The sequence below is a fragment of the Miscanthus floridulus genome, chromosome 12 (genome assembly GCF_019320115.1).
Source record: "Miscanthus floridulus cultivar M001 chromosome 12, ASM1932011v1, whole genome shotgun sequence".
Lineage (NCBI taxonomy): Eukaryota > Viridiplantae > Streptophyta > Magnoliopsida > Poales > Poaceae > Miscanthus > Miscanthus floridulus.
Window position 1 is genome coordinate 39,002,063 of NC_089591.1, and position 71,646 is coordinate 39,073,708.

The window sequence follows — 71,646 nt, forward strand, 5'->3', positions numbered from 1 at the left end:
CGACACACTGAGGGAAGCACCAGAAAGCACGAAGAATATCTACCTCCCATCCTTCCATGCATTTGGTTTTGGGATAACTCATAATGCATGTCTGGATTCACCGCTTTAATTGCATTAAAAAGTACTGGCAGCTGCTCATACCCATCCTCCTAGTCCACATATATCATCTTCCACGCTCGCTGCTTAGCCCTCCAAGCTTTACCATAAGTTATCACATAATGTCCATACAACACCTCAACAGTCCTGATAATTGTCATAACCTTCATGTTGGGTTCTCCCTGCAATATTCCCATCAACTGCTTGGCAATGAGGGTAGATGTCAACTATCGATGCTTCAGTGTCAGCACAATTGTGTGCCCCGACAACTTTTGTGATCTTCCACTTTCTAGTGACCTTTTGCTTCCTTGCACAAACCCTCCATGGGTAGCGTTCCTTGTCACACACAACTGTGTAACGACACTCCGCATATGAATGCAAGACCTTGTAAGGTCTCTTTCGTATCACTGCAAACGCCTGCAACCACCTCTTCAATGTAGGGAGGTCCTTGAATACCCTTCCATTCTCAATTACCATGTTAGGGCCGGCCTCAGGAGCTTCTAGGAGCTCATCATCACGTCCTTCTACACACGCCTAAACAAAATGAGCAAGATCACTGAACTCATGAACTCTTGGATCACGGCTGCCGGGAAAAATACGCCTCAGCATCTCAACATCACACTCTGTCAGCTCTCCAATAGGGCGATCATCATCAGAATCAAGAGCCCTTGCCATCTCATATGGCTCCGAATCATTCATAATTTCAACACTATTGGAGCCACGGAATCCATCTCCACAGTGCACTTGCGCACCAACAGGGGGCATAATCACATTGTCAGGAATGTCTCCTGCAACATAAGTAGAGAAATGAGGAAAGAATGAAAGAAACAGATGTAAAAAAGGGGGTAAGCTCCCAATAACCATAAGGACAAGACACTTACTCGGATGATTCTATGTCAAAGGGATCTCATGAGGAGGATCTGCCACAACATCATGAGTTTGACAAGCATCTCCACCTATCTCATTGGGGGCAGATTGAGCATCGGGAACCATAAGGTGCAACCTCCACATCCATATCAGGTTCCAGGATGGGAGGGTCAAAGTGTGCCTGCTGACCCATTGGTGGAGAAAACCCATGAGGGATGGGATCAACTAACACCCGACGCACAACCACGTCCAAACATTACAGCTGGCTCTTCATAGCCGATCTCACATAGTTCTTCCACTGATCCGCATACCCAATTGGGATCATTCGTCTGAGGATGTTGGGAGGAGAACTTGGTGTAGTACACCCTCAACTGTAATGCCATCATCATCATCTCCAAGGCAATGTAGCTCCTCTCGAGCCCTTGCAACCATCTCACTAAATGAAGGCCTATCATTGAATAGCACAGGCACGCTTTGCATGTCAATAAACTCAACATATCCATAGCGATCGCATTCAACGGTGTCTCCATGATATATGGTCACTATGTTGTCCATCTAGTTCAAACACATAACGAAACACATGTCCTTTAGTCCAAATTAGACGATAGATAGTACCTTACAAGTACTTTCTAACTACAAACTAAGTAAATAAGATAATAACTACGTATATATATACAGTGTACTCACAAAATAGCTATGTCTATATACCTATGTATCTATATTTCTATCTATCTACATATCTAACTATATCTATGTACCTATGTATCTACGTTTCTATCTATCTACATATCTATCTCATTAGATCACTAACTAAATCAACTACCTGAGTCATCACATTAACTAGTAAATAATAAATAATCGAACTACTACATTACAATCAAAGCTAACTAAGTACCTACATTGCATATTCATAATTTTTACCTGGCGTGGCCAGGCGCTGCAGGGCCTGAGGACGGCGCGGGCGAGGACGGCCGCCGTGGGCGCGGGCGCGGCCGAGGACGGCCGGTGCGGGCGTGGGCGAGGACGGTGCGGCAGCGGTGACAGCTCGGTAGAGAGAAAGAGAGAAAGGAAGGACGGTGCGGCAGCGAGGACCCATACGTAAGAGAGGGCTTGGCGCCGACCTCGGCACCAAGATCCACGGCGTCGAGCTGGCTGCCATGTCAGCGTCCACGCCACCAATGTGGCCCCGAGCTCGACGCCAGAATGTATGGCGCTGAGACATGTAAGCTCGGCGCCACCATCGATGGCGTCGAGCTAAGGGTCCAGATTTTGAAATCATACCTCGAGGGGCATATTTGTGAAAATTTTTCAAAAAAAGGGCTAAAAATAAAAAAAAATTCAGCCTGGACGCAGCCCCCACATGTCGCTCCATCTCCTATAAAAAATCCCCACTCATCCGCTCATCCCGTGCCTTGAGGCCACGACGCAAGATTTCGCCTCCAACTTCGACATGAGCGCTACCGCCCCGAACGTTGAGGCCGAGCCGCCCAAGAGGCACCCCGTCGGCCGCTCCTCATGCCCTCGCCTAGGCTTGGCGCTCGTCACCGAGCCAGGCTGCGCTTATGGCCATGTGGTCGCTCATCCACCGGGACCCTTCCCCCACCGCACGACCGTCTTCCGCCGCGTCGGGCCCCTTCCCCCACCGTGCAGCCGTCTCCCGCTGTGTAGTGCCCTTCCCCCACCATGTCGTGCTCTTCCTCCCACCGTGGAGACCTGAGCTTACTGACTACCGTAGTTCCCCACCAGGTAGGCCATGGCCGCCAGCGACGCCGTGTTTTTTCAAGTGTTTTAACCGTTTTAAAATTATGTTTCAAGTGTTTTATCTCGATATTTTAAAAGTAGATCTGGATGTTGCATATATTGCAATGACAATATGTGCATGTTGCAAGCCTATGTTTCAAGTGTTTCAGATGTTTCAGACGTATATTTAAGTGTTTCGTCTGGATGTTACATATGTTGTTGTGGTTCTACCGGCATGTTTCAAGCGTATGTTTCAAGTGTTTCATATGTTTCATATTTTATGTTACAAGTGTTTCATCTGGGTGTTGTAAAAGTAGATCTGGATGTTGCATATGTTGCATGCCTATACACGCATATTTCAAGTGTTTCATCTGTTTCGTATGTTGCAAATGTTTCATCTGGATATTTCAAAAGTAGATCATGATGTTGCAGGGCGTGGCTGGTGGCTGTCGCTGCTGCTGCTGCTGGGGCACAGCCGCCCCACGTGGTTTCTCTTGCGGGGCGCGGGTCCTGCGATGGACGCAGACGCTAGTGCTGGGGCGGGATGCGGGACGCGGGGTGGGATGCGGATGCTAGAGTGACGCAGGTGTGAGAGCCACGTCTGGACGCGAAGTTCCGTCCGGACGTCCGGACGCTAGGCCTTCTGTTTAAAAAAATAAAAAAAGTTGTGTTTCAAAACAGTGGACCACTGGTTTCACCGTAGCACAATCGTTTAGGACTGTAATGGACATAGAACATAATTTCACATGCCAGTTTACTTGCGTGAGTGGGCAAGGATTAGCAAGAGTTGGTACATAGGCACAGCACATTAGTGACGAGAGCATGTGGCGAGTGTTAATCATAGTTACCTAACTCACCTTCGAAATGGAGGCAAGTTGAACTAAAAAGAGGTACTCATTTAGTGTTTTTTTTTGGAAACCTAGTATAGTCGCACACTTATGTATGAGCACTCCGAAGGACTAAGCTAGATTGATAAATTTTGAGATTAACGAATTCATCGTAGACGGGTCAATGGACATATCACCTACCATCTTAGTTTTTCCTTAAGTCAAATGTGTCTTTTAACTTTTATTTAGTTAATAGAAAAAAGTATTCACATAATAAATGTAGAGAAGTTTAGCTTCCCAACAAATCTTGAGATTAACGAAGTCACCATAGGCGTATCGCTGTCGACGAGCATATCACCCGTCATCTTAGTTTTTTCCTAAGTCAAATGTCTTTTAACTTTTATTTAGTTATAGAAAAATGTAGTCACTTAATAAATGTAGAGAAGTTTGACTTAGGACAAAAAATGAAAACAAACTAGTATATTTTAAAGTGCAGAGAATACATGATTGCAAACCATGCAGCATGAAAATACACTGATGATTTGGTAACGTAACGTGTACTTTGTGTCCTTCTGAACCACTTCAATCCCTATTATTCTATTAGATCTATAATTAACAGGATAAAGACAAGAATTATTTTCTTTTGTGTGGTTCCGATTAAATAGCACCAATCATGAACTATTCTTTTTGTCTGCTGAAACAAGGAATAAGTCAAAGCTTCCAAGGTCAGAAAAGTTTTAATGTCAACTCTCAGTAGCACCTCATACTTTACTGGGAGGATGATTAAAATATACAACTACTAGACTCGTGATATGTCCGTACATTAGGACAAGACAATCCGTTCCATGGAGAAAATGATAAGGTTATTTTAAATTATCTCATTCCCTACAAACAGTACGCATGTACACTAATATATGTGCGCGTATTAATCGGCTAATACGGAGGTGAAAGGACGTGGAGAATAATAAAGGATAAGCACATGGTTTTCAATATAAATGTACATGAGAGAAAGAATATATAAAAGTTGTTGAGGTGATTTGAAAATAGTTTAGGATTTCTGATGCAAAATTACCAGCGAGAGTTGAAAAACTGGTTAGATGATTTCAACAAATATGCTCTCACCTTTTTTTAGCCACTTGTATAACTCATTGATTTACCATTTGTTCTTTTGTAAATTATTGAAGATGAAGTAAAAATATTTACAAATTTTGTTCCAATAATAAGTTGTCTTAGTTTTGTGCAAAGTCAGGACAAAAATATATTTCCTTTAGTTAAATTTAGAGAAGATTGGTTTGTGACAAAAATTAAAACCACCTATATATTTTGAAGCGGAGAGAATACATGATTGCAAACCATGAAGTATGAAAATACGCTTATTATCTGGTAATGTAATGTGTACTTGTGATGATAACATTGCAGTCCTGAACCACCTCATGGAAGGTTCAAATAATTTTCTATCACCGTCCTCGCTTGTGCCGCGGAAAGAGAAAAACAAGAATAACTTTCCTTAGAAATTGATAACCCCTAGTATATTATTCTATCTGATCTAGTATTAACAGGATAAAGACAAAACTTATTTTCTTTTTTGTGGTTCCGATTAAATGGCACCAATCATGAACTCTCTTGTTTGCTATAAAAACAAGGAATGAGTCAAAGCGTTTTTAAGGTCAGAAAGCTTCAAGGTCAACTCTCAGTAGCACCTGTTATTTTCCAATGTGAGGATGAATAAAAAGTAACTACTAGATTCGCAATATGTCCGTACATTAGTCCAGGACAATCCGTTCCACGGACCAGAGTGATAAGCTGTTTTAAATTATCTCGTTCTCCTGCAAACACACGTGTAAAGTTGCACAAATCACGAACCTCTTAGCTTAAATAATTCTAATGTAGACAATTGCGTACGACATATTACCAATGGCACTGTTAGCTTATCTTATAATCTATACTTTTTAGTTTATTTTTTTAGCCGGAACAGTGATTTTCTCTTACAATAAATCAGCCTGGAACAGTATTTCGGCTTATTTTTTCAGCGAAGCGAACGGGGCCATTAGTGTATCATTTTCCCTCTCTCTTAGTGATCTAACCAAGTTATTATTTTAGCTCTGCTGAAACTTTTAAAGCCAATTAGGCAACAGCGCATTTCCGAGGGTAACTATATTAAACTTTTAGATCTTATAGCGGAAAATAATATAATGCTGAAAACTACTCATTCCATCTTGAAATATAGCGCATTCTAAGCCATTCTTAGACAAAATAAGGGAGATGCAATATACACATATATCCCTCACTTAACTGCCCCGTTCGTTTCGCTGAAAAAACAAGCTGAAAATATTAGTTCCGGTTGATTTGTTGTGAGAGAAAAAATACTTGTTCCGGCTGAAAAAAATAAGCTGAAAAGTACTGGATTATAAGACAAGCGAACAATGCCAACTTCCTAATCTATTGAAATCTTATTCTGTTCTCCATAATTAAAGGAGAGACTCCTAGATTCCTCGTAAAAAAACATGGCATGTGCTGAATCATATATTTCTATTTAGTAAACATTATTTTTATGTTTCTTGAGTCCCTTGTATTTCACGATGAGACAAATTTCAAATGTCAGAATATGCTAAATAGTGAGTAGCACAATTATGAGGCATTGCGATTTGAATTTGGTGTAAGTAAGCATACTTTAGCCTTAAAAAATTTAGACGATACACATTCACTAATAGATGCATTTTCGCAAAAGTTGAGATAAAAACAATCGTTTTTTATAAAAAACTCACACCAAAACAATAAACTCTAGTTTCACCGATTTTTTAGATACAAAGGAAATAAATATGACTTCGTCTCTTATCACCAAGAGAATAAGACCAGACCACTTATTGTAGCATAACTAGTAACAAAGATAAAACTCATCAAAACTTAAATCCACCGTATGTGGCCATGCGAAGAAATAAAAAAAATAGCATCATAGCCGTATCGAGCAATCGACGAGGGCCGCATTCGGCTTGCTGAAACTTGGCTAAATTGGCTGAAAAACATTATTCTGGCTGAATTGTTGTGAGAGAAAAATAATGTTCCGGCTGAAAAAACAAGCTGAATAATGCGGGATTATAAGGTAAGCCAAACATGGCCAATCTTGGGTGATGCGCCCCATGCTGGCTTCACAACGTTGTACGGGCTCCTTCTTTACTTTTAGGATATAGTCCAAATATTTTATGATAAATATTATTTTTATTAAAAAATTAAAAATCCTCAGTTTTATTAGTTTCATTCGCCCACACGTGTCCGATTCGAGAAGCGTAGAGGATGTTTGGTTCTCATCCGAAACCGGCAATTCGCGCTATAGCGTCGCCACAATTTGTGGCGCCGAAGATAGCCGCCACACCTGTGGCCTGGTTTTACACTAGCAAATTTTGTGGCTGTCCCATTTGCATGTTGAACCAAACGACAGCTTTTGCATGCATGGCATGCCACAGGTGAGGCGTGGCAATGCATGGCAGGGATACAAACACCCTGCAGTCGGCTAGTCGCCAAAAGCTCCGCTCCACTGTTTCCGCCACCGAGCATGGCAATACCAAATAGGCACCACCCCTTCCTCTATCTCCCATGGTTCGCGGGCGCTCGGCCAAGCCTCCGACCCCAGCTCCGCGCATCGCGGCGCGGCCACCGGACCTATTAGTATGGAACACCCATGTCCGCCTCTTGCTTTCCTCTCTCTCCACCCCCTGTCGGTCCCTACCGCCGAGACGACGCGGACTACTTACCCTCTCACCGCCGTGGCCCGTGGGACTTGTTGTCTCCCCAAGCATTTTTTTAACCTCTCTCCCCAGCATTTGCTAGTGATGGTTCGGTTCCTGAAGCTTTGACGGCTCCGGATTTCTGAACAGGGTTTGTGATCCTCTTACTCTCTTTCTTTAGCGGTTAATTGAATTGTTGGCCAGTTGAGGATTTGAGATGCTTAGGCTAGTTACTTTATTACCCCGATTTTGGGCAACAATGAAAAAAATTGTCCGGTTGCTGTCAATGGTCTTCAGTTTCAGTGATTTCAAGGACACCATGTGAAACACAATATATATATAGAACTTCGAGACTAATAGCGGTTAATTCAATTGCTGGCCAGTTGAGGATTTGAGATGCTTAGGCTAGTTACTTTGGAGCTGTTTGGTTGCTGGCCGTTGCCCACCACGCCACACCTACGGCTGCCACAGGAACTTGGCCAGTGTTTGGTTCCTGAATCAGTTGTGGCTGTCACAAGATTCTCTGGCTCATTCCTTTGTTAATCTTCATCACACCTGTGGCGGCCCTTTTCTCCGCCTAATGTTCAGCGACGCCACAGCGCATGCGGCTGGTGTTGGCTGCAGACCAAACAGCCCTTTATCACCCCGATTTTGGGCAACAATGAAAAAATTGGCTGATTACTGTCAAATGTCTTCAGTTTTAGTGATTGCAAGGAAACCATGTGAAACATAATATATCTAGAACTTCGAGACTAATATGAATATGTTTAGTCATTTCTTTAAACATTTTTTCAAAGGACCTTTGAATCATGGAGTTCCCAAAGTTTACCGTAGAAGAGTGAAGCCCTTTTATAAGGGAAAACTAGACCTGAAACCTTACAACTACACGTTAACCCTAGGGAAACCTAGTGAAAACAATTGAACAAGAGTAAAAACTATGTTGGACGAACCCAAACAACTCAAGCAGAGCAAGCAACAAATGACAGAGTCCACCTCTGGTCATCGTTGCCAAGGTCCTTGCACCACTGACCCAGCAGCTTCGACTTCCTGTGCGGACCACAACCAATACCTCTATCCAAAACCCAGGACCACCATTGACATAGCAAGAGATACCCACTTCGCGACTTTATTGCCAAGCTCCATCATTCCATCAGCGTAGCAGCCCCGACTCCACCTCAGCCACTCTCATCATGTCAGCGGTGCATCCAAACATGGAGTGCAATTCCAAGGGAGCAACAACCAAGTTGAATCTTTTGAATCACCATCCTGCATCCAAAACCACCACTGCATGACCACATGCCTAGCTTAACTAGGCCTGGAGCAATCAACATCACCGTTGAACTCCAAGGCTGGAACCAAGCTGTCGACCCCCTAAGCAGCAGAAATAACCTCCTATGCAACTTGTCGTCCTTTCAAAAAATATCCTCCTATGCAACAGCTTCAAGAGGGACATGACATCTTCGATGCCACCATCACCTGTTTGAGAATCTGTGACTAGATTTTCACTGGAAGAAATAAACTAGGGGGAGGGAGCATCCGATGGTAGATTGATTAGTGTAGCTTGGGATGTCAGATAATGTATGATGTAACAAGGCTGCCTAAGAAATGTAGAGGCAGAGTCCGTGTTTTGAGAAGTCCTTTTGTGTGTGTTACTTTGTACTATGTGTAGTTCTTTGTAATTAGCTAAAAATGATCTTAGGTTTACTGTATTCATCACCTGATTATTGAAGCACTGCAATTGAAATCATGTATGCAGATATTTTCATACATTCCAATAACCCCCTAATTACCCGGAGGTGTCATATGTATCAAGACAGCACAAATGTCTCTAGAAGTTGAGAACCCACCAGGAATAGAGACGACCAGACAGCTCAAACGACAGGACTCGCTTTATGGTGATGCAGAAAAGGTCTCCAGCTTCAAGCATCATGGCTCTGAGGTCTGCTTCCCAGGCAACTTGGTTACTGTGTTAGCGTGTTGCAAATATGCACTGTCACTGACAGAAAAGTTTTACTACAATAAACCTTATGATAACACAGGGAGGCTGGTCGCGGTTGCTGCATCTTGCATTTCAGAGCGTTGGTATCATCTATGGGGATGTTGGGACATCACCACTCTATGCGATATCCAGCACCTTCCCTGATGGCATCAAGAACAATGATGACCTCCTTGGCGTCCTCTCCCTCATCCTCTACACCCTCATCCTAATACCAATGGTCAAGTACGTCTTCATTGTGCTTTATGCAGATGACAATGGAGATGGTAAGCTGATAAATCAGGAAATTTCAACCTGTCAACCTGATATAGTCACCATATGCCTGCTGTTTATTCGGTACTTCACATTTAACAGCAACATACTGCTGTTCTAGGTGGCACGTTTGCTCTCTACTCACTTATATCGCGGCACGCCAAGGTAAGGCTGATACCAAACCAGCAGGCTGAGGATGCTATGGTGTCAAATTATGGCATTGAAGCACCTAGTTCGCAACTGAGGAGGGCACAGTGGCTGAAGCAGAAGCTCGAGTCTAGCAAGGCAGCAAAGATTGGCCTCTTTACCATTACAATCCTTGGCACATCAATGGTGATGGGGGATGGAACCTTGACACCAGCAATTTCTGGTAACAGAAACAGCATATGGAAAAGTCATAAGGACATTCATATTCAGTATGCAAAATCCTAATGCGTTTCTTGTTCTTCTAGTGCTCTCTGCAGTGAGTGGGATCAGAGAGAAGGTGCCAAGCTTAACTGAAAGTATGTGAAAAAAGAGCTTCTACAAACATTGATCAGTTGGTACGCTTTTGTTCAAAATGTAAATTGTTTGCTATCATTTTTCGTGCAGCCCAGGTAGTCTGGATTTCAGTGCCAATTTTGTTTGTGCTCTTCTCAGTCCAGCGCTATGGTACAGACAAGGTTGGGTATTCCTTTGCTCCGATCATCACAGTGTGGTTTTTTCTTATTGCTGGCATTGGAGTGTATAACCTCATTGTACATGAGATCGGTGTTCTTCGAGCCTTCAATCCAATGTACATAGTAGATTACTTCAGAAGAAACGGGAAGGAAGGATGGGTTTCATTGGGTGGTGTTATCTTGTGTGTCACAGGTAAACTTTTCATCAAAAAAGTGCAATTGCAATGGTAGTCTATAGCCTACAATCTCAATGGTCTATCGTATGCAATAGGCACAGAAGGAATGTATGCAGACCTAAGCCATTTCAGTATCAAGGCCATTCAGGTAACAAGGACATTCACACCCATGCTCTTTGCTTCACCATGTTGATTCTCCCAACACTACATCCAATTTTACAGGAAGCAATTTTCAAGTTTGTAGAACAGAAATAACTTACAATGTTCGCTGTGTTTTCACCTACAGATCAGCTTTAGCACTGTCTTATTGCCCTCAGTGGCACTGTGTTACATCGGGCAGACAGCTTATCTGAGAAAATTCCCAGAGAGTGTCGCAGACACTTTCTTTAGATCAATCCCAGGTATAACGAATTAGGCGTACAGTTTTTCTTCATGGAAATGAGAACGCATAACGAGCAAGATAAACTCTATGTTCTAATGCAGAGCTAATGTTCTGGCCAACCTTCATTATTGCCATTCTTTCGGCTATCATTGCAAGCCAAGCTATGCTGTCAGGCGCATTCGCCATCCTCTCCAAGGCTTTATCCCTTGGCTGTTTCCCCAGTGTTCAAGTGATTCATACCTCGAAGAGCTACGTGGGCCAGGTTTACATTCCTGAAGTGAACTTTTTGATGGGATTAGCAAGCATCATAGTCACGATCACCTTCAGAACCACCACCGAAATTGGCAATGCTTATGGTAAGCAACTAGAAGATCCAAAATTTGTTTTTGACACCCAGAACAGATAGAAATCACATTTATGTCATTTGATTTTGGTGATGTGCAGGGATCTGTGTTGTGACTGTGTTCTCAATCACCACCCACTTGACGACTATTGTGATGTTACTCGTTTGGAGGAAAAAGTTTATCTTCATCTTGCTTTTCTATGTGGTGTTCAGCTCCATAGAGCTGATTTACCTCTCATCCATACTGACGAAGTTCGTCCAAGGTGGGTACCTGCCATTCTGCTTCTCGCTTGTCCTCATGGCCTTAATGATAACATGGCACTACGTCCAAGTCATGAAATACTGGTATGAGCTGGACCATATCGTGCCAGCGGATGAAGTGACAGCACTGCTTGAGAAGCATGAAGTGCGGCGGATCCCCGGGGTGGGCCTCCTTTACTCAGACCTGGTTCAAGGTATTCCACCTGTATTTCCACGTTTGGTGCAGAGGATACCCTCTGTGCACTCGGTCTTCCTGTTCATGTCGATCAAGCACTTGCCTATCCCACATGTGGCTCCTGTGGAGCGGTTCCTCTTCCGGCAGGTCGGGCCAAGGGAGCACCGAATGTTCCGGTGTGTGGCGAGGTATGGGTACAGTGACATGCTAGAAGAGTCGGTGTTGTTCAAAGGTTTCCTCTCGGAGAGGCTAAAAATGTTCATCCAGGGAAGAGGCTGTGTTTGAGACGAACTCTACAGCCGGAGATACCCAGACAAGTCCCGATGAGGTGATCGATCCCGAGGTGTGTGGCCATGATGAGAACATCACCTCTGATTTGGCTCTTTGGGTCGAAAAGGAAAAGCAACTAATTGACACGGAGATGGAGCGAGGGGTGGTCTACCTTATGGGGGAAACCAATGTCATAGCAGGACCAAAATCATCTGCGGCAAAGAAGATAGTGGTAGACTATGTCTACACATTCTTGAGAAAGAACTTGATGGAAGGGGAGAAGGTGCTCTCCATTCCAAAAGACCAACTACTCAAAGTAGGGATCACATACGAGATATAGGTGAGCCTAACTAAGCCATTCTTGTTCATATGCTGGCCTGAATAAGATAGTGAAGTGCAATTACTGATTAGCGGCCATCCAAGCAATAGAGAATTTTACATGAAGGTTTTCTTTTAGTTTTGTAGGCATGATGTTGTCAATGTTAAAGTATATCACAACTAGGATAGAGTTAGTTGAGATTACGATCCTGTGTACCAACTTAGCCTCAAGTCATGTAAACTTTATATATATTGAGAGGCTCAACGTAAATCATTCAGTTTCATTCAATTCTATTCCTTCCACATGGTATCATGAGTTTAAGTTCTAATATTAGGCACAAAGTTCTAATATACTCCCTTTGTTCTTTAATATAGTGTATTCAAGTATTCAAAAATTTATAAAAATATAAGGGATTTGAGAAAACAAGAGAGAATTTTACACTAACTAGTATCACAAATTTGGTAGGTATTATACTGTTACTTGTCATTTATCAACTAATCTGCATTAATCACGTTAATGATAACGTTTGATTAGGAAATGAAGTAAGGGTATGTGTTTTTGTGTACTCTCTTAATTTGTCCTGAAATCTCTAGAATATATATATATTATATTGTAGGACGGAGCAAGTAAAACGCCTCCTCGGTCTTAGCACCATCGCCGCGCCCATGGTCGCCACCACATTTATCCACTATGGCACTTTCCGTTGTATCTACATAGTTGTCACCTATGCATCGACAACTATTGCGCCTCTTGCGAGCCAACTGTCTACACTTGGTCTTCGCCAAGTTGTTTTAGTTCTTCGTTGCCGACATCAAGTACTATTGACGCTGTCGCCAAACCTTGCGTTCAGACCACTTGCCTTCAGGCAGGAGCGTTCGCTCCTACACTGCTTCTTCATCCAGCACAACCTTGTCGCTAGTGTCGCCATCTCTTCCCACACCTACTTTGTCTACTCCAACAACAGTGGGCTGCATCCTACTTTGTCTACTCCAACAACAGTGGGCTGCATCGGCACCTTTTACCCCGTTGCACACCACAATTGTCACCAAGGCCCTCTCTGCTAGTTCCTTACACACTGGCGTATGGTTGGGGCCCTCTATCTAGTACGTCTAGTATTGGCAACACTAGTTCATGCCTTCATAACCCGATGCACAATTCGTCTATGGCGGATGCCTTTGTCCTTGATGCGTTCCAAGGCCTAGTAACCCGACGTACACTTTGTCTATGGTGGCTTGACTGCATCAGCTTCAGCACTGACCTTCTCGTCCTCATCCAGACGTCCAGTCTACCTCGATTGCATCATTATTTTTCGTTTACTTCTTTGACGACCCTGACTATGTCGACCTTAGCATCGCCCCCTTCCATGGGAGTAGATCAAGCTATCCGTACATGTCTATGAGCTCTCTATACATGCCGGTAACATCACTGCTCCAGAGAGCAGCAGAGATGGGAGAAAGGACCAATGAACATTTCTATATCACCATTACTCAAGGTTTCCAAAATTATCTGTCGAATGCTAAAGATCGAGTCGACAATATTCTGGAGGCAAAGGATATACCCAAGGGAACTCACCAACTAATAGTACTAGCATGAAGACTGCCAAATAACGCCCATGATCAAGCTGATGTGCATACAAACCCACCATGGGTTGTTAGCTGCATGAGAACTGGTACAGTACCTTGGATTGGAATCCCACCATTTCCCATTAGAACAGAAAATGAAAGATCTAACATGGTCTCTGATGATCAGCAACAGCAAGGCATTTTGAAGATGCTGAGATGTGGGACTAACCAAAGATTTTCTAGGCTTAGAAGGCAATGGTAATATTTAGATGATTGCCCATAACTATGATGGTAATGTAATAGCATTAAGCTTATTCTTATGAGCAGCAGAAATCTCACCAACATATGTACTATTACCATTACCACCTTGTAGAAAATCATCTGGGATGAATAAGAACAAATAGTTTAATCACTACAGTAGCTGAAATTTGTGCTTATGTTGCCAATAGAAGCTGTGACACTAGCAGTCCAGCAGGTGTTAGGCTATAGACCTTATCATGTAATTGGAATTCAGAAGCTGGGTCATGTATCAATTTCTTCCACAGAATTCTGAAGGCAGCATAGCCAACTCCCAATTGCATCTAGGAAATCCCACTACTCTAGCCAGTAAAATACTAAAATCTTGTATTTCGATTCAACATGAGGACTGTGAGTGTAAGCATGGTATACAACAGTACCACATTGAATAGAGTAAAGCTGACGGCGAAATAGAAAAAAAAACTCATCAGGCTTTATTTATCACAGGCTCTTCAGCCATTCCCGGAAATGTGCTTGCATTTTATCTCGGCTTGTCGCGTTGCCAACATTAACAGTAGGAATTACCTTTTGAGGTCTCAGAAACTACCAATGCAAATATTAACCTATAGTTAGAATTCAGCTAAGATGAGAACAATGTAATATTAGGTTCAGGGATTTACCATCACAAAATCCCTAAGCTCAGTGAAACTTGAATGCTCGCTATAAGGCACACCTACAAGCATAGAAAATCAGTTTGAAACAACTCATAATTGAATGAAATCTGTATGGTAGTTTGGTATTGGGAATGTTTATCATGAACACGTGATACATATTGGACAGTAATAAGGCAATATGGAGCCATCGTTTTGCATTAAGACTCTCAGTTTGGAACCACATGTACTTCTAAAACAAATTGAGCTTAAAATCTTCAAATAATCAAAGGAACCTCTAATGTAGGATGCACCTCTCTTGACTTAATAAGCTGCAACTGCAACTGTCAATCTCTATTCGGTATGGAAGATCAGATATTTCATATCGGTAAAAATAACCATTATGCAGATAGCACTTAGCAAAAGTAAGTTTTGGATCTTCTGGCAAATCAGCCATTTGAATTCAGGGCTTCCCCAACGCTGCTTTTCTACTAGTAGCCCCAAGTGCCATGTAGGATCGGATAAAAAAAGTAGGTACTCTATACTTGTTATAGTGGCTTGCAGAAGCTACATATGCTTGGGGAGAGAGAAGGTGGTCCATACTTAAAAAAGAAGAGGGAGAGGAATAAAGGTGAGGTATGATGAAAGGAAAAAGTTTTTTTGCAAACCACAAGTAGTGATAGTTTGCATTGTGTGAATAGTAGTCTCAACATTTCCTAGTCTATGTGGATCACTTTATTTGTACTAGAACCACTAGGAGTGTTAGCCTCCATTGGTGGTGCCCTCAGGAGATCAATAAACTCAGTCTGCATTTGACAAAGAATAAGTCCAGACTGTGTATACTAAAAGAATTCCTCGTTTGGAATAGTTTGGGTTCTTATTGACCTTTCATTAGCAATAAATAAGAGGAAAACCATTATCAGCATAACCAACAAATCCTACCATAGATTGTTACACTGCCATTAGAGCTTGGTTTTATTAGGTCAAGATGCTTTCCAGTTGCCTCAGAGAAAGTCCAACCTGATAAAACAATAGAGATAATCTTGAGAACGATGTGAATGCGTATTCCAGAAGTACAAAAATTTATCTCCTGAACTTCATTAACCTGTAGGCCGAAAAGCCAGCACAGCTAGAAATCTTCCATTAAGAGTCTCCAAGTACTTCTTCAAGTTCTGACAAATGCTACTTTGTAGTCAGAGAGGTTCACTTGCTGAATTCATTGAATTCATATGAGATTCATTAACAAACCTCATGATTTACAGATCCAAGGGGCAGAACATGAAGTGGTGAACTTTGATTGCATGAACATATCCTTTTGGATAAGTCTGACCAGCCAAATGAGTGAAGAATCCGCCTCCTTGATGCATCAGTGTATATAGGGACCTTTCATGAATATATTAACCAGAGAATAAGGATCTGCAGTGTTCCAAAATTAATAGTAAAGTTCAACTGTAAAGTACCTCTAAAGCTTGGGAAATTGCTAGATACACATTCTCTTTCCCAATGCTATATGCCCCAACAACAGTGAGGGTTTTTGGTTGCTTCTTTAGATATCTTCGAGCTGTCCTCACAACAAAATCAATAACGTCCTCCTGGGGTGGGAACCTACAGTTTACCATGTTCAGCAAAGTGCTGATAAAAGAGAAAATGCCTAAAACTTGAGGGTCAGTATACTTACGTGTATTTGGGATTGCAATATGTTGTGTCCAGGTAAACCAAATTTACCCGGCCTCTCTGGAGAAGTGGATGCAATTGCCATAGATTTTGATGCTCTAAAATCCCCAGTGTGGAGATAGGTCTTTCCATCACTTAGACGGAAGTGGATTAGAGCTGCACCAGGGCAATGGTTGGCCTCCAACAAGGTAACTGTCACTCCCTCTACGACATACTCGGTATCAAGCTCCAAAGGACAAATGTAGCTGCAGTCATTGATTTGAATACATGTTGCTGGGGCCTGAGAAATCACCATGAAACAATTCAAAGAGGGAAATAGAAGGGAGCCTTACTCGGAATTTACTGACAGACACATCTTCACTAGGCGTGCAGTGAGTGCAGAACAATAGATGGGGCCATGACACCATTTCTTGGTCAATCCACCGTAACGGTCATGATGAAAGTGGCTAAGGAAATATGCCGAGCATCCCTCAACTTGTCCATACCGAAATGCATCCACCGTGAATGGTGTGCCTAGGTTCATTAAATTTGCAGGTGCATGAGCGAGATTGGCAAATTAAAAAATTGACGGTAACAGCAATTCAATGGATGCTCAGCAATTCAATGTATGCCATCCTCAGTAGGCAGTAGCTCAACAGGCATACCATATATTCTCAATTTAGTGAAAAAAATTGCCTAAACTATAACAAACTAATTTGGGACTAATTTCGTATCCAACCATGAAACGCAGCGGCCTTTACCGGGAATCTTCTTGTAGAAGGGGCACGCGAGGGGCTTCTTGGCCGTCACCCCCCGCCTCCGCCTCCTCGCCTCCGCTTCCTTCCCAACCAAGAACCGGAAAGGTAGGGGGAGGGGGAGGAATCCGCAGCCCCGAGCCCCGAGCTCCGCGGCCTCTCGATCCCCCACGCCTGGAAGAGGCTCCTCTGCACAAGCGATGAATCCCCAACCTCCCGCCGCGGCTTCTCGATCCCCCAAGCCTGGAAGAGGATGCTCTCCACGAGCGAACCGCCTCCCCTCTCCTTCTCCTTCACACCGGGTGGCCCTCCGGGCGGCCGCAGCGGCGGAGGGGCGCGCAGGGAGGACCAGTCGGTGCCGCCGCGGTAGAAGTCCTCCGCGAAGCCGCTGCTAGAGGCGGCGGGGGAGGAGGGTTGAGCCGGGAATCCGTTGTCTTCGAGGTCGGCGGGGGAGGGCAGGGACCAGTCGGCGTCGCCTTCGGCGGTGGCCATCGGAGGTGGGTTCGAAATGGCGGCGGGAACACGGAGAGACGAGGGAGAGGGAACGAAACGGTGCCCGGACGTTGGGAAGCGTACAGAAGAAGATGGGGACACGTTGATCGTGAACCGTTCGATTAGTTTGACACTTTGACCCCGACTCGGATCGGACGGCATGGGATCCATCTTGTAATTAGAGATGCTGATGCTGTATTGACCGTCCAACTCGGCATTGATTTCGAGACTTTCGTATAATTTTTTTTTTCAAAATGGTTCCGGCTATATGAATTTTTTAGGGCGTGTTCGGATTTTCAGTAGAGTTTGCCACAGGTCATCACCCCTTAGACAGTTCCAACTCATAGTTTCTATAGCCAGTTTTCAAGATAAAATAGAACAATAAATGATCTATAGAAACTAACCTTCACGACCCAGAGTTTCCATAATAGTTTCTATGTAGAGAAAAATTTAATAGCCTCGTACATGCATCACGAAAGGAATATGCTGATCAACTATGGCAAGCATCCAAGTTGCTTGCGTGAAGTTGCCAATACAGAAAACTAATTAAAACCTGTTCTTGCGTATATAGTATTTCAGTATCGCAAGATGATGTTGTCCGGTCATCAATGTGCAGCAAGAAACAAAGCAGGTGGGATCCTTCATTTGCAATGAGGGCAGTCCCAACGGTAGACGCTACGCACGGTTTCGTAGTGACCATGGCCCCGTTCGCTTGTCTTAAAAATGGCTTGTTCGGCTTCTTTTATCAGCCGGAAAGTATTTTTCTCTCACAACAATTCAGCCGGAACAGTGTTTTTCAGCCAAGTTTCAGACCAGCGAACGGGGCCCATGTCAGCAAAATTTCATCTATAGAAACTATCCCCCACAATGCAGGTTTCTTCGCGTAATAAATGTGTGTTTTTCTCTCTCTCTCTTCCTCCACCGATTACCATGGATGCTCTCGCCTCTGGTATTCTCTGTCGTGGGCGAGCTCGGCTGGCGAGAGCAGCTGCCAGCACGCGAGCGCGCAGCGGTGCGGGCGAAGGTGCGCAGCTGCCAGCGGGCGGGCGCGGCGGCGCAGGCGAGCACGTGCAGGCAGGTGCACGGTGGCCCAGGCGAGTGCGCGCGGCTGCCGGTGGCTCGTGGTGCTTCTTCATGTCGATCGACGTGTCCGCTCTATACGTGTCCCATGGCTGCACGTACGTACATGATGCATATGAACGAACAGCGGACAATCAAACGGCGACCATCACAAATTGGAACCCGGCGATTGCAATGTGTAGAGCAGATCAAGTGCTCAGCCTGAAGCAGAACCACCCCCACTCCGTGCCGTCCTCCATGATCTTCCGCGGCTGGATGCCCTAGTAGATGACGACGGCCTTCTTGTCCTGCCCCTTCCGGCGCCGCGGCCTCGTGATTTTGGCGTTGTTCTGGCGCGGTGGCTCCTTGCTAGCGCGTGCAGCGGCGGTGCGGGCGAGCATGGTTGTAACACCTCGGGTGTTTAAATATTAAAATCTGACATGTCATCATATGCATTGCAAAGCATTTGTCATTTGGTGAAAACTTTGATATGCATTTACTAAAACAAGTTTACGTTTGTGTAATGAGTGTTGAATTGAATTGTTTGACTCAAGTTTAAAGTTTGTCTGGGTTTTGAATTTTTCGAGAAAACCCCGCTTTTCAACATTTAAATCCTACCTTGAAAATTCATTTCAAAATCTAAGCATATTTTGGGGTTGGGCCCAAAAGCAAAAGTGTAGAGCTTGGCAAGTTAAGCAAAGTTTATCTTTGGAGTTTTTCAAGTTGTTTAGAAAAATTTTGAGTAATTCAAAAATGCGTAATTCGTTAAATTTTCCTATTCAAATTCAAAAGTTCATTTCAAAATCTAGACCGAATTAGGAGATGGTTATAAAAGCAAAGTTGTAGAACTTTTTATTTTGAACAACTTTTGTTTCTGGAGATTTTTGAGTTGTTATGAAAATTTGAGAGTAATTTGTGAATTTTGGCGAATGGCAAACTTGTAAATATTGTGAACAGTACTCACCGCCGAAGCTACATGGCCGGCGACCGTCTTCGGCGTTCCAGGCGCGCGCGTGGCGGCCTTGGCTTCGCGCTGGCGCGGGAAAGGCGTCGCCGTGGCTTCTCCTTGCTTCCTTGGCCGCCCTATAAAGCTCCGACGCCGTCGTTGTTGTTCTTCCTTCGCCCTCTGTTTTCCCGACGTTGCCGATCATCTCCGGCGAGCCCGTGCCGTCGTTGTCGTGCTCCACCGTCGCTGATAAGCTAGTCCCAGCTCCGCCTTAACCTTACGCGTCCAACCGACCCACCAATTCAGTTTATCTCTACCGGAAACTCGCTGTCCACGTCTTTCTTCTTCACGGCCGGCGACCTTCCCGTCGCAAGCGCATCTCCGTGGCCAGCGCCCTCCGGTAAGCTGCTGTCCTTGCTCTGTGTACCTATGGCTTCGTCTCGATGCTGTGGTGCTTACTCCATAGTTGGTTGTTCATTTTGACCACTGCAGTCGCCGGTACACCATCACCGACGATGTTTTGCTCTGCCGTGTTCGCGCTGAACGTCGAAACCCCTTGCTGTTGCTCCTCCGGCTCGGTCTTTGGCTCCAATGCGTTCGGGGTGAGCTCCTGATGCTTCCTGTGTCCTTTGTTTAATCACTACCGCACTGGTGTCGCCGGCATAGCATGGCCGTGCCGTCGTGTCCGCCATGGCCGTCGTGGTGCTTGGTCCAGTTAGTGTCGAGGCTCGATTGTGCCACCAATCGACGCGTAGGGGTGTAGGGATCATTTCAGTACCTTGGTCGTCGCCATTGAGCTCGCCGTCGGCGAGTTTTCGCCGGTCAGCGCGCGTGTCGCCGTGGTCAAAGCGCGAGGTAGAAGATGACAAGTAGGACCCGGTTGTCAGTGACTCAGCGTTCAAATGGATTTTTTCTATTTTCAGATTTAAATGAATAGTGTCTATTTTTGTTATTTTTTTTGTAGATTTATTTAGAGCTCCAAAAATTATGAAAATTTTTGTGTGACTTCTCTGTGATGTATAGTATTTAAGAAAAATATGAAATAATGTTTTTCAGTACATTTTAAATGTGATAAAAATTGCTCAATTTATTAATAAATGGAACTCCATGATTTTTCTAGACTTAATTACTTGTCCAAAAATTATGAAATTTGTTTTGCCACTTAGTTATCATGTAATGAACATCTCCTAAAATTTTGAGCTCAATTAGAATAAGTTGATTTATTTCATAATTTTGAATTAAATAATTAATTCATAAAAGCAAATAGTAACCTTTAATGATTTAGGTTTTGTTTGAAATTTTGGATTGAGTGATGCCCTTGGGTCATTTGTTGTTAATGATCCTTGGCAGTTGATGTATGTGTTACGAAAAAGATTTAGTTTGTTTGACTTGCAACTGTACCGCGAAGGAAAGTTGTATTCAAATTCTTAATTTTGTATCCATCATCGAGCATCATGTTTCGTATTTCGCATCATGTTAAACATGGCATTGTTATTACGTGTGGTGAACGAAGGTGAACACGTGGTAGTTAATCAAGTGATTGAGGAAGTTAATCCGTCTGTTGAGGTCGGATCGAATACTTGTGAAACGTCGCAGAAACCGGACTTTTCCGTCAACGAAGGCAAGCCTTGAATGCATACAACCCTACCTTGTGTTTTACAAATTAATTTCGCTTTTGCCTTCCGTTACTGCATTAAGTGATTAGGAGTTAAGTAAAAGCCTAATTGGTGCATTACCACCCTTGTTATTCCATATTTACCATATTACCAGTTTCAAACTCGTATATGCCTAGTCTTGCTTAGCTATGCGTAGAACGATAAAAGTCGGATGACTACCTATTACCTGCAAGTTTTAAACGGAACATTGGTTAACTATGTTAGCATGTGATATTGGAATGTGGAGTAATAAATCTAGACCGGGCGGACTCGGTGTGTGTGAGCCACAAGACATGGAGGTCTTGTGAGCGGGTTCTTTCCGCCTGTGTCGATTAAGGCACGTCCGTTGTTGAATTGCATGAGGTGAGAATTTGTAGTACTAACCACATACTCCGGTAAGCCTAAACTCGGCAATTCTATTACGAGAATGGCTACTCGCGCACTGGGAGTGGAGAGATGGCAGGAATAGCGTGTACCCACGTGGCCATGGGCTGGAATGGTAGAGTACTGTGTTCTCGGGTGGCGCGGACCCGTTCTTGTTTTAGAGGATCCGAGGGTAGGTTGATATATGTAGGTCGGGGACCTGCATATGTCGTGTGGTCTGGAATTCCCAGCTGGGTTTTTAATCGGTTCGAATCATCGTTGCTCCTCAATTATGGAGACTCAACTCACTGTTCATCATCGTAGTATTAATAACTGGAACTTGAATAAGGCTTGTGAAAGTGTTGGATATGAAGTTTCATGATCTCAGTGCGGATTGTGTCAGCTTTGTATATAATTCTTAAAGAAGTTTTCTATATAAAGAATTTTATTAAAAGAGCTTTTACGCAAAAGAACTTTGATCATTGTTAAAGCTATACCTTGAATCCCTGAGCCTGCATTACTGAGTTTATTAGTTAATATTTCGGATAAGTCTTGTTGAGTACTTTTGTACTCAGGGTTCGTTGACCCTTGTTGCAGGTGAGCCTCATGAGCAGATCTGTTTTGGATCGTGCTGCATGACTATCGTTCGTTCTGACGACGAGAAGTAAATGTGTGATCCTTGGGTAGGATGTTCATTTTGTGTGTTAAGTATATGTTAATTATGCCACTCCACTACTACTATAGTTTGTAATAATTATCGAACTTAGTTTGTAAGGTTTGAAACAACTAGTTTGTAAACTTTATTACCGTAAGACTTCCGCTGTTTTTACTCTGGTTTGATATTTGAATAAATGTTGTAATACTGCAATGACTCTGTAACGTGATCCTGCTCGGAAATCGTGGATGATTCGGGGTTCCTCGAGGACACCCGACAGTCTTTTTAAGTTCATAGAAACATATGCATTGATGTCAAAGGTCGTCGGACAGTGACAGGTGCATATGGGCCCTATAACTTAGGAGGTTCTGCCACAATGGTGGCGGCCGGCGAGCGAGCGGGCCAGCGTGGTGGCGGCCGGCGATGAGCGCGCGGCCAGCGCAGCGGCGGCGCGGACGAGCGCGGTGGCGGCTGGCAAGCGTGTGGCCAGCAGGGTAAGCGCTGGGGCCGTTGGCGAGCGAGCGTGCCACGGCGGCCGGCAAGCCATCACAGGTGCCGCAACTTGATAGAAACGACTCGTATCTTCCCAACAGTGAAATCGCAGTTTCTTCGTGCTTCGATTCAAGAGACGACTTCGTTTCCTCTTAAAGAAACAGTTTCTTCTATTTTTCATCTCTTTCTTCATTAATTAGGCTGCCATATCAGCATTTTGCTGAGTTGGCATCTCATTTAATAGAGATAGAAACCACCATTAATTCTCCATTGGGAGTGCCCTGAAGAAATTTGAAGCTGGATATAACATACCACAAAGGAGCCGACGGAACAAAGACACTCGTCCACATAACCGAATTTTTTATTTTTTAATCCTTTGTTTGAAAAAATTTCACAAATATGCCCCTCGAGGTAAGATTTCAAAATCTGGAACCTTAGCTCGGCGCCATCGTTGTTGGCTCCGAGCTCTTGGGCTCGACATAGATGTGGCGGTGACATGGCATGCAGCTCGACGTCGTAGATCTTGGCACCGAGCTCGACGCCATAGATCTTGGCGCCGAGCTCAACGTCGTTCTTGCTGGCGCCAAGCCTGTCTGGTCAAAGAGGACGAGCCATGGGCCCGCTCGCTGCCTTATGCCGTCCTACTCCAGTAGCTGTGCGCCTTGCGACGTGCGATGGGACGGTGCTGTCTCTAGCGATGTGTTGATATGGATTCAGTGCGGCTCCATCACGAGGGCCCCGTGCCGAGTCATGCGCCGCATGTGTTCGGGTCTCCTGCCTGCTGGTATGGTGAGTCACAATCAGGGGCTGATCCCGTGAGCACCTAAACTTCTGCCAACGGGACAACTAAACTTTTGTACTAAAAACACACGGATCGCACGATAATGAGGTATTGCACCCATGCTGTTTTCAGTAAAGAAATATTGTGGCTTTGATAACCTATGCAGACACCATGGGTATATAAAATCATTGATTGATTTAGAGTCAAGCTATGTTTTCCAGATAGATTTAGCCATAGTCAACAGCTGTTCTTCTCTCCTATGAAATTATAATTTAACATTTGGTGAAACAAAAGAGCACTTTTGTGCCATCTCGGGAGACATGACAATCGTGGCTACCGCAGACGCCACCAACAGCACTCCATCCCCACAGACGACATCCGCCGATAGATGCCTCAAGCTTTTCACTGAGAGAGTCACAAAGTGAAAGGTCCTAATGGCTAGATAGGGTGAATAGCCTATTAAAAATTTATACAACAACACTAAAGCAAGTGATTAGTTAATAAGATGGGGAAGCGAATTTTGCGCTAGCACTACACTTGGGGTTGCAAGCCACCTACCCAATTCTAATTTCTATGATCTCTAGTATGTCATACAAGAGCTATGTCGCTAAATTACACCTAGGTGAACAAAGCAAGCTAGATAACTGCAGCTAAAGAGCCACACAAGTTACAAGCACTACACAAGGTGAATACAAAGTAATGAGGGAGAAGGGTAGAAGTGATATATCGCCGTGGCAAGTGATCGATCAGTGAATATCAATGAATACCAAGGAGACAATCAAGACACAATGATTTTTCCTTTGAGGTTCACTTGCTTGCCGGCAAGCTAGTCCCCGTTGTGATGATTCACTCACTTGGAGGTTCATGCGCTAATAGGCATCACACGCCTAACCCGCAACCGAGTCACTTTCCAATGGCTAAAAACTAGCCGTTGGGGCACCGGACAGGGTGGTAGTGTGTCGACAGAATATCGTCAGCAGTCCTCCGAGGGGTATCCCACGAAGGTAGATTGATCGGTAGAGGAGCGTGAGATCAAGAACAAGAGGGCAACAGAGACACACGAGTTAGACAGGTTTAGGCCGTCAGTATAACGTAATACCCTACTCCTGTGGTCTGTTGGTTTGTATTAGCTATCGTATGATATTACGTGTCTTTGGAGGGGGTCCCTGCCCGCCTTATATAGTCCGGGGAGCAGGGTTACAAGTCGGTTAGATCTGAGAGATAACCGGAAAGTAATAACTGATTACAGGAATCTTAGGATCATACATATCCTAACAGATCTCATAGTATCTTCAGGATATCTTCCGGATGTCTTGCAGGAGGCGCCGAGCAGAGTCATGCTTCACAAGGCTTCGTCTTGTGGGCTGGGCCGCCACTGGGGGCGCAGCCCATGTGTTCTATCATGGGTATCTGGGGTCGTACCCCCCATAGCTAGTCCCCGAGCACCTTGTACCCGTTATGCAACACCGTCCTGTGCTTGTCTGAGTAGGTGCGAACAGAGCCGAGCAGTCGAACTCGTGGTCTAACCACTGTGATGAGTTGCCAAGCAGTTGCGAGCAGTAAGGACCATAGCCGAGTAGTATGATCCAAACATGGCTTGCCATAAGGGTGTAAGGAGCTCAAGTTCAGAAACAAAACATTTCCTCATAGTGGACCAAGTGTGCCCACTTAGAGTCCGACCACGAGAGCAGGAGATAATCTTCTTCAGCCTCAAGGAGTGCAGAGTCTTCTAGAAAAAAGCAAGCGCATTCACTGCGAGGTGAAGTGTACCCACTTAGTCCCTGAGCCTAACAGTAAATGACGTAGTCATGTGGTGCCAGGGTCCAAAGCTAAATAAAAAACTGGTCGAGCAGGCAGCCAGTCCCTGGGCGTAGACCCAAAAAGCACATTCACCGCAAGGTGAAGTGTGCCCACTTAGTCCCTGAGCCTAACGGTAGGTGACGGAGTCACGTGGTGCTAGGGTTAGAAACAAAGAAATAGTGAAAAGACCAGCCGAACAAGCAGCCAGTCCCCAAGCCACAAGCGGAGATATCGAAGGTGTCCAACCATGGAGAAAAAATTGGAGGAATGGTTATACAGTAACGGTTACTGAGCCTCAATAAATGGCAGAGAGGTCAGCGATTATTCGGTGATTAACAATTGACAGCGGTGATAAATGAGCGACGTGGGCTGCGGTTGCGTTAAAGCCTAGGTTACGGCCCATTAAGCCGCGCCATAGAATTCAGAGGAGCACAAGTCATGGGAACGATTCCCCAAAAACCCTCGAATGCGAAAGGGTGGGGAAAGTGCTTTATAACTACGCCGCTGCACCCCACGTTCCCACCTTTTCTACTCTGCCATTCCGTCTTCATCCTCAAACCTGACGTTTCTAGATTCGCTTCCACATTTTCCTCCGCCGCCGAACCCCAATCACAGCAGAGAGATGGCATTGAAAAAAGGAGCTGCCAAATCGAAGAAAGCAAGCCCCAAGAAGGCGAGCGCCGGCGCCTGGTGGGACGAAGAGTGGGTGCCATCGTGAACGGGAGAGGCGGAGCTTAACAGATTGGTGGAGGCTGGCGTTCTTCCTGACCGTGCTACCGCCGGATGGTGGCCGGCCCTCGGTGAGTCCTTCCCAACGCCTCATACTGATGAAGTGGTGGTATTCAAGGATGATTTCTGGCGTGGGTTGGGATTCCCTATTCATCCGTTCCTGAGGGGTCTGTTCGAGCTTTGGATAGTTAGTCTATGCAACCTCCATCCCAATACCATTATGCACATGTCAATCTTCATCCATTTCTGTGAGGCATATCTCAGCATCCTCCCCCATTTCAACCTCTTCCGTTACTTGTTCTGGCTAAAAAAGAGAGGCGGAGGTGGTTCCAAAGTGGTCGGCAGGGTGTACCTTCAGCTGTGGGATGGGATGACGGGCGAGTACCTTACTGTGCCGCTGAACACATCATTGAAAGGGTGGAACGCCAGGTGGTTCTACATGAAATAGAGCCACCCAGCCATCCGCTGCGACACTGACCACATCCCGAAAAGCCAGAGGAGCTGGTCGGAGACACCAAACAGCGCTAACATGGAGCAAGCGACGAAGCTTCTTGCCTTGATAAAAGGCGTGAGAACTAACGGTGGATTGGTGGCGGCAAGCTTTATAGTACGCCGCGTGCAGCCCTGTAAGGAGAGGGCGCATCCAGCCTTCGAGTTCAAGGGGGAGGTCGACAGTACCCGGGAGAGGCCGGAGATGCTATCAAAGAACGTATGTGAAGAGCGGGCTATAGAGCTATTTGCTCTGTTTTCCTTGTTCAACATGTCAGGGTATACGAAGCCATTCAACTGCAAAAATCTGCCTCCTCAGGTAAATATCTAAGTTGTGCATTCCCGATGCTTTTTATCCTTCTTCATTGTCGAGCAGTGCACTGATTTACTTATGCAAAGATCCACTCACAGGATAGGGTGGTGTACTTTTCAAGTGTGCCGAAGGGCAATTGGCCACTAGCTGTGGATGCACGACCATCGACTCACCCTGAAGGAAGTGCCATCGGCGTCTCGTTGGATTCCGGAGGTATGGATGTTGGTCGAATGGAGAGTTCTCCCCCGGTGTTGGAGAAAACCTGGGGGAAGAGGGTAGCAGTCGACGAGCCGGCCCAGAAGAGGAGGAAAATGGCGGCTGCTGCTCCCATCAAACCGGGTGGCATCTCGCTTAGCGATGATCAAACCACTCGAACGCGAAGGACCGCAATGTTCAACTGGTCTGATGATGACGAAGTTTCGACGGATCCTCCACCGAGCACGAAGGAGCCTCCGTGCAGCACTCCCATGGGGAAGCAATTAAGGAGAGGCGAGGAAGTCCCTAAGCCGCAGACGAGGGAAGTCCTCGAGCAGCGGGTGAGGGAGGTCCCCGCACAGCAGACGACAAGAGTCACTATGGGGCAAGGGACGGGAGTCCCCGAGCAACAGGCGAAGAGGGCCCTAGAGCGGCAGGTAGAACAGTGGTCGACTGTGGAAGAGTCACGGCCTCCCCCACAGAGCACGGGAGCCGACCCTATGATAGCGCCTGGGGGCTCGGGCAGGCACCACCGATTCAAGAAATTGAACCGGTAGACCAAACTATAAGTATCTTTGTCTTGGAGTTACTTTGCTGTAGTTTCTTAACTTTTGTGGTGACTGACGAGCTGACTTGTTGTAGAGCAAGGCATATGATGGATCCAATCCTGCCCGTCCAGACTGACGAGTAGCCAAAGGCTAGCTCTGGGACAGAGGGGGTGCCGGTGGACCCCAACCTAGAGTCCTCGGGCGCTCATCAACATGTGGGCGAGCCGATTGCCACCGTTGGCAAACTAGGCAGCGGCGAACAACTGTCATCGACGGTGAATGAGCCGGCGACAGCACCCTTGGCAATGGCGGGCATCGTCGGGTCCTGTGGAGTAGAAACTGTAGTTACCAGCATCGCGCCGGAATCTAGAGCGGAGAGTCTTGGGGTGTCAGTGGAGCAGACAACACTCCCCGAGATGTCAGAGGGCATGGTCAGACCCACTATCTAGCCACGGAGCCCCCAAGTGGTGCCATCGGCTGTAGCAGAGGAGGACGAGGTGGAAGAGATCGAGCATGACGAACCTTGACCCCAAGCTATCTAAATCCTCTGAAAGCACAGTGATGACATAGTAATTGTTGAAGAGGAGGACACCACTAGGGAGTTCAAGAGACTGGAGACCGCCCTTGCTGGGGTGATGAAACTGATCAAGGTTAGTACTGTGTCTGCGATGCTCTTTGTTGACGTTTAGGGATTGTATTTAGACATTATCAATGTGTGTTTGCAGGTGATAACTCAGACTGCCGAGCAGCGCCGCCAGCTGATAAGGAGGATGGAGCCCCTCGCCGAGGAGAACAAAAAACTCAAAGAGGCGATGAACCTCTCGGAGAGAAGCATCTAGAAGGCCCGGCGCGAGCAAGACCTTGCAGAGTCCAACGCTCAAGACCTGGAATACTAGAGGGAGGTGATGTCCAAATAGCTGGTGGCTGCATCCAAGCAGCTACGAAGCAAGTCTGAGCAGCTGGCCAAAGTCTCTGAACAACTGAGGGGTGCTTCCGAGCAGTTGAAACAGCAATCCGAGCAGCTTAGAAGTGTATCCGAGCAAAAAGCAGGTACGGTGTATAGGTGATTGCACTTTTATTACTAAATAGCCATATTTTTGTTGGTAACTGTTTGCACTTGTAGATCAAGATGCGGAGCTTGGCCAACTACGCCAAACCATCGAACAACTTTGACAGGAGAAGGCGAAGGAGTCTGAGCAAGCAGATAAACTGGCCGAGGAGCTAAAAGCTGAATACCTCCTGGTCGGAGTTACCGTTGAAGTAGTTTCCTTGTATGATGGAACATTGTAACGCTTGCAGGCTACCGTCATAAAGCCAAGGCACAGTTTGATGTGCTGGTCCAGGAGGCCAAGACCCAAAGGGATAACTTTGACACCGTAGTCGCCGCAATTAAACCGGTGCTCGACTGCGTCGACCTGGTACCGGCTAATCAGCCCGACGATAGACGACAACATTCGGACACCATCATCCAAAGGTGCAAGGCAGCATGGGAGAACTTCAAGAGCTTCAACCGCGATGCCATTGTGTCTGTCGCTACTCATGTCCTCATGGTTGTCCGGTCCCATTACCCACCCATTGATCTTCAGTCAATAGGGGGTGGGTTCACCGAAGGGCTGAGCGATGCAGAGACCTAGTAGCTGGAGGATGAGGTGGAGGACGCAGCAAAGAAGCTAGCCGGTGATATCGACCTGTTCGATGACATGGACGGTGATGGCGGAGCTCGGTGAACTGCTCATAGATTATCATCTGTAATGTCTTGACAGTGTAGTTAGAACGCGTGATAGCGCAAAAAACACTTACGTATATGATAAATGTTATAAGGTGCATGTGTATGCAGTTTGCTTGTATTTCGGTGAAAAAATCTTCGTAGTTTTCACCATGATGTATTTATAGGTAGTATAAGTAGAGTCCAAGCAGTTAGTTCGCCACTGACCCCTATGGCCTAAGCTAGCCCATAGTCCATAATGTTGAGCGCAGAGCCCGTGCACGTGTAGGAGGAAACAGGCGTGACCAAGGAACCATAGCCGACCACCCATAACGCAGAGCACGGAGCCCATAGCACGTGTAGGGAGAGATCAGAGACTGGGTTTTCTCCATAGAGAAAAGAACAGAACGCGTGTTGCCTTGCGGTTATCAAAATAACTTGGAGATATAGGTACTATAAGCGGCGTCCAAGCAGTTAATTCTATGCTGAGCTCTTGGCCTTGGCTAGCCTATAGTCCATAACGTCGAGCATGGAGCCCATAGACGTGTAGGATGAACAGGCGTGACCAAGGAACCAAAGCCGACCACCCATAACACAGAGCGCGGAGCCCATGGCACGTGAAGGGAGGGATTGGAGACTGGGTCTTCTCTGAAGAGAACAGAAAAGAAAGTATGCTGCTCACCTATCGACGAAATATCTTGTAGATTTGGAGAAGAGTGTTCAGCGATTTGAAGAGAAAATGTGGTGAAATACGTTGGCGAGCGATTTAGAGGAGACGTGTTCGGCGATTTGGAGAAATCGTTTGGTGATGTTGGAGAAAAACTGTTCGGCGATTTTTGGCGAAAACGTGTCGCCGACTAGGAGAAATCGTTCGGCGTTGTTGGAGAAAAAACCGTTCGATGATAACGTTGGAGATTTGGAGAAGCGTGGTCGGAGCAGTTATGGTGATTTTGCATTGGAGTTCACAATGGAGTAGCATGGAGCTCGGCGACCATAAGTGGAGATTAGACCATAATGGAGAAAAAGTGGAGATAATTTATGGAGACTAAAACTTTGTTCATCATGAAGCGGAGAGTACATATATGGTGTGTTTCAAGGATAGAAACGTATGAGGTGCTTGGTGTGCCACGAGTTGGGAACAACGATTCCTTCTAAGTCACATAGGCGATAAGACCCTGGTCGGGTGACCTCTTTGACGACGTAAGGCCCTTCCCAAGGGGAGGAGAGCTTGTGCATCCCTTTAGTTTTTTTGTTTTCTATGGAGAGCGAGATCGCCAATAGCAAATGAACGACCTTTGACGTTGCGGTTGTAGTACCTCCGCAAGCCTTCCAAATATTTGGCTATGCAGACGCAGGTGATTAGGCGTTCTTCCTTGGCCCTATCAACGTCCTCTGTCCGAATAGCTACGGCCTGCTCTTCATCATAGTTTTCCACCCTAGGTGCTCGAAAGGCAACGTCCGCTGGTAGTATGGCTTCTGAGCCATAGACCAAGAAGTATGGAGACACACCGATGCTGCGACTAGCTTGAGTATGCAGTCCCTAGACTACAGCTAGTCGCTCCTTGAGCCATCTTCCTGGGTTCTTTTCTTCTTTCTGATATAGTCTCTTTTTGAGAGCATCAAGGATCATGCTGTTCGCCTGTTCGACCTGGTTGTTGGCTCTAGGATGGGTAACGGAGACGTATTTGATGGAGATGCAATGGTCTTCGCAGAAGTCCCAGAAGTGATGGCCAGTAAATGTAGTTCCGAGGTCGGTGATGATGCTGTTCAGGAGACCAAATCTATGGATGATATCTTTGAAGAGCTCGACTGCTTTCTTTGCAGTAGCCGAGACGAGCAATTTATACTCTATCCACTTGGAGAACTTGTCGATGGCGACATATACGTACCGAAAATCACCTGGCGCTGGCCTAAAAGGCCTGATCATATCCAGTCCCCAGCATGCGAAGGGCCAGGAAGCTAGGATGGTTTGTAGCTCTTGCGCCGGCACGTGTATTTGCTTGACAAAAAATTGGCATCCTTCACAATGTCGGACGAGGTCTTCTGCATCGGAGATGGCTGTGGGCCAATAGAAACCAGCTCGGAAAGCCTTATCGGCCAGTGTTCTCGAGGTCACGTGGTTGCCGCAGGAACCAGAGTGAATTTTGAGAAGTAGCTTTACTCCCTCTTCTTGGGTGATGCATTTCTGCAGTATCCCTTCCTTGGCACTTTTCCTCATCAAGTTGCCGTCCACCAGCATGTAATGCTTCCTTCGACGAATTAGGCATTCGGTTCTAGTTTTGTCGGTGGGTACCTCGGTGCTGGTAAGGTACTTGATGAATTGCTCCCTCCAATCGGTGGCCGGCGAAGGTACTGTAAGTACTAGCTGCTCGGTGGGGGAACTTCCTGAACTTCCTTATCTTCATTGATGGATGGCGCTAGGAGATCTTGAACGAAGACCCTCGGTGAGATCACGGCACGAGAAGAGCCCAACTTAGATAAATGGTCGGCGAGCTGATTTTGGTCGCATACCACATGGTGGTACTCGATGCCGTAGAATTTTCCTTCAAGCTTCCTGATTTCCATGCAATATGCATCCATCTTCTCGCTGGAGCAAGATTAGTCTTTGTTAAGCTGGTTGATGACCAGCACGGAGTCCTCGTATACCATGAGGTGTTTGACGTCGAGCTCAACGGCTATACGGAGTCCGTGGAGACATGCTTCATACTCGGTGGCATTGTTGGAGGCCGGAAAGTGTATCCGGAGAACGTATCGGAGCTTATCCTTGGTCGGCGTAATAAACAGAATGCCTGCGCCAGCACCATTGATATTAAGGGCACCATTGAAGTACATCACCCTGTGCTTGGGGCAGGTGGTGGCGATAGGCTCTTGGATCTTGGTCCACTCAGCAACAAAATCAGCAAGCGCCTGAGACTTGATCGTAGGCCTGCTTCTGAATTCGATGGAGTAAGTGCCGAGCTCGATAGCCCACTTGATGATATGGCCGTTGGCCTCTTTGTTGCGGAGGATGTCCCCTAGAGGGAACTCGGTGACCACGGTGATCTTGTAATACTTCGAAGTAATGCTAGAGCTTACGTGATGTAATTAGGATGGCGTATAGCTAGCTTTTGGACCTGAGGATAATGAGTTTTGGGCTCATTAAGGACCTCACTGATGAAGTATACTAGACGTTGCACCTTATAGGCATGCCCAGCCTCCTCGCATTCGACCACAGATGGCTGTGCTGACGACACGGGAAGTAGCAGGCGATGTAGATCAGGAGAGTTTCGTCTAGCCGTGGTGCCGTCATGATCGGAGGCTTTGTTAGGAACAACTTGAGCTGCTCGAAAGCTGTATCTGCCTCCTCCAACTAGGAAAAACCGCTGGAGGCCTTGAGGAGTTTGAAGAATGGAAGCCCTTTTTCACCGAGGCGCGATATAAGCAGCTTAAAGCAGTCATGCAGCCTATAAGTTTCTGTATATCCTTGACGCATGTTGGTCGTTTCATGTTGGTGATGGCGGAGACCTTTTCAGGGTTGGGTTCGATGCCACGAGCACTGATGATGTAGCCCAGCAGTATACCGGATGGAACTCCAAAGATGCACTTTGAAGGGTTCAACTTCCATCGATACTTTTTCAGGTTGTCGAATGTTTCTTTGAGGTCGGCAATAAGCTCATCGGAGGTCTTGAACTTGACGACCATGTCGTTGATGTAAGCTTCGACGTTGCGGCCGATCTGTTGATCGAGGCACATCTGGATAGCCCTTTGATAAGTCACCCTGGCGTTCTTTAGTCCGAAGGACATGGTGGTGTAGCAGTACGCCCCGAAGGGCATGATGAATGACGTCTTGATCTGATCTTCTTCCTTGAGGGAGATCTGATGATAGCTGGAGTAACAGTCAAGGAAGGAGAGCAGTTCGCAGCCGGCGGTAGAGTCTACAACCTCGTCTATCCGAGGCAAACTGAAGGGGTCCTTAGGGCAGTGTTTGTTGAGATCAGTATAATCAACGCACATTCTCCATTCTTTATTCTTTTTTCAAACGAGAACAAGGTTTGCTAACCACTCAGGATGATACACTTCTTTTATAAATCCAGCAGCTAAGAGCCATTTTATTTCTACCCTAATAGCCTCCTTCTTGTCTGGCATGAATCGGTGGAGTTTCTGCTTGATCGGTTTGGCGGTCGGCGAGACATTCAAGGAGTGCTCGATCTTCTCCCATGACACCCTGGCATGTCTGCAGGTTTCTAAGCAAACATGTCGGCATTGGCACGTTGGAAGGAGACGAGCGTGCTTTCCTATTTGGGGTCAAGGTGAGCCCCAATCTTCACGGTCTTGGAGGGGTCGTCGAGGCCGAGGCCGACCTCCTTGACTTCCTTGGATTTGGCGGAGGCATGAGGAGGCTCTAGCTCTAGGATCTCCATGTCATCGGCGGACACCGTCTTGGCTTCGGTGACCATGCTGGCCATCTAGATGGAGAGGTCGGTGGCTTCGGCAAGGGCGAGACTCTCTGTCTCATAGGCATAGGCGATGGAGAGGTTGGCCCGCAGAGCCAGAACTCCTGTAGGCGATGGCATCTTCAGCACTAGATACGTGTAGTGCGGTACAACCATGAACTTGGCCAGGGCTGGCCGACCAAGTATGGCATGGTAGGCGGTGTTGAAGTCGGTGACGTAGAAGTTGATGTGTTCGACGCGGTAGTTGCTTGCCGTGCAGAACTATACTAGTAGGGTAATCTCTCCAAGCGGTTTGAAGGCCCTACCAGGTACCACACCCCAAAAGGAGGAGTCGGAGGGTGTGAGATCTAACAAATTGAGGCCCAGCTCCTTTAGGGCTCCGGCGAAGAGGAGATTTAGAGCGCTCCCACCGTCGACGAGCACTTTTCTAAAGAGCACCTTCTGGACGGTTGCATCGAGGACAAGGGGGAAACCCCTATGTAGGGAATATCCGCCCACTGGTCGGCCCTACTGAAGGTGATGGGGACCTTGGACCATGGGCGATAGCTGGGGTTGGCGGTGGCGTCTTTCGTAGTGATGGAGAGCACCCGTCGTGCAGCGAGCTTCCATTCTCTTCTGCTCTTAGTAGAGGCGAGGCCCCCAAAGACGGTGGCGACCACCTTGTCGTGGTCCTAGAAGACATTGTTGTTGCCCCTAGGTGGTTGGCGACCTCCAGCTCCATCGTTGGTGTCGTCATCCAGCTTCTTGTCCTAGAACTCCTTAGCCAAACCGAGGCAGTTCTTCATCTTGTGTTTGGCATTCTTGTGAAGAGGGCACGGGCCATCAAGGATCTTTTGGTACTGTTCATCATAGTTGCGCTTAGCGTGAGGTTGACTGACGGTGGCGACGATGTGGTCTGGCCGACGGCGGTGATTTTGGCTAGGCCTAGGTCCTTCTATTCTATCACGACCGCTGTCACGATGGTAGCTGCGGTCGTCGGGGCGGCGGTCGTTGTGGCATCGGTCATTGGGGCGGTCATCGTAGCGGCGAGATGGGCGATGAGTGCCCGCATCCTCATTGAAGCGCACCTCGGCTTCCTCGGCGCTGGCGTACTGGTTGGCCATAGTGATCATCTCGCCGATGCCAGTGGGTGGCTTGCGGTTGAATTTGGAGCGAAGCTCGCGATGGTGGAGTCCTCGGATGAAGGCGGTGATGACCTCAGCTTTCGTGATGTTGGGAATATAATTCCTCATCTCGGAAAAACATCGAATGTAGCTGTGGAGGAGCTCGGACGGCTTCTGGTTGATGTGGTTGAGATCATGCTTGGTGCCCGGCCGAGTACACATAGCCATATAATTGTCAATGAAGACTTTTTTCAGCTCTTCCTAGGATCCGATGGAGTCCGGGGCAAGGCTAGTAAACCAGCTCATGGCAGGTGGCGTAAGCATGACGGGCAGATAGTTTGCCATGACATGGGTGTCTCCTCCGGTAGCACGGACAGCGGTGGCGTAAGCCTATAGCCACTGTGTTGGATTCATCCTTCCCTCGTAGGGTTCAACCCCAGTGATTTTGAAGCCATGGGGCCACTGAAGTGTTCAGAGCGCCCTCGTAAATGTTGGGGGCCCTTCGAGGTTGTGGTCGGTGTCAGCTACAGCGTTGTCGGCATCGATCGGCTCGAGAGCTGAGTCCGGGTTGCCGTACTCCTGCTCGTACTCCTGGCGGCGACGCACTTCGTCTTCATGGCGACCGAAACGATGTTGCTCGATACGTTGTTGTGCATCCCAGAGGTTGCTGAGGTGCACTCGAGCATCCTGTTCGACCTCCTGGTCGTGTTGGCGATGGTGTTCGGTGCGATGGCCCCCGGCTCCCCCCTAAAGAGGCAGCGACTGGTCGGCGAAACGGCTTTGACTAGGGCGGCGATTGGATCTCAGCGCAGCTGATCAGCGAATCGTGCTCGTAGAGCACGAAGGTCTCTGATCCTCTCGAATCTCATTAACCTGACAGTGTGCTGCTTTAAGCATGGCGGTGACCTTGGCGAGCTCCGGCGTTTGTGGGAGGCGGGTGAGCTCATTGGCGGCCACTGCTAGATTAGCGCTTGGAGTCTTGAAGACATCATGGCCGTCAATGCAGAGAAATTCTTCGTTGAGGTCACGGTGGAGCGGGAGTGGCCTTTCTTATGAATCGAGCCGATTATTCCGAGCAACCTCGGCCCTCGCAATGGCTGCCTCGTTTTCTTGACGCTGTGCGTGGTTGACATTCCGGTTCTCCCGAGCAACGTGCTCCTCCTCAGTTTCGCTGTTCCGAGGAGGGCTGTCGATGCTGACGTTGAAGATCGCACCACCCCAGAACGGTGGGAGAAGGAGTTGCTCGGAGAAGGTTTTGGTGAGGGTCTCCATAGAGCCCTAAGACTCGGAGCTTGGATTTTCCTCTGGGATGGTCTAGAGGGACACTCTGGGGCACCGGCCTAAGTGTAGCATGTTGACGGCTAGCGGAAGCTAGACGGCGATCTGGTCGGTGAGTGGATGGGTGCATCCCACCTGGTCGACGAATTCGCCCCTCAGGGCGTCTTGGTAGTTGGCGGCAACATTGGTGAGCCCAAAGGGTAGCGCCGCAACTCCTAGAGTTTTCCGAGCAGCCTCCAGTAGATTCGGATCGGAGGGTGGTCGGTGTTGAACCAGAGCATCTAGAGCCGATTCGGCGATGGAGAGACAATCGGCGAGTTTTAGACCGACCCGATGGATGGAGTCGATTAGATCGTCATTGTTGATCTGCCTCCTCTGGTAGCGAGGAAGTGGGCGGTGGATGGTTGATGAAGGCGACCTCAGAGGTGATTCTAAGATCAGATCTACAGATGCAGGTGCGGGGGTGATCAGCAGAATTGATCTGTGCCGGCTCGAGGAGCTCTCTTACTCCGTCAGCGTTGATGATCCAGGAGATCGATCCGACCGTGAAGATCTGGCTGGACTACAGGAGGGATGAAGAGGCTGTGGGAGTGACAAAGAGCCTACAGAAAAAGTCATCTTGTTCAACAAGGAAACAATACGCAGGCCCCTACCTGGCGCGCCAACTATCGACAAAATATTGTCGGCAGTCCTCCGAGGGGTATCCCATGAAGGTAGATTGATCAACAGAGGAGCGTGAGATCAAGAATAAGAGGGCAACAGAGACACATGAGTTAGACAGGTTCAGGCCGTCAGTATGATGTAATACCCTACTCCTGTGGTCTGTTGGTTTGTATTAGCTATCGTATGATATTGCGTGTCTTTGAAGGGGTTCCCTGCCCACCTTATATAGTCCAGGGAGTAGGGTTACAAGTCCGTTAGATCTAAGAGATAACCGGAAAGTAATAACTGATTACAGGAATCCTGGGATCATACATATCCTAACAGATCTCGTAGTATCTTCAGGATATCTTTCGGATGTCTTGCGGGAGGCGCCGAGCAGAGTCGTGCCCCGCAAGGCTTCGTCTTGTGGACTGGGTCGCCACTGGGGGCGCAACCCATGTGTTCTGCCATGGGTATCTGAGGTCGTACCTCCCACACGGTGGCACCGCCCTAGGGTGGCGGTGAGCACCCGGCCATCTTCCCGAATACCCCGCTTCTTTGGATTTTTATGGCGGTGCACCGCCCTTAGGGCGGCGGTGCCCATAGCAGTGACCAACCCCATATCACCAGTCTCTAGAAGAAAATGGTGGTGGCACCGCCCTCCTCGCGGCGGTGACCGGGCGATGCACCGCCCTCATGGCGGTGGTGTACACCGAAAGCACCGATGCCCGCTTCACTTATCCTGAGTCTCTGCCATGTCTAGGTGGGCACCGCCCTAGGGGTGGCGGTGCCCCTAGGGCAACTCGCTGCTCTTGGCCTCCTAGCCTGTCACCGCCACAGGGGTGGCGGTGCACCGGACAAGGGGTGGCGGTGCCCCCATGGCAGCCCCTCAAGCCGAGTTTCACCTCCTTTTCTTCACCTTTCTCACCACCTTTGCAAATGTGCTAACACTCCAAGTGTTTCACCATCACGTGTAGTGTGTTAGCATTTTCACAATTATTTTTCAAAGATCAATCACTTTCTCATCGAATGTGCACTAGGCCTAAAATGCATATGCATGTAGTGGCACTAGATGATCGAGTTGTTCGATAAGAGCTCCCCTCTTAATAGTACAATCATCTATCCTATTAAGTTTCACCTTTGCCTTCAGCTTTTTTGTTTTTCTCTTTCTTCTTTTCCAAGTCCAAGCACTTGATCATAATGGTCACCACACCATCATCATGATCTTCACCATTGCTCCATCACTTGGAATAGTGCTACCTATCTCATGATCACTTTGATAAACTAGGTTAGCACTTAGGGTTTCATCAATTCACCAAAACCAAACTAGAGCTTTCACAAAGGCGAGGCAGCTGCCACTCCTAGAGCCACCCAGAGATGATACGACCCACACCGAACGTACACCGCCCGCGCTCCCCAAGAGGAGCAGATAGATAGCGGCGCAAAGCATATCGCATATCCCGGCATCCAAGCGAGGTGAGCACCTTCTCTTGAAGTGCCTGGGACTAATCGGTGGAATGTCATCGCCGTCGATGTTGGCCCTGAAGGCGTACGATGAAATCTACAGCGGTCACCCCGGTAATATGTAGACGCTACGTGACATCTTCACTATCAGATTCGGAATCAGAGAAGCGTAGAGCTGTATTTCATCTTCGTCCCTCTAACCAAACGCAGAACAGAGATGTCCCCATCCCTCAACCAAACACCTAATTGGGACCATCAAATTCCAAAATGCTAGAGTGGATCCAAGCGAGTTCAAGGAACGGGAGAACGAGGACGGGGATGGTTCTCCATTTCCATCACCACAAACCTGATGGGACTAGTATAGTGGCCGTACTAACGCCGCAAGCCTGATTTTTCAATTAATATATATATATATATATATATATAATTCAAGTTTTCATGTGCATCCCTAAAATCACGCCGTGGCGTTAGCATGGGCACTGTACTAGTATACTTTATAATCTTAGACAGAGCCTTCGTTGAGTATCGCAAGCAGAGAAAGGTGCATAGATCTTTCTAAGGAGATGTCACAATAGATCGTAAGGACATGTTTATCCTATCACAATCGTCAGCCAAAAAACAGTGCAAGTTCTAAGTGATGCGCGCAATGCACCAGTACACCGATGATGATTTATCGGCCGGAGAAATTGTAGTGTGTATACTTTACATTTCATATAAACTAGGTTCGTGCCCGTGCGTTGCTACGGGACAACTAAATTTTTGTACTAAAAACACACGGATCGCACGATAATGAGGTAGGCATCACTGCAGGATTATTGGTAGTAAATACCTAACAATACTGATTCCAATTAATATATTTGTGGATGGCAAGAGTGATTCCATCTGCGATTTGCTAATTGGTGCACTGCTTTACTGTTTGAACCGACACTCAGGAATTTTTACTTCCATTTGAACTCAGTTGTGCCTGTGCTTATCTGCAGTATTATCTACTTGAGATGTTTGGCATGTTTGTTTGTTTTGAGTGCCACTAACTGAAATGAAGCGGAAAGCAAGAAAGTGTGCTCTCTATTTCTCACCACATTATGAAAATTTAGAACCTTCTATAAACATTTTGTCCTCTGCTAATTTCTTGGCTTTTTTTTTGTCATGAAGGAATTTTGGCCTAAGTTATTGTGCACAAGATCAAACACGGACCGCCAAAACCAGCATCACTGCAGGATTATTAGTAGTAAATACCTAACAAAAAGAGGACCTAAGAGCGATCAGCAACGCGATCTACACCATGTTTGCTTGATCATTTCTGTGGCTTATAAGCCGGCTGATGCTGTTTTGTTGTGAGAGAAAAACACTGTATCATGACTGATAAGCATGGCTGATATGAAGTAACATCTTTGTGATATTATTACTGACAAAAAAAAAAAACAAAGGCATCGCCAGCTCACCAGTTTGCTTCACACTAACACCACCCAAACTCTGCAAACACCATAAGCCCCAGAAAATGGTGCGCAAAACCGGGCACACCACACGTAGGCAGGCCCCGGCTCGCACACACGCACAAAGAGATCGATCAACCATGCCACCAACACGAAATTAAGGCAACCCACCAAGATAAGGGTACACTGACTTGAGTCTATTTTGGTATGCCCAAGGCAAGAAGCAAATAGCTAAGGTGCTCTTAGCCAAAGAAAGGTAAAACAAAGAGTAAAAATAAGAAACAACACTATCCATGAAGTAAGGTTGAACATACAGGCAAAGATCAAGATCCTCAATATTGATCAAAGCACCATTCAAAGCCATCAATGACTTGCCAGGAGGAACCATCCGCTGATTTGCAAAAAAAAAAATACAGCACAATGATGTTCCAACGATCAATGGCTTCTGCTCTGTACCTAATAAACCCCACCTGGCCATCTGCTCCTTAGCTCCCGATCATCTAGCCTCCCAAGACAGCAACGCCCTCCCTCAACTCATGCCGGAGATGCATTAGCAGTGCAGCCGTGACAACACGTGAAGGCTCATGGCGAGGTTGACCAATGTTTCTCATTGAAGATTTGTCAATCATCCTCTGAATCATTAATAAGGGATGGTCTTACTATATAGAGGTTGCTTTTCTCTATCTATTTTTTTATATCAAATGCATTACTTTATCGTTAAAGACATCATTCATCTTTCTGTCTCCCATCCCATTAGTGCTGTAGATATAACAACAGCTTATAGCTTCAGTAAGACTGAAAATAGCAGGTCAAATTGCCAAGTCCTTAGTTCATGTATTTTGTTGTTTGCTCCCTCCTACACATGCACACCATACATAGCCTAAGGAACAGAACAAATCTGCTACTCTGCTTCTTGTTTAAAAATGCCCATACAATTTTTTTTCTCGAACACGTAAAATGCTCATACAGTTCTCACCTCATATGCTAAAAACAGAAACGTGGCTTGATCACAGTTAAAACTACACTTGCATATCCTGCTTCAAGCACAATAATTTTATGTGTTAGTATTGGGGCTCATGTAATAAAAGCCAAGTTACCCACATCATCATTCCTTTTCGCGGGCACCTCTTGCTCGTTGCCCCTCGCCTCAGCTTTGGCCGCCTTCTCATGCTCCTTATCCTCAGTAGTATATATAGTGCAAAACAAGAGAGGGAAATCTTCTCAAAATCAAGAAACTGGAAAGTTCAGAGTGATGTTTCATTGAAATGAAGGTTTCTCACCTCGAAGCAGACAGTGCAATTGGGATGCATTGCTCTTTTGACACAGCAGTGGGAATCCTTCATGACATTGTTGTAGCAACACCCTGTTGGATGGCGACAAGGGAAACAGGGGTGCAAATAAAATCTTTGTTGCACAACATGCAATGGAATATTAGCAGAAAGAAGTTTGTGCAGAAACTTACCACATTTATCACAGTGAAACAAGTTTATCACACTGAAAAAAGTTATCTGCACCACCAGTTCTGAACAATTAGTAAAAGTTAGACTTTTGAGCGGTAAGTGGAAGACTGCCTGTCGGTATGGTAGTTACCTGCATATGGCACATCCATCACAATGGTATTGGTCATTTAAGACCTGGAACATAACAGTGTTAGATTAGGAATCACAGTGTTAGACTACATGTTAAAATCAGGCATACAAGCATACTGCCCCAAAAAAAACATATACTCCAATATTTTTTTTAACATATCAACATAGCAACTCATCCATATTTTCTAGAGAATTCTTTGTTATCTAGAAAAGGTAGGAATATTTAGGTAGCCATTATATGCCAATACGAAAAAGAATCAGGCATATATACTGTACTCTCAAAAGAAAAGAATAAAATGTGATTGCTTTAGCCGATTGACATCTCAAATTCACTGCTAGTCTGCTACTATGTCCAGGTGCACCTGTTGGGGCACATAACTTGATCTAGATAGCAAACACGACACTAATCATATCCAATTCCAGGTCCAGGTCATCTATTATGCAGCAGTCAGATCTTGTTCAATTAGATGTAAAATGGAGAGTAATAGGGGGAGATGAACCGAACAAAAACTATGCACCTTGGCATCGTTGTGGCATTGGCGGCAGCAGGGCGCCATGACGCTGCAACCTTTAATGCGCACACCTTTTGTCAAGGCAGACACAAGAGACGTGCGACGTTGGCCACGGCGCACGACAGCGAGGACAGCGGGCCGCTCGACGGCGAGGACCACCTGTGTTTCCGGCGTCGTGGAGGGGGCGGCATGTCCGGCGGCCGTACGTCCAGCCGCCTCGACGGCAGGGCAGATCGTGGAGGCAGCGGCGGGTCCGGTGGCGTCGAGACGGTGGCGCGGTGGCGTCGTGGCGTCTGCCGGCAGCAGGCGCTGCTTCGCAACGGGGAGGGAAAGGAGTCGTCGGCGTCGGCAGATTGGGGCGGGGCGCGGACGCGGATTGGGGCGGAGCGAGAACGACGGCGCGGGTCCTTCTCCTTCTCGGCGAGGCGGCGGAATGGTCTTCTCGGCGATCGGTCGGCCGCGAATCGGGGACTGAGGAGCGCGGGCGAGGACGACGGCGCTAGCGCGAATGGCGGAACCCGTGTCTTTCCTTTTAAATATCGCAAGGGGCGGCCACGCGTCTGAGCGGACGATGGACCAAGTTGGGAACGTCGAACAAAAAAAATCTTCACGTTTTGTTCTTTTTTAGTTGTAGGAGATTCATTAATTCAATAAAACAGACTATGGATCTAAATTGACGACCCCGATTAATTAAGTCTTTGCTTCTAGCTAGGATTTTTATGTTTCTAATGGTATGTAAATCTCTCCTATTATATTCAATTTAGAAACTATGATTTTGACAACCTTGCCTACTGGTGCCTTTTAGGCTGAATCACGTTTTGAGTTGAGGCAAAATTGTCTCAATCATTTGTTGTTCATTTTTTCTTATTTTTTATTTTAAATTGCATTTTCCGGAACACCATTGTATTCATTTGTTTTCAGTAATGCATTGTTATAATGATGTTAATCTCCAAAAATTACGGTATCATTGCAAATGTAAATATTTTATCTCTGTTTATTGGAATACATATAGTGGCCCACAAAACATGTTCAGCGTGTTTGGTTGGTAGACTGCACAGTAAATTTCAGATGGTTTCGGATGATTCAATAGTATTTTGTGAGAGAGAATAAGCTGAAATAAGCTGAAACAAGCTGTAACATGACCAGCTGAACACCATAGTTATCTTGTGAACATTTTTGGATTCCAATGCAATGCACTTGCATTCACCTCATTTATTATTCCTTGAGTGACCTCGTGACGGTTGCAAGGAATGGATAATCCTCATGGATGGCTCAACGGCAAAGATAGTGCTAATTAAAGGATGCACAATCACTGGTACATATATCATTTGTAGGGGTGGCTCAAGATTACTTGTAGGAGCGGTTTGGTCAGCCGCCCCTAGCAAACCGTCTCTACAAATCATGCATTTGTAGAGGCGGTTCCCAGATCACCCATACAAATCGATTTGTAGGGGCGCCTGTAGTACCAGCCGCTCCTATAATATCTATTTATAGGGGTGGTTCAGTCTAGAACCGCTCCTACAGTACATTTTTTCGTCAAAAAAATTTAAATTTACAATTCAATTTCGACCAGAACACTGTTTGTTTCCGCGTATTCTATCAACGTTCGCGTTGCCGAACGCCCTACGACCAGCGTTCGCGTTGCCGAACGCCCCGCGACCAACGTTCCGAACCACGTTCGCTCAAGAGTATTATATAAACTACAAGGACAAGAGTATTATATAAACTATAATTACAAGTCCAATTCACAAGAATATATACAATCCATCATTAAATAGACATAATTCACAAGGTAAAACCAATGTCAAATTCCATACACATTGTTATCAACATCCTAGAACTAGCCTTTCAGTCTCACGAAGGTGTTGGTACTAAGAATTTCTACCTAAGTCAGACTTTAGGTCATGGTAGGCGCCTTTGACGTGTACAATCTGGTCCAATATGAAGTTGCAAAGGTCGCCGACGAGCTCCAAGAGTTGGTCATCCTTGTATGGGTCTCTTTTCATTTTTTTCTCTTCCTTCCACTACAAGAGAACAAGTTTCGGTTTAGTATTTCATACCATGTACGAAGTTTTTATACTACGGGTGAAGAGGTTCAAACTTACCCTTAAGGGGTGTCTCCTGTAGGCACTGGTGTTACTCATCATAGAACATATATAGTATCCACAATGTACACTCCCATGCTTCTACTTGGGGCACTGTGTGTTTTGCATATGAAAATGTTAAGTAATGCTTTTGACAGCCATGTAATGGAGTACTGAAGAAGTAAGTTACACTTACTGCACATAGTGTTTTTATAGTCAGCTTTTCCTTTCTTGCTGGATCATGCCTTCCGTGATGTTTAGTGACATAGTACCTAAATGCCATGTTCGAATTATTTTAGCAAACACAACTTGTTAGTATCCAAAAGTGAATGTTACAAGTATGTATACAAACATATAAGCTAATAAGGATTATCGATATGTATACGTCTTGAGAATCGATATGAAGTCTTTGTATGTCACCGGGTCCCTATCTATTGAATCAAAGACCCATGCCATGCTCCACCCGACATCGATGCCTATACAAATCCAGTGGTTGCTACATGAATTTAATCATAGAACTAGATAAGCTCTTTTGCATCGAATAAAATATATCGGACAAAGCTTTAAGTATAGAGTTGAACTTACTCGAAGTTGTATGGTAGCCATATAGTAGAGTGTTGTTGGAGAATTTGGAAAGCCAGGGCAATGTATGCCGCAACCTTAAGGGACTCTTCCCTTAGTTTCACCGTACGGATGTGCTCTTTCTCCCGAAGAGTCTTTCCAGCAGCTAGCTCTTTGGCATCCAGTAGCCACTGTTTAGGGTAATTAAAATTTGTTTGTGCTATAGCTTGAGGGTCTATATACCTGGCTTTCACACTTGGCATTTGTTTGACAATGTGCACTTGCATTCTATAAATCACGGCGTGGGTTAGTTACAACAAAATTCAAAGATTACATTCATATCATATCTGGAGGACAAGGACTTACAAGCACCACGTGCGAATTAGATTCATCTCTATTGCTCCGAGGTGAAAGCATGTCTGCATATCATTGAAGTCAAAGACAATTTTCCCGACTGGGCTTCTAAATGTGCCGGTGGGGAAGCATGCTTATATGAGGTCTATGCTCGTTGGGAGAACACGCAAGTACCAATCATGGAACCTTCTCATTCCAAGTGGTAGGCGCTGGATGTCCTGGTTTGGTAGGAAGGGCTTGCCTCTTTCATATGTTTTTGGGCAATCCTTTGACCATTTGATGGCATCAACATTTGGATACTGCTTTGCTATTTGGTGGAGTTTGCTAGTGACGGCCTCCTCAGAACCCCGTGATGTGACTTTTTTAACTTGGTTCTCAGGCTTGAACTGGTCATGGGAATACCACTTGGACACGGACGAGACGTCTTTCATCGGAACATAAATTGGTCTTATGGTGATTGGATGCTTCTTTCAAAGTTCCCATTCAGGCACGTCCTCGTCTTCTTGTGCATCACCTTCTTTAGGAGGCACTCGTTGTTCATGTATCGGCTGTGCTTGTTGAGAAGACTGTGGCATCTCATTATGCACTTGCTTGGTACGAGCTGGAGAAGGCACATGCTCGCTAGGAGGTGGGAAGAATGTGGCATCTCAGGAATGTGGTGGTCGCGAGACAGTGAAAATATCTCCCTGACCTCAACAACTCGCTCCAAATTTGGGAGAGGGGAGGCGGCGAAGAAGCAGTCAATATAATGTCCCGTTTGTGCCAGAGGATGAACTACCCCATTACGTCTCCAAGTAACACCAGCCTCTCGGGAGTTGCGTAGTCTATCCTCCATTGCATGAACTCGGGCTTCACGGTATGCACCTCGACCCTAGTGTAGTCCGGCGGTATCTTATTATTGTGGTGTAAGCCACTAGGAGGATGTGCCACACCCGTTGCCACCTCCATCACAATGTTTTGCCAGCCGCTGAGAAACACCAAGATGCAACTAGTTGGTTCCTATATGCGATCGACGGGGGTTGTGGCTGCAGTGGAATCTTGGTTGCTAGGAACTTTCGGAGGGCTGCCAACTAATGTCAGTTCACCCGACAGCGTCATTAATATCCGTGGCTCCGTAGACAATTCTTGCTCCTCCAACGCCTTCGCAACTAGAGCCTTTACTTGGAGCTCAAGATTAGTCTATCGGTCCCTGTCATGTTTCTTGTATATGTGTCTGTCCTCTTCGAATCCTTACTTCCAGGTCGTCCTTTTCCCTAGCCCCTGGTGCGGCCTGTGTGCTCCTTGTTTCCCAAGCCAAAGCTAAGTTCGTCCCTCCCTCTGGAAGGATTGAATGAGTCCTTCTCCTTGTCTGCAGCATATTTTAGTATGCTTGATACTGCCTCTTGGGTCACCGGCTTATCAAACTTAAGATTACCGCCGGATGATTCTGTAGTCCTCGCATATATTCAATTCCTTGAGCATATTTAGTTTTTCTTGACTTCTCATAACACATAATAAGCAATCATATATAGCTTAGACCACATTGAGATCAGTGTAAAATTTATTTCATAGAGTATATATCCCTCCAAAAGACAAGCACTATAATTTATTTTACAGAAGCCTCGGTGATCGCTGCATGGGAGATCTAGAAGATGTGAAACGACAAGGTGTTCCAAAGAAGAGAGCCGTGCCAAGCGGGCTTTGTAATTTCAAAAAATCAATGTTTTACTCAGTCGGTTAGGTTCAAGGCAGATCTTAGGTCAACCTTTTACTTTTGGTTAGATGCTTTCGGTTAATTCCCTCTGTAAGTTTTTGTACTTCCTTTAATTTATAAAAAGTTTTCACCACTGTGGGGATCTCTTCCACAGTTTTTGCCGTAAAAAAATATAATAATTTATTTTAACCATGGAAACACAGGAACACTGTACTAGTAATTTATTCAATCACGTACAAGTCTGTAATAACACGAACATCAAAACATGTTTGTACCTGATCGACAGAACATTGTGCATGACATGCATGCTTGACACATCTACGAACACAGTGCGAGAGCCCGTGCGAGCAGACCAACATATTACATATATATATATAGAGAGAGAGAGAGAGAGAGAGATCCAACGATACGGATGGGAGGATGGTATGTGTGTGGACGCGTTATTAACTTGGTTACTCGATCGATGCAGTGGCCAGGCGGAACACAGTGACCCTTAATCGATCAGCGGGCAGGAGAGGCCGATAGGAGGCACATCCGTGCCGCCGAGGAGGAGGCCCAAGCTGAGGGGCACGTACAAGTTGACGATGCCGGGGATGACACGGGCCCTGATGGCAGTGCACACGCAGGTGGCGGCGTCCAAGCGGGTCAGGCCCCAGAGCAGCGGGCAGCACTGCTTGTCCTCTGGCCTCGGGATGAACAGTCCCAAACCCAGCTTGATCCTGACAAGGCCGTTCATCAGGTTGGCACACATTCGCAGCTTCAATGCATCGATCGGGCAGGAGGTGTCGTTCCCGGCTGGTGGCGGTGGTGGGGTACTGAGAATGGTCAGCAGCGGAGTGCTAGGCACGGTCGGTGGTGGCGGTGTGCTAGGAACAGTTGGCGGTGGGGTGCTTGGGACGGTGGGCGGCGGAGTGCTGGGTACAATTGGCGGTGGTGGTGTCCCTGGGATAGTTGGTGGTGGTTTGCTCGGTGATGGTGTGCTGGGCACGGTTGAAGGTGGTGTGCTTGGGACGGTGGGTGGTGGAGTGCTTGGGATGATGGGTGGTGGTGGTGTGTTGGGGACGGTTGGCGGTGGGTTGCTTGGTGGTGGGGTGCCCAGGATGGTGGGTGGCGGAGTGTTGGGCAGGGTCGGTGGTGGAGGGTTGCTAGGTATGGTCGGCGGTGGGGTGCTGGGCACTGTGGGCGGTGGAGTGCTGGGCACGGTCGGCGGTGGAGGGTTGCTAGGTATGGTCGGTGGTGGGGTGCTGGGCACTGTGGGAGGTGGAGTGCTGGGCACGATCGGTGGTGGTGGTGTGCTAGGGACGGTGGGTGGCGGAGTGCTTGGCACGGTCGACGGTGGTGGTGTGCTAGGGACATTTGGTGGTGGAGTGCCAGGCACGGTCGGCGGAGGCACTGTGGGTGGCGGGGTGCTTGGAATGGTGGGGGTGGAGTGCTAGGTACTGCCGGTGGTGGTGGGGTGTTTGGGACAGTGGGAGGTGGAGTGTCGGGCACGGTCGGTGGTGGCGGTGCATTAGGGGCCGTCGGTGGTGGGGTGCTAGGCACAGTCGGCGGTGGCGGCGTGCTTGGGATTGTGGGCGGTGGAGAGTTGGGCATGGTTGGCGGTGAAGGGGTGCTGGGTACAGTCGACGGTGGGGTGTTTGGTGGCGGGGTGCTGGGGACTGTGGGAGGTGGAGTGCTTGGCACGGTCGGTGGTGGTGGTGTACTAGGGACAGTGGGCGGTGGAGTGCTAGGAACCGTTGACGGTGGCAGTGTTCTAGGGACAGTGGGTGGCGGAGTGCTAGGCACAGTTGGCGGAGTCACTGGGGGTGGTGGTGTGATTGGAGTGGTGGGGGTGGAGTGCTAGGCACAGTCGGTGATGGCGAGGTGTTTGGGATAGTGGGAGGTGGAGTGTTGGGCACAGTCGGTGGTGGTGGTGCATTAGGATCGGTCGGTGGTGGGGTGCTAGGCACAGTCAGTGGTGGCGGTGTGCTTGGGACAATGGGTGGTGGAGTGTTGGGCACGGTTGGTGGCGGCGGTGTGTTTGGGACGGTCGGAGGTGGGGCGCTTGGAACGGTAGGCGGTGGAGTGCTGGGCACGGTCAGTGGCAGCGTGGTGGGCATGGTGGGTGGTGGCGGTGGTGTGCTTGGGATGGAGGGCGGTGGCATGTTGGGCACGCCCAGTGGTGGTGCGGTACTTGGAGTGGTAGGCGGTGGAGTGCCGCACTACGTCAAAAAGCATTTCTAGGGGCGGTTGTAGACCATTTGTAGGGGCGGTTTGCCCAGCTGCCCCTACGCAAGGGTCTCTACAAATCATGCATTTGTAGGGGCGGTTCCCAAGCCGCCCCTACAAATCAATTTGTAGGGGCGGCTGGTGTTTCCAGCCGCCCCTACAATCTATTTGTAGGGGGGCTCTTATTACCAGCCGCCCCTACAAATCAATTTGTAGGGGCGGCTGGAAACACCAGCCGCCCCTACAAATATATTTGTAGGGGCGGCTGTAGTACCAGCCGCCCCTACAAATAGGTATTTGTTGGGGCGGTTCAATCTAGAACCGCCCCTACAGTTCGTTTTCCCACAAAAAAAAATCAAATTTTCAATTCAAAATCGCTTTGCCGGACGTCCCACAACCAACGTTCCGAACCACGTTCGCGTTGCCGAACGCCCCGCGACCAACGTTCTGAACCGCATTCGCGTTGCCGAACGCCCCGCGACCAACGTTCCGAACCGCGTTCGCGTTGCCGAACGCCCCGTGACCAGCGTTCGCGTTGCCGAACACCCCGCGACCGCGACTACAAGCATAAGAGTATTCTATAAACTACAATTACAAGTCCAATTCACATGAATATATACAATCCATCATTAAATATACAAATTCCATACACATTGTTATCAACGTCCTAGAGCTAGCCTTTCAGTCTCACGAAGGTGTTGGTACTGAGGATTTGTACCTAACTCAGACTCTCGGTCATGGTAGGCACCTTTGACGTGTACAATCTGGTCCAATATGAAGTTGCAAAGGTCGCCGACGAGCTCTAAGAGTTGGTCATCCTTGTATGGGTCTCTTTTCATTCCTTTCTCTTCTCTCCACTACAAGAAAACAAGTTTCGGTTTAGTATTTTATACCATTTATGAAGTTTTTATACTACGGGTGAAGAGGTTCAAACTTACCCTTAAGGGGTGTCTCCTGTAAGCACCGGTGTTACCCATCATAGAACATATATAGTATCCACAATGTACACTCCCAGGCTTCTGCTTGGGGCACTGTGTATTTTGCAGATGAAAATGTTAAGTAATGCTTTTGACAACCATGTAACGGAATACTGAAGAAGTAAGTTACACTTACCGCACATAGTGTTTTTATAGCCAGCTTTTCCTTCCTTGCTGGATCATGCCTTCCATGATGATTAGTGACATAGGACCTAAATGCCCTGTTCGAATTATTTTAACAAATACAACTTGTTAGTATCTAAAAGTGAACGTTACAAGTATGTATACAAACATATAAGCTAATGAGGATTGTCGATATGTATACGTCTTGAGAATCGATATGAAGTCTTTGTATGTCACCGTGTCCTTATCTAATGAATCAAAGACCCATGCCATGCTCCTCCCGACATTGACAGGTATACAAATCCAGTGGTTGCTGCATGGATTTAATCATAGAACTAGATAAGCCATTTTGCATCGAATGAAATATATCGAACAAAGCTTTAAGTATAGAGTTGAGCTTACTCGAAGTTGTATGGTAGCCATATAGTAGAGTGGTGTTGGAGATTTTTGAAAGCCAAGGCAATGTATGCCGCAACCTTAAGGGACTCTTCCCTTAGCTTCGCACTACGAATGCGCTCTTTCTCCCGAAGAGTCTTTGCGGCTGCTAGCTCTTTGGCATCCAGTGTCCACCGTTTAGGGTAATTAAAATTTGTTTGGGCTATAGGTTGAGTGTCTACATACCCGGCTTTCACACTTGGCATTTGTTTGACAATGTGCACTTGCATTCTACAAATCACGGTGTGGGTTAGTTACAACAAAATTCAAAGATTACATTCATATCATATCTGGAGGACAAGGACTTACAGGCACCACGTGCGAATTAGATTCATCTCCATTTCTCCTTGGTGAAAGCATGTGTGCATGTCATTGAAGTCCAAGACAATTTTCCTGGCTGGGCTTCCAAATGTGCCGGTGGGAAAGCATGTTTGTATGATATCTATGCTCGTTGGGAGAACACGCAAGTACCAATCATGGAACCTTCTCATTCCAAGTGGTAGACGTTGGATGTCCTGGTTTGGTAGGAAGGGCTTGCCTCTTTCATATTTTTCGGGCAATCCTTTGACCATTCGATGGCATCAACATTTGGATACTGCTTTGCAATTTGGTGGAGTTTGTTACTGACGGCCTCCTCAGAACCCCGTGATGGGACTTTTTAAACTTGGTTTTCAGGCTTGAACTGATCATGGGAAAACCACTTGGACACCGATGAGACGTCTTTGATCAGAACATAAACTGGCCTTATGTTGATTGGAATCTTCTTTCGGAGTTCCCATTCAGGCACGTCCTCATCTTCTTGTGCATCACCTTCTTCAGGAGGCACTCGTTGTTCATGTATCGGTTGTGCTTATTGAGAAGACTGTGGCATCTCATGATGCACTTGCCCGGTACGAGCTGGAGAAGGTTATGGCATCTCATCAGGCACATGCTCGATAGGAGGCGGGAAAGAATGTGGCATCTCAGGAATGTGGGGGTCACGAGACGGTGAAAATATGTCCCCGGCCTCAAGAACTCGCTCCAAATTTGGGAGAGAGGGAGGCGGCGAAGAAGGAGTCAATATAATGTCCCGTTTATGCCAGAGGATGAACTGCCCCATAACGTCTCCGAGTAACACTAGCCCCTTGGGAGTTGCGTAGTCTATCCTCCACTGCATGAATTCGGGCTTCACTGTATGCACCTCGACCCTAGTGTAGTCCGGCGGTATCTTATTATTGTGGTGTAAGCCACCGGGAGGATGTGCCACACCCATTGCCACCTCCATCACAGTGTTCTGCTGGCCACTAAGAAACACCAAGGTGCAACTAGTAGGTTCCCGTATGAGATCGACTAGGGTTGTGGCTGCAGTGGAACCTTGGCTGCTAGGTACTTTCGGAGGGCTGCCAACTAATGCTAGTTCTCCCAGCGACGTCACTAATATACGTGGCTCCGTAGACATTCCTTGCTCCTCCAGCGCCTTCGCAACTAGAGCCTTCACTTGCAGCTCAAGACTAGTCTCCCGGTCTCGGCTATGTTTCTTGTACATGTGCATGTCCTCTTCGAATCCTTGCTTCCAGGTCATCCTTTTCCGTAGCCCCCTGGTGCGGCCTGTGTGCTTCTTATTTCCCAAGCCAAGGCTAAGCTCGTCCCTCTCTCTGGAAGGATTGAATGAGCCCGTCTCTTTGTCTTCAGCATATTTCAGTATCCTTGATACCGCCTCTTGGGTCTCCGGCTTATCAAACTTAAGATTACTACCGGATGGTTCTGTACTCCTTGCATATATCCAGTTCCTTGAGCGTACCTTCAAGTTTGTCACATCGATATTCCCAGTAGCTGCGGCCTCTTCATCCATCTTCCTAAACTGCTCTTCCTTGGCATAGTAGCCACCGGGGCCTAGATGATGGTGGTGTTTGTTCCTCTTTGCCAGCTCGGTGTTACGGGCACTGAGCTCCAATGCCTCCGCTGAAGTCTTCTGAGCCACGAGCTCCTCCCATTGACTAGGAGTTATTTTGCCGAACTCGTTGAAGGGAGTTAACCCCTTTTGGATATACTTCGTGTTGAGCTCCGACCTCCAACATCGAAATGACTCTCCCATCATCCTGATAGCATTTTTTTTACCAATTCATGCTTACCCTCTGGAAATCTAAAATTGACATTCAACTGCCTATCCCATAGTGCATTCTTTATGTTCTCTGGTACCTCTTTCCAGTTAGGGATTGTTGGGTTCAATTTATATCTTACTAGGGCCCCGATCGCATTACGAAATCATCCTCTTAATTCCTTCGGCTCAAGGATCTCCCCTACTGGCCCAACCTCCATTATCACATAGCAAGCCTTATCTAGATATAGATTTCCTTTTCTATCCCCTCATTTCCTCTTAGGCTTGGTAGTCGTGGTTGTGTCTTGAGTTTGTGGAGCAGAGGCATCGTGATCTGTCTCTATGGTTGTTGCCTCTGCTCTCCTTTCCTCTACTCCGTCTTATCCAGCGAGATGTCGCGGACGTCGACGTCGTCTTTTCTGAGTTTCAGGAGGGACCTGTATATAGGACAGGTCCAAGTGTTAGCAGAGGTAACACAACTAAAACTTTAGCAAAATTTACAAGCTAAGGCTTCTTCCCTACCTCCTTGTTCGGGTCAAAATCCTTGTCCAAATCTTCCTCCATTGGCCTCCTTCTTGCTTCAGGTGGGAAAGGATCCTCAGGACTTTCATATCCCTCTTCTTCTTCGCCTTCAGCAGCCTCTTCTTCGGGGCCTTCCTCCTCGTCACACTCCTCCTAAGTAAGCATCACTTCTAGAACCTTTTCTACCTCATTATCGAACTGTTCCTGAGTAAGCTGGTCCTCTAGTGCTTGCTCCTCAAGGGTTGGCTGCTCATCATGCTCGGGGCATCGAGCTGCACTGTCTGTTGTCCGCGACATTATTTCGCGCTTTGTTCTAAAAGATTCAAGAAAGTGTGCTTTAGGTACGTGAGAAGGTATAAGAAATCAAAAAGGTCTATAAACCAAAGTAGTCCTATAAAACAATAATATAAAAAACGAGAAGTAGCAGTGGTAGAGGCCTCAGAAACATGTCAATCATCATCTGATCTTGAACTTGGAGCATCAAGGCATCATAACAGAGAAGAGAGGAGAAGGTAATGTAGGGGCGGCTGCTAATGATGCCAAGTTCCTCACAAGTTCTTGATCATCGGCTCATATTCCATATAATGTATGGACTTGGACAATTTCATCATTGGCAAAACAAAGGAGAGGAGAGGAGAGGGGAGATTTGGCAAAAAAAGCAACAGCTGCTTAGCAAACATAGAGCAGTAGCTGATGGCAAAAATAGCCAAAAAAACAGCAGTGGCGCACTGGTCCTATGCCCCCAAGCACGCAACTAGTATATCAGCAGCAAGCTAGAAATTAAACAAGAAGATTAATTTCACCAAATTGATGTAGATGTAGCCGGCTGGCTGATTAAAATCCCAAGTTCATTAAGCAAGGACGAGCAAGCTGCTAGGCAAGCATATCATCACACAGGAAGTTCACAACTTAAGCTGGAGGCATTAGCAGTACTCCAGTAGCAGTACATAGCAATAGTAGCAGCTTTAGCTAGCTAGAGAGACCGACCGACCAAGAAGATGATCGACCAAGAAAATGCAGCATGAACTAAGGAACTTTCTGGCACTAGCATGAAGGTCAGCAAGAAGAGGGTGCTGAGGTAACTGTTATGGAGGCTCAGATGTGTCAAGAATTAAAGTTACCAGATCATGCTGATAAGAATGGAAAAGTTGTTGTGATGGTATGAAAACATGTTAGATAGAGTAAGATAGCTAAAGAGCTGGATCTTCCAAATTCACAGAAGGAGAGGAAGACAGCAGAAAAAGACGCCTCAGAAATATGTCAATCATCATTTGATCATGAACTTGGAGCATAGTGGCATCATAACAGAGAAGAGAAGAGAGGAAAAGGGCTAGTAATGATGCCAAGTTCCTCACAAGTTCTTGATCATCAGCTCATATTCTATATAATGTTTGGACTTGTGCAATTTCATCATCGGCAAAACAAAGGAGAGGAGAGGAGAGGGGAGATTTGGCAAAAAAAAAACAACAGCTGCTTAGCAAACATAGAGCAGCAGCTGTTAGCAAAAATAGCCAAAAAACAGCAGTGGCCCACTCATCCTATGCCCTCAAGCTGCACATTTGACAGATGAAAATCTGAACCATATAAAAATATATAGTTAATAGTACTGAATTGTAGTTTAGGACAGCAACAAGCCAGCAACCATAGAATATAGCCAGGAATAGCAAACTACAGGTATCTGTTGGGGAAGAACAAAGCAAACTATATAAATTGTTGACTGAAATGAGCAGTTCACTGAAAATGGGTTTAATCTAAATTTTTAGAAGCAATAGAGCAGTGAAGTAACAAAACAATAATAACTATTAAATCAATCAAGTAGCAAGGACTGGTCAGGCGCTGCAAGTAGTTAATCACTAGCCTTGATATTAAACACATGATATATGTATATTAAACAATAATTATTGATTCTATATATCCAACAAAAAAATGGGTAACTCAAGATAAGGTACAACCTCTTTTTATGAGAACAGTTGACTAGAGCTATCAGGCAAAACTAAATAAAATGAATTCTCAAATGTTACAAAAACAAGTTAGCTATCAGGCAAACTGAAATTACCAAGAGCATTGGTAGATTGAAATAAAGATCATACTCAACTGATTGAAATTATCAAGAGCTATATACGAGTGATTAGCTAGAACAATGAAAAATGACAAAAGTGAGGTTTGCTACAAGTTTGAATAGATGCAGATTGCACACTGGCATAACTGCTAGCAGCTGGGCACACTGTCAGACAAAACAATAGTAGTAGCACTGCAATTCATTCCTAGCAAGATCTATACAGCAGCTATAAATGACTTTGAAAGTGGAGCACATGATTTGTTTGGACTGCAAGTTGCCATAACTACATAAAAAGGCATGTCTAGTAAAGCTATCTCGCCAATTTCGGCAAGTGCAGGTGTTAGGACTGCAGCTGGCAACAAAGGCAGAACACTAGAAGCTGGCAACAAAGGTAGAACACTTCATACAACTGCCCAAACAAAGGCAGAACACTAGAAGCACAAATAACTGACATTTTCAGCAAGTGCAGATGTTAGGACTGCAGCTGGCAACACTAATTTAGCGAGGGCAGGGCCATCAGCTAATCGACAGTGTTCAAGCCAAATAGCTTTTGGTTACCTGCTCCTGTGGTTTAGATAGATGTTAACTGCAGCCTGCAGGCTGGAGTATGGCTGGGCTGGGCAGCTGGGTACTGAACATCCGAATATAGAGATCTTCCTCTTAAATCAAGGAACTAGAAATTGGATATACAAAGACAGTGAACGACCAGTGCTACGATTGAAAGATGATTAGAGGTGCGAAAGCGTCTCTCGGAGAAGCAGCACCTTTTTGCTGGGTGTGCGTGCATGTTTACATAGGGTTGGAATATACCCAACCGTGGATTACACAAGGTTGTTAGTGGGAATGTGGGATCGAGCACCTAAAACCTGATGCTTATAGCCAATCCCTAAATTCAACATCCTCATAAAAACTCTAAAAAGATGATAAACTACTAGACTCACACAACAAATTTTACAGATATATGCATATGAATTTATAACTTACGGAAGCTGCATACTTGTGAAGATTATTGAAAACTAGAAAAACAAACTAGCTATCACTAATACCATCACTGGTAAAGCTCACCTAACAATGTGCATAAATGTAGACAACTACTGAATTCACTGAAACTTAGAAACATACTACTTTGTTTTTAAGCAATATCATGCTCTATAAGCCTAGGCAGATGTCATAATCGAAACCAGAAAAACTGCAGCAAAACAAACACAGCACGAAACGTAGAGCGACTGGGGTTTACTCACCGAGGAACGAAGAGATCAGTCACCGGATCTCGAGCTGTTGTTGATCCCGTGCAGCCCCGGCAGAGGAAGGTTCCGTCGCCGGGGGCCGGGCGCCTAGGGCCGGTGGCGTGGCCGGCAGCGGAAACCCTAGGCGCGCAGGGGCGGGCGCCGGGGGCCAGGCGCCTGGGGCCGGTTGTGGGCGCGGGACAGGCGGCGTGGCCGGGTGCGGGACGCCGGGGGTCGGCACGCGGGGGCGGGCGCCGGGGACCGGGTGCGGGTGTCGGCGTGCGGGGGCGGGCGCCGGGGGCCGAGCGTGGGACGCCGGGGGTCGGCGCACGGGGGAGGGCGCCGGGGGTCGGCGCGCGGGGGCGGGCGCCGGGGACTGGGTGCGGGTGTGAGCGGGCACGGGTCCAGCGACAGAAACCCAAGGCAGCCTGACGGCATCGGAGGAAGAAGACAGCGCCCAGACGATGACTCCCGTGCGCTTCCTCCTATTTATACTAGGTACCATTTGTAGGGGCAGTTCCTGATCCAGCCGCCCCTACAAATGCATTTTTAGGGGCGGTTCCTGATCTAGCCGCCCCTACAAATGCATTTTTAGGGGCTTCTCCTGATCCAACTGCCTACAAATATTTTCTATTTTTTTAAATTATAAATTCTATATTTTTTATATCATAAAAACACAAAGTAATATAAAAAATTGTGTATATACACAAATATAATATTTTGTATTATTCTATATGTGAAGAAATATAGATATAAACAATTGTAGTCAAAACAATATAGAAAACAAAAAAAAACAAAAATTAAAAATTTGAATTTTAAAACTTCGAATACAATTTTATGACGTTAAATGAAATAAAATGGAAATGCTGTAAACATAAAAGTTGTATAACTCATCAACATGTACAACTTTTATTTTGGTCATCTTGTCATGTGACTTTGTTTGAACGATTCAAATTTTGAAATTCAAATAATTTCAACTTGAAACAATATTTTGAAAGAGTAAATGATTTCACATGAAAAACTCATGAATACCAAAGTTGTAAAGGGTAGTCTCACACACATGCATAAAATGTAGTCTCATACACATACAAAAATATGTAGTCTTACACACGTACATAAATATATAGTCTCACACGCATGCATAAATAAAGTCTTACAAACACATACTTACACAAACACTCCACGTTCAACAACTAGCTAGCCCGCTGTAACGACTTTCCCTTTGACACCTTTTCGTTCCCATGGCATTATGTCTTTGGGGAGGTTCTTTTCCACAACACTGATCTTCTTAGGAAAGTCTATGAATAGCGGCATCTCATCGTAGTTATTGTAAGCTTCAACATCATCCACGCCATCAACTCCAATAATGTGTTGTTTCCCGGAGGCAACCACATGCTTTGTCTTCTTCTTCGGGGGAGGTTACTTTGTGGGTTAGACATATAGAAAACTTGTGCGACACGTGAAGCGAGCACCCAAGGGTCATCTTGGTAGCCTAGATTCTTGAGGTCCAGGACTCTCAATCCGATCTCGTTCAGTTGGTGTTGTTTGATCCAGCGGCATCAAAACAGGGCCACCGTTATATCCCTTCCATAGTCAAGTTCCCATATCTCTTCAATGATGCCAAAGTATTGGATCTTTCACCCTAATCCATCGAGAGCCTCTATTCGAACGCCGCAGTTTTGGTTCACATATTTACTATCCTTTGCGTGGGTATAGTACGTGTACCCATTGATGTCATAAGCATTCCAAGATGTCACTTGTCTCGATGGCCCCTCCGCCAACCTACTGATGATAATAGAGTCTATGGTTTCTCCAGGTGGTATGTTTTGGTCCTTCAACCATGTAGTTAGCCGTTGCTTGTGCTGTTTCATGACCCAATCATCCGAATGGCCATTTCTCTCCGCCATAATGATAGCCAAGTGTTCATCAATATACGGTTGCATCAGTTGTGTACTCTGCAAGACACTATAATGCACCCGACTCACTTCTTTGTAATCATGGTCGATGAACACTTTTCTACCACTGGTGCTCTTCCTAGCCAGCCTACCCTTGTGACGAGAATCGGGTTTACCAATCCCTTTCTATACTTTTAGGTACTCTTGACAGCACTCGATGACTTCTTCAGTACTGTAACCCTCTATCATGGAGCCCTCTGGGTATGCTCGATTATGCACGTATCGACTTAAAACCGACATGAACCGCTCATAGGACCACATTTCATGCAAGTAGCAAGGGCCAAGCGCCTGTATCTGATGAACCATGTGAATCATGAGATGTGGCATTATATCAAAAAAAGCAGGAGGTAAACACATCTCTAGTTGGTTTTGTGTCTCCACCACAAATTCATGTAGGTCACTCAGCTCTTCCTTGCCAATCGTCTTCTGTGAGATCTTCGAAAAGAAGTAGCACATGCGGGTGATGGCCATTTTTAAGAACTCTAGCTTTATAGCCCTGATTGCAATAGGTAGAAACACTGTCAGCATCACATGGCAATCGTGAGCCTTGCAGTGTGTTATTGACAAGTCCTTCATCGACTCTAGCTTCTTCACATTTGCTGAAAACCCAGTCGGAACTTTGATCCCCCTCAGGAAAGTGCATATAGCTCTCTTCTCGTTTGGTGTTAGGTTGAAGCACGCCGCGGGCAGAGTGTATTTTCCATTAGCCACAGGTACCGGGTGAAGCTGTGGCATCACGTTTAGCTGCACCATGTCTTTCCATGCTTTCAGACCATCCTTTGACTTGCCTGTGTCCATCAAGGTAGCAATGAGACTCTCAAAGACATTCTTCTGCACGTACATAGCATCAATGGCATGGGGGACCTCCAAGTCTGGCCAATAAGGCAGATACTGAAAGAAGATCGATTGTTTCTTGAAAGGTACGCCTTCGACAGGAGGTGTGCTTCTATCTCTGTTCGTCCCATCTGGATTCTTCTTTCCATAGACGACGCGTATGTTTTTCACCATTCTATACACATGTTCTCCGTTATGACGTCTCTCCGGAGGGGGTTCAATCTCTGGGGCGTTGTCATAAAATCTAAAGAACAATTTGCTACGGTACTTGTGACTTGTCTTTAAGAAGCGTTGGTTTCTTAGGTAAACTATCTTCTTGGATGCATCCAGGCACACCAATGTAGTACCATCCAAGCAAACCAAGCATCCCGTCTTCCCTTTGATCTATCCAGACAAAGCAAACAACATGGGGTAATCATTGGTAGTAACAAATATTATTGCTCTACATATGAAGTCCTCCTTTCGGAACGCATCGTACATCTGCTCCCTATGCTTCCATAGCCTCTCCATTTCTTGCATCAAGGGCTCGAGGAACACGTCTATATCAATGCCTGGTTGTTTAGGGCCAGAAATAAGAATAGTGAGGAGAAGGTACTTTCTTTTCTAACACAACCATGTTGGGATGTTGTACATGGTCAAGATCACTAGCCATGCGCTGTGGTTGCTCATCCTCTCATTGAAGGGATTCATTCCATCGGTGCTCAGGCCAAACCGTACATTCCTTGGGTCATTGCTAAATTCTTTGTGCTTCTCATCAAACCTTTGCCACTGACTACAATCAGTCAGGTGTGCAATCTTATCATCATCCACCTTGCACTCATCATCCCACCATGTCATGAGTGTGGCTTCTTTAGGGTTTAGGAACATACGTCTCAAGCAGTCGGTCACTGGCAGGTACCACATTACTAGGGCAGGAATTCTTCTCTGCTTTGCATCGTTGTCTAATGAGTGTCCTCTGGGGGCTGAGATTCTTGTACCACCTTTTTTGTACCCTTCTTATTCCTCTTTTTCCCTGTGGATGGTTCATCCCCACCGTAAAGGTCATTGTTCTTGTACCGGCTGGCCCCACACCGGGGACATTTATCCAGTGACTTGAACATTTCGCCACGAAAAAGTATACAGTGGTTGGGGCATGCATGTATTTTTTCAACCCCCATTGTCAATGGACTTATGACCTTCTTCGCTTGGTATGTGTTGGCGGGAACTGAGTTTGGTTGTGGCAGCACCCATGACAGGAGATGCAATAGATCATTGAAACTACAGTCTGACCAGCCGTACTTAGCCTTCAGGATGAGCAGCTCAAGCACGAAACGTAGCAATGTCTAATGTGTCGGACAGCCCTTTTCAACACCATACATAGTCTCCTTCGATGCTTTTGTTACTCTTTCCAAATTTTCTAGATCTTTCGGGCTATTTAGTAAAATCTCTGGTCCAAGGGTTCGAATCATGTCATCTAAATCATCTTCAACTCCGACACATGCTCCACCATCATTATTGGCACCACCTTCATCGTTACCATCCCAACCACCAGCATCACCACCTTGTTCATTGCCAAACTCGAAATCCATTCGTGCATCAAGCTCTGCTGAATATTGGGACAGGGATTCTATGGTTTTGTCGTCGTATTCCTCCTCATCCTCGTCGTTAACAATAACCGTTTCACCATGATGAATCCACACTGTGTAGTCCTCAACAAATCCTCGCATAATCAAATGTGATCTGATGATAGTCACATCTGTCCATGCCATACGGTTCTTGCAATCTTTACAAGGGCAAATAATTGTATCCTTATTCTCTTTCAATGTCGTTGCATGCTTTGTTGCGGCTTCAATAAATTTATCCACCTCTTCACGGAAACCTGCCTTGAACCTTAACGAACCATACATCCAAGAGTTCCTGTACTCCATCTTTTACAACAACAACAAAACAAACATTAAAGGACTACTTATTCAGATATATATAAAAATGAATCAAAGTAATAATTATTTGAGAATAATTGTATATACCTCAGATATATATGAATATAAATCTAATATAATTACATAAAGCATACAAACACACCATGGTAGAGGAAAATTCATTAATGGCCCATTTATCCATAAATAATTAAAATACATATTTATTGATTACAATAAACAATTTCAAAGACAACAATGAGCAATAATTATACTTTACCCAATATCTTTCATACAAACCCTAGTCCAATTTTATCAAACATAAATTTACAAAAACGCAATTAATAAAAAAATCAAACCCTAGATCTAGATTACATGACATGAAACATCCATAAAACTAAGTAATGGTTCACTAAAATCAAGAAACATGGACCAAATAAGGGTATGCTCTTGTTCCCCTCCCTAATTTACCCTAGTACATTTAAAAGTTGGGTCTAATTTGCTCATAAATAGCTCAAGCACCATAGAAGAGAGAGAAAAACAAAACTCTAATTACTCACTAACCAATCATTAAAACTTCAAAAAAAGTGTGGAATAGCATTTTCTTACCTTCTACAACCTCTCCACCAAAGGATTTGAGACCAAAACCTTCTCCCTTAGTAGAGCAATTTTTGGGAGGTGCCCAAGGCCTCCCCACCTTTCTTTCACGGGTTGGAGTGAGTGACCCGAGGAGGAAGAATGTGCTGCTTCTGTTTTATATGGGGGCCATTTGTAGGGGCGGCTGGTGATTGAGCCGCCCCTACAAATCGGAGCTATAAATACGGGGCCATTTTTAGGGGCGGCTCAATCACCGGCCGTCCCTACAAATAGCATTTTCAGGGGCGGCTGGTGATTGAGCCGCCCCTACAAATCAGACCCTATTTGTAGGGGCGGCTCGTAACATCAGCCGCTCCTGTTGTTCCATTTGTAGGGGCGGCTGGTGTCTGGGCACCCGAGCACGCCACTGTAGGGGCGGCTCCATCACCAGCCGCTCCTAAAAAAATCAAACCGTTGCTAAAAATCGTTTTCTACGTAGTGCCGGGCACAGTGTGGTGTGCTAGGGATGGTCGGGGGTGGCAGTTTCTAGGGTGAAGGTGGACGAACTTTATTGGCAGCCGCTAAAGAGCTGCCATTAGGGCAACCAACAGATGCAGAGCGAGCTGGGACGCTGCCATGGTGACCTAGCTCGCTAAAGAGACTACCGTCGTACGAAAGGAACAAGAAATCTATGCGTCCTTGTGGGCAAATGCACTTGTAGGTAAAGTTAAATGTGCCCTTGAAGGCACGTAGCAGCTAGCTAATCCATGTTGTCGATGCATCATCTACCGATCTACGTACGCAGCAACGCCATGCAATTGTAGGGTCCACTGGTCAAGGTGCAGATGCATTCACTGCGTAGACTCTAGACTGAACTTTCAAAGTTACGGGTAAAGCAGTACAACACCTAATCAAATATTCTATCAGTGTCGGGACAATATCTCCTCTGCCTAGCTAGCTGTACTCCATCTGCATGCATGCTGCATGCACCTGAAAGTCGGTCGGTCCCGAAGACCATGCCAACTATATTAGCTCATTATGGGGCCTGTTCGGCACATGTTAGTTGTTTTGAAAAATATGTTTGGTAAAATGGTTTCACAATACCTCGTGAGCGAGAGAGTTAGAATAAGTTACTATTTTCAGTCAACTCATGTCTTTGTGAGAGAAGGAGAAAAACAGCTTCACCCATAAAACTGTTTTAGAAATAAGTGTTTGACAAAAAAAAACTGCTTATAAAGCTGTTATGAGCTATGCTAAATAGGCACATATGTAGCGATTTTGTAATAATATATCAACATATATATATTTATATTTATAAATTCACCATGAATACACGCACAAGCATGCACGCAGATCCGGAGCGGCACCGATCGAGAAGTTGGGTAGTGAGTGTGGTCTCGTCATCTCCTGCGATTGCGATGGCCCGTGCGCACGCGTGATTACGTGAACTCCCATCCGGCCGTGACATCCATGCATGAACAAACGCGCACGTGGTCCACCCAAAAACCATGATTGTATATAGACTCAACATTGATTTCCCGCCCGCGGATCGGAAATCAATGTCACCTCATCACCTGAGAATGATGGCTGACGACGAACGCGCTCGTGAACAAATGTGTGCGTGCCATTTCTAGCTAAACTCATGTTTAGTTCTCCTAAAGTTTAGTCTCTATCACATCGGGTGTTTGATATATGGATAGAGTATTAAATATAGACTAAAAAATAATTAATTGAACAGCTTGCGACTAATTTGCGAGACAAATTTTTTAAACCTAATTAGTCTATGATCGGACAATGTGGCGCTACAGTTAAGCTACAGTGCCATGCGTTACTGACGGATTGATTAGGCTTAATAAATTTGTCTCGTGGATACCTAAGGACTTCTGTAATTTATTTTATTATTATTATACGAACACTCTTATATGACATCCTAATGGGACACCCCTAAACTTTAGCTCTGGATTTAAGCACCACCAACTTGTCCGTGGGTGTTGCTCAAATAAGGGCAGCGCGCCCAAGAAAGGTGGCAGAGACCAGTACTTGTATTTGTTTGTTTATCTATATGATGAAGTTAGTTTGTGGCTTCATCTTCTCGTGACTCATCGCGTGATATACGACCTCTGTTCTAGAAACAATACAATTCTATAATATTGTTCAGTAAAACCTTTTTTTAAGTTTGATAAAACTTGTATAAAAATGCTAATATTTAACATACTGTCGGGTACCAATACTAGGGTACCTAAAGAGGACCTAATAATCGTCAAACATTGATTCGTCCGAGCAGTCAAGAGCACGACTACAGCTCCAACCGACCCCAGGTGCGCAAACTCCGCCTCGTCCGACCCCTAAGGGTTGGCTCCGCCTTGCCCGATACCAAGGCCGCGAGCTCCACCTCTTCTGACCCCTGAGGGGTGGCTCCGCCTCGCCCGACACCGAGGCCGCGGGCTCCGCCTCACCCGACCCCTGAGGGGTGGCTCCGCCTCGCCCAACCCCTGAGGGTGGCTCCGCCTCGCTCGACACCGAGGCCACGGGCTCCGCCTCGTCCGACCCCATGGCCGCGGGTTCCGCCTCGCCCGACCCCTGAGGGCTGGCCCCGCCTCGCCCGACCTTTGGGTTTGGGCTCCGCCTCGCCCGGCCTCTGGGGACGAACTCCGCCTCGCCCGACCCCTAGGCCGGGGGCTCTGTCTCGCTCGAATGGAGGCCCATACCACCGTCAACCACTCCAGGTCTAAGCGTATGGGCCTGGGTCAAAGCTCTGATGCCAGGGAAGAGACTGGCATGCCTCGATGTAGCCCGCGACCCACGACGGGCCATACCTAGGGGTTCACGTCATGAACAGCGTCGGGTGTGCCGGTGTTGTTCTGCCTAACTCCTGTACGAACGTCTACCAGGGTGGAGTGGGGCGTAATGACTGGTAGACGACGCCTGCGCATGGCGTCAGTGATGGATAGGGCCGCGACGAGAAGCTGTCCTTGGTGACGTCTACAGGGTCGGCGGGACCCGCATAAAGGAGAAGAAGGACCCAGCGATCCTGAAGAACTTCATCCTCTCGTTCTCTTCTCTTCCTCCACTGTAACCCATGCTTTCCCTTGACCTATAAAAGAGAACAAGCAGGGCGTCCCACATCGAGCATCGAACCAATGATCGAACGAACGATCGGAACACATCACACCGATTCAGACTTGAACCCCAAACCGATTAGAACACACAAGCACACAACAGAGAAGCAACTGGGCTCTCTCAGCACCCTTTCACCCATTCCATCAGAGACTTGGGACCTGTCCCTCTCTCGGCCGTTTGTCTACTATGAACTTTTAGTGCTAGTAACACGAGCGGCAGCAACGAACTGGACGTAGGGACATTTCTCCCGAACTAGTATAAACCTCGTGTCCTCTTAGCACACCATCCGAGCCAGATGCGCAATATTAGAAATTTACTAGCCGATGGCAACTCAAAATACCGATAGTTGGCATGCCAGGTAGGGGCCTTTTGCGTGTCTCGACATCCACACCAGGCCTCGCATGGCTAGTAACAACCTTAGCTGGGTCCCAGGCACGCACGTGCACTTCAGGGACTTGGACTTCATCGTCATGACGGAGGGAGAGCTGGCGCTGGCTCCCACCGTCGCCCAACCTCTCCACTCTCTCGGCCATGACGCGATCGCCGAGGCGCTTGAGGAGCTGCAGCTGCACGCACTGGGGGCCCGCACCCCCACGAGCGATTGGCTCCTCAGCTTTGACTACGAGAGGTTACAGCGCCAGCTCAGCGCCTTCCTAGGACCCCAGCCGTCTCGAGAGGACCTGCGCCGCCTCACCTTCTCGTTCGCCAATGTCATGGCATAGCTTGCCAGAAGGGGCTGCTCTTCCCATAATACCTCATCCGGAGTGCCCCGATAGCGCTCCCGTTCGGTCTCCTCAATGCCACAGAGACCGATGGCCACCCTATGGCGCAACGCACGCCTCCATCCCCGTGAACGACGAGTTCTTGGGGATGACTGAATATGTCACGGAGTCTTTCCACGACCTCCTCGCGGGAGAATTGGAGTCGCCCTCCGGCTCTGACTCCAGCAGGGGGAGTCATCACCCCTCTCATGAGTGTTTCATGGCAGGTACCCTCGAGGGACACATCAAAAGTATCCATGGAGAGGAGGCTATCCCGATGAACGACCTCGATGATGAGGTCGATTAGGATACAGGGGCCCTACCCCGCCTGCGGGTGGAGCAACTAAAGGCTCGGCACCTAGAGCTCGAGGAAGCCTGACTCCAGCTCAAGAAGGAACGCACGGAGCTCAATCATGACTCGAGTGCCATGGAGACGGTGGGCGCGTGTGCCATGGCCCGCAACGTGAACCAAAGGATCATCGCAGACGATGAAGCCCTCCCACACTTCGCCTGGGTGAGCCAGAATATCGCTGCTGCGGCGGCCTTGCTCCATGGACTTCCAGGGCCTGCGACACCCGAGGATCGTCGGGCCCACTGAGAGATCCGCACACTGCTCGAGCATGAGGCGGTGCAACAGGTCGAGAGCTCACTGTCTCGGCGACACGAGCTCGATGCTAGCCAGTGCATGCCCTCAGAGCACCGCAAGGACACGTTAGTCCATCAGACGCCACAAGGCGGTAGGCAGCGCACCACGGTTCTGGTGCATGAGCATCTCGGCCACAACCGACGACACATGTGATACCCTCGATGCCCGCAGACGTACCCATGACAATCAAAGAGAGGGAGCTAGCCGTGGCTATCACCCTTGTCGTGGCGGATGCTACAACAACGGTGAGGACCGAAGCTCGAGCCCCGACCTGCCAGGGCTCAGGTCTTCGGCCAACACATCCTCAATGTCGCCTTCCCACCAAGGTACCGACCACCAACCAACATCCCAAAATACTCTGGGGAAATGAACCCCGGACTGTGGCTCGAGGATTATCGGCTTGCCTGCCAAGCCGGTGGAGCGGATAATGATGACGTGGACATGGTTGGAACACCTTCCGCCCAACAGAATCTAAAGTTGGGAGGACCTAAAAGAGATCTTCATGGAGAACTTTTAGGGCACGTACAAGCACCCTAGGAACCCTTAGGATCTCAAGAACTACCGACAGAAGGCCAGAGAAACCCTTCGTGGGTACATCCAGCGCTTCTCCCGGCAATGCAATGAGCTGCCTAGCATCGCCAACGCCAATGTTATCAGAGCTTTCCTGTCTGGGACTACCTGTGAGTCCTTGGTTCAGAAGCTAGGATGTAAAGGCCCACGAACCACCAAGGAGCTCTACGACATCGCCACCAGCCACGCCTCGGGCGAGGAGGCGGTTGGAGTGATCTTCGACCACCTAAAAGGCAAGGCGAAGCAGGACAAGGACGCCAGCAAAGGCACCTCCAACCATCCCATCAAGAAGAAGAACAAGCAGCGGTGTGAGGGCTCGCTCATGGCCGCCACCGACCGCAGGGGGGTCAGAAGCCCGCGGAGGGCACCCCGAACCACTTTGAGAAGCTACTCGAGGGGCTATGCCCGAAGCATGCCTCCCCCATCAAGCATCTATACAAGGACTGCGGTCTCATGAAGCAGTTCTTGTCTAGAGGCTCCAACAAAAGGGAGCATGGGAAGGACCCTGATCCAACCACGGACGATGCCAAGGGGAAGGACGGCGGCTTTCCAACGCCGAATGGCTGCCTCATGATCTTCGGAGGGTCAGCAGCCTATGACTCCAACCATGAAGTCTATATGGCCGAGCCGGCCATGCCTACCTTCCTCTGATGGTCAGAGTCCTTCATAACCTTCGATCGGACCAAGCACCCAGAGAGCGTCCTGCAACCGGGGAGATTCCCGCTCGTGGTCTACCCGATCATCGGCACGAAGTGGCTCACCAAGGTACTGATGGATAGAGGCAGTGGCCTCAACATCATGTATGTCGAGACGCTCGACGCTATGGGCATCGACCGAACGCGCATCCGACCGACCGGAGCACCTATCCACAGCATCGTGCCTAGAAAGCTTGCCATGCCACTTGGGTAGATTGACCTGCCCATCACCTTTAGGGATCTGTCCAATTATAGGACGAAGACTCTCATCTTCGAGGTGGTTGGGTTCCACGGAACCTACCACGCCATCCTAGGACGACCATGCTACGCGAAGTTCATGGCCGTCCCCAACTACACCTACCTAAAGCTAAAGATGTTGGGCCCGGGCGGGGTCATCACCATCGGCGCCTCCTTCTAGCACGCCTACAAGTGTGAGGTCGAGTGCGACAATCACGCCATGGCAATCGTCACCTCCAAAGAATTCGCGGCCATCAGAAAGGAGGTTGCCGAAGAAGCACCCGACCCAAAGCGGTCGGTCGGGTCCTTCGAGCTAGTGGAGGGCACCAAGGAGGTCCTCATAGACCCTAGCAGCCCCGAGGGCAAAGTGGTGCGCATTGGCACCATGCTTTCCTCCAAATAGGAAAGCGCACTCGTCGGTTTCCTCCACGCCAACAGAGACATCTTTGCGTGGAAACCCTCGGACATGCTGAACATTCTGAGGGAAGTCGCTGAGCATGCCTTGAAGATCTATCCAGGCTCCAAGCCAGTGAAGCAACACCTACATCGCTTCGACGAGGAGAAACGTAGGGCCATCGGTGAGGAGATCGCGAAGCTTTTGGCAGCCGAGTTCATCATGGAAGTGTACCACCCCGAGTAGTTAGCCAATCCTGTTCTTGTATGAAAGAAGAGTGGGAAATGGAGGTTGTGTGTTGACTATATGAGTCTCAACAAAGCATGCCCAAAGGATCCATTTCCTTTGCCACGCATAGACCAAGTAGTCACCTCTACCTTAGGGTGCGAAACCCTTTGCTTCCTTAATGCGTACTTCGGGTACCATTAAATCACGATGAATGAGTCCAACAAGCTCGTGACATCTTTCATCACCCCATTCGGATCATTCTGCTATGTCACAATACCATTTGGTCTAAAGAACGCTGGGGCTATGTACTAGCATTGTATACTCAAAAACTGTTTCGGGGACCTCATCGGGTGGACGATTGAGGCCTACGTGGACGACATCGTGGTCAAGTCCAAATTGGCTGACCAGGTCATAGCCGACCTTGAGCAGACATTCGCAAAACTCTAAGCAAATGGCATTAAGCTCAACCTCGAGAAGTGCATTTTTGGGGTCCCGAGGGGTATGCTACTTGGTTTCATCGTCTCCGAGCGTGGCATCGAAGCCAACCCGAAGAAGATCTCGCCATCACAAGGGTGGGCTCGATTCAGAACATAAAGGGGGGTACAACGAGTTATAGGTTGCCTCGCCGCGCTCAGCCGCTTCATCTCACACCTCAATGAACGATGACTCCCCCTTTATCGACTTCTGAAGAAGTCCAACCACTTCAAATGGACGTCTGAGGCCTAGGAGGCACTTGACGCAGTCAAGAAGCTTCTGACGAAGGCCTTGATCCTGGTTCCTCCGACCGATGGAGAACCCCTTCTTCTCTACATCCTCATCGCCAAGAGGAAGCTACGCCACTACTTCGAGTCACATCCGGTGACGATCGTGACGTCCTTCCCCCTCGGCGAGGTCGTCCAAAACCAAGATGCCATGGGAAGAATCGTGAAGTGGGCACTCGAGCTGATGGGTCAGGGCATTGCATATGCCTCCCGGACGGCCATATCCCAAGTGTTGGCTGATTTCATTGCAGAAGGGACCGAGGTCCAAATGCCACTAGCAATCGTCGACCAAGAGTAATGGACGATGTACTTCGATGGATCACTGATGAAGAAAGGCACCGGTGTAGGGCTGGTATTCGTTTTGCCCCTTGGGGTACACATGAGGTACATGGTCCACATCCATGTCTCCTCCACCAACAATGTGGCCGAATATGAGGCGCTCATCAATGGCCTGCGCATCGTCATCGAGTTGGGCATCCGATGCCTCGACATCCAGGGTGACTCCTAGCTGGTCATCGACCAAGTCATGAAGGAGTCAAGCTACCATGATGCCAAGATGGCTATATATTGCCAAAAAGTCCGCTAATTGGAGGACAAGTTTGATGGCCTTGAGCTCAACCACATTCCAAGGCATATTAATGAGGCGGCTGACGCGCTGGCAAAAGCGCCATCTGGCCGAGAGCCGGTGCCAATGGGCATTTTTGCCAGTGATCAGGACAAGCCCTCGGTTCACTATGAGGGGCCAAAACAAGCTAGTGATGGGCCACCCGCCCTAGGCTCTAGGGCTGACCAACCGTCGGCTCCATCCGACCCTGAAGTCATGGAGCTTGAAGAGGACCCAGCAACAGAGGCCAACCTTCTGGTCGACTAGAGGACGCTCTACCTCGACTACCTCCTCCGTGAGGCGCTACCGATGGACAAGACGGAGGTTTGATGGCTCGATTGTTGCGCCAAGTCCTTTGTCCTTATTAAGGGCGAACTCTACAAGCGAAGCCACACCGGGATCCTACAGCGCTGCATCCCCATCGAACAGGGGAAGCATTTGCTGAGCGATATCCACGGTGGGGCCTGCAGTCACCATGCCCCACCTAGAAACCTGGTCAGAAACATGTTCCAACAAGGCTCCTACTGGCCAACCACAATAGCCAACGTCGAGCAGATTGTGCGCACCTATGAAGGGTGCCAGTACTATGCTTAGCAGACTCACCTACCAGCCCAAGCGCTCCAGACGATCCCCATCACATGGTCGTTTGTGGTCTAGGGGCTCAATCTGGTTGGACCCCTCAAAAGGGCACCCGAGGGCTACAACCACTTGCTTGTCACCGTAGGCAAGTTTACAAAGTGGATAGAGGCTCGGCCGATCTCTACGATCAAGTCCGAGCAAGCCATGCTGTTCTTCCTCGACATCATCCATCACATTGGAGTCCCAAACTCCTTCATCACAGATAATGTCACGCAGTTCATCAGAAAGAAGTTCCTCTGATTCTACGATGATTACCACATTCAGGTCAATTGGGCCGCCGTGGCGCACCCCCACACGAATAGGTAGGTTGAGCGCATGAATGGCATGGTCCTACAAGGCCTCAAGCCTAGGATCTTCAACCGGTTGAACAAGTTTGGCAGACGATGGGTCGCCGAGCTTCCCGCAGTGCTTTGGAGCCTAAGGACGACCCCAGCCGGGCCACCAGCTACATGCCATTCTTCATGGTCTATGGTTCTGAGGCTGTCCTCCCGACCGACCTCAACTATGGAGCACCAAGGATCAAGGCATACGACAAACAGGGAGCCGAGGCATCCCTCGAGGATGCCATGGACCAGTTGGATGAAGCACGCGATGTTGACCTCCTCTGCTCGGCCAAGTACTAGCAGGCATTGCGATGGTACCATAGCCATCGAGTGTGGGGTCAAGCCATCAACATCGAAGACCTGGTCCTCCACCTCATCTAGAGCAACAAGGACCCCCACAAGCTCTCCCTGCCATGGGAGGGACTGTACGTCATCGCAGAGTTGCTATGGCCAGGCGCCTACAAACTCAAGACCATCGACGGCGAGGTCTTCGCCAATGCCTGGAATATCGATCAACTACGTCGCTTTTACCCATAATAAACTCACACTTTCTCTTATCAATTTTGCTATCAAACTCCCTGACCTTTAGTGATACCCGACCCCAGCAACGGTGGGGGGTTGGACCTCACTCGGGCGCTAATAAGAGCGTACCTATCCGGTAGACATTCTCTATGCCTGACCTTCTCTCACGTTAAGACCCAAATGCAAGGTTTGCAGAAACAAACGCTAAATCAAACTGGTAGGACTGTGGGAAACCTACGCCTCGGCGGCTACAACATCTTTGCTCACCAGCGTGATCAGAGTTTTTTTCCACACCCTAGGCTTTTTGGCCTTAGCCACGAAAAGAGTCAGTACGTGTTTAAGAGTCTATCCACCTAGCAAACATTCTCTATGCCCGACCCCCTATCAGGTTAAGACCTAGGAGCTAGGGTTGTGGGAACAAGCTCTGAGTATAAATGGTCAGACTGTGAGAGACCTATGCCTCGGCGTCTACGGCACCTTTGCTCACCAGCATGATCTGAATTTGCTCACCCACACCCCGAGCTTTATGACCCTAACAACGAAAATGGTCAGAATGCACTAACCTTTTTATACTGAAAAGGGGAGAAGGGCTAAAAAGTTGTTTGGCTATAACGAAATTTAAGAGCTTGTCCATTTGTTATAAGTTCGTCGCCTGGCTTAGCTGCCTAACTAAATTCCTGCGTGGGATGTTCTCATCCTCTATCTCCACAGGTAAGTCCTGTCCCAGCAGGGCCATACAAGTCAATCGGATGGCTTAACCGCTGCTGAGGGACGGGTAGGGAGCAGTAGGATGCCCCACTTGGGTTATGCTGACCCCATTACGAATGATGGACCTGGATTCCGCTCGAACATATCCGGTAGGTGCTCCCTGAACCCATCACTCGTGCCATCGAAGTAATTCCTGTGCCAGCAGATTACCCTTACTTTACGCGCATTAATTTCGCTATCG

General features: G+C 47.2%; 3 protein-coding genes and 1 pseudogene across 12 annotated transcripts; 2 read left to right on the forward strand and 2 right to left on the reverse strand.

Moving 5' to 3' along the window:
• Nucleotides 1-7,268: 7,268 nt before the first annotated feature.
• LOC136497338 (potassium transporter 19-like) lies at nucleotides 7,269-12,366 on the forward strand (annotated as a pseudogene).
• A 1,660-nt stretch (nucleotides 12,367-14,026) lies between these two features.
• Nucleotides 14,027-17,495, reverse strand: LOC136497904 (DNA cross-link repair protein SNM1-like). The gene is given in 11 exon segments (XM_066493800.1): nucleotides 14,027-14,487; nucleotides 14,565-14,617; nucleotides 15,477-15,554; nucleotides 15,640-15,706; nucleotides 15,783-15,917; nucleotides 15,995-16,139; nucleotides 16,213-16,289; nucleotides 16,291-16,453; nucleotides 16,541-16,721; nucleotides 16,949-17,008; nucleotides 17,011-17,495. Coding segments are annotated over 11 exon segments (1,485 nt in total). The 5' UTR covers nucleotides 17,435-17,495; the 3' UTR covers nucleotides 14,027-14,385.
• A 22,333-nt stretch (nucleotides 17,496-39,828) lies between these two features.
• Nucleotides 39,829-42,117, reverse strand: LOC136498116 (uncharacterized). 10 transcript variants are annotated; one of them, XR_010769518.1, is made up of 8 exons: nucleotides 41,625-42,117; nucleotides 41,108-41,151; nucleotides 40,980-41,039; nucleotides 40,798-40,880; nucleotides 40,643-40,690; nucleotides 40,494-40,551; nucleotides 40,228-40,312; nucleotides 39,829-40,149 (listed from the first exon to the last, which is right to left on the reverse strand). XR_010769518.1 is itself a non-coding variant. In XM_066494056.1 (7 exons), exons 2-6 carry the CDS (start codon nucleotides 41,142-41,144, stop codon nucleotides 40,537-40,539), a joined length of 243 nt encoding a protein of 80 aa, XP_066350153.1. In that variant the 5' UTR covers nucleotides 41,145-41,151; nucleotides 41,625-42,117; the 3' UTR covers nucleotides 39,829-40,149; nucleotides 40,494-40,536. The 10 variants fall into 10 exon arrangements, 4 of the variants coding, with proteins under 4 accessions (XP_066350153.1, XP_066350151.1, XP_066350150.1 ...); XM_066494056.1 differs by lacking the exon at nucleotides 40,228-40,312; XM_066494055.1 differs by lacking the exon at nucleotides 39,829-40,149 and having other exon boundaries at nucleotides 40,157-40,373.
• A 5,014-nt stretch (nucleotides 42,118-47,131) lies between these two features.
• Nucleotides 47,132-47,746, forward strand: LOC136495740 (uncharacterized). The gene has a single exon (XM_066491586.1). The coding sequence runs from the start codon at nucleotides 47,132-47,134 to the stop codon at nucleotides 47,744-47,746; it is 615 nt and encodes a 204-aa protein (XP_066347683.1).
• The last annotated feature ends 23,900 nt before the right edge of the window (nucleotides 47,747-71,646 follow it).

Excerpts from the sequence above, each read along its gene's own strand:
- LOC136498116 (XM_066494053.1), bottom strand. The coding sequence starts at position 41,144 with ATGACCAATACCATTGTGATGGATGTGCCATATGCAG. Across the intron at positions 41,040-41,107 it reads GATGGATGTGCCATATGCAG|AACTGGTGGTGCAGATAACT; the intron begins GTAACTACCATA and ends CTAATTGTTCAG. Across the intron at positions 40,691-40,797 it reads ATTGCACTGTCTGCTTCGAG|GAGCATGAGAAGGCGGCCAA; the intron begins GTGAGAAACCTT and ends ACTGAGGATAAG.
- LOC136495740 (XM_066491586.1), top strand. The coding sequence starts at position 47,132 with ATGGTCAGCAGCGGAGTGCTAGGCACGGTCGGTGGTGGCGGTGTGCTA.